General features: G+C 43.4%; 1 protein-coding gene across 1 annotated transcript; it reads left to right on the top strand.

Annotated features, from left to right (window-relative positions):
- The first annotated feature begins 38,234 nt into the window (after window positions 1-38,234).
- Window positions 38,235-55,882, top strand: LOC126301432 (cuticle protein 18.6-like). The gene is made up of 4 exons (XM_049991706.1): window positions 38,235-38,283; window positions 43,581-43,695; window positions 47,132-47,779; window positions 55,538-55,882. Exons 1-4 carry the CDS (start codon window positions 38,272-38,274, stop codon window positions 55,750-55,752), a joined length of 990 nt encoding a protein of 329 aa, XP_049847663.1. The 5' UTR covers window positions 38,235-38,271; the 3' UTR covers window positions 55,753-55,882.
- Window positions 55,883-72,089: the final 16,207 nt, after the last annotated feature.

Raw genomic sequence — 72,089 nt, 5'->3', positions numbered from 1 at the left:
AAAATGTATCCACTATGTCGCGGTCGCGGCAGCAGATGCTTCACATCGTCCATGTCTTTTTCGTGACATCGTTGTCAGAGAATGTGAAGCTATATGGTCGAAGTTGGGGCAACAGCACAAGCAAATTATCCTCATTTTGCGAGGTGAAGCCTCATTACCTGTGACTTAAGTGCTGTTCTGATCGTGTCCTAAAAACGTACAGTAACTTTATCAGTGTTATCGAATGAGCTGCATTGTCCATTAATACCAAAAATACGAAATTCGGTCTCTCTTCATCTCTTGCACCACTGCGTTAGCGGAAAATAGGACATTGCAGTTTGTTTCTTTTCATCTGACCATTTTTTCTCTCGCTCCTCCAAAAAATGATTGGCTTACATTTGCGCCTTCCACATCTTCGATACTCATCACGTTTCGCACTCCTATCAGGTACAAATACATTCTCTTAGATTATGTACTACGGCAGAATAGTTTACTAACGAGACGAGAGTTTCTTCATCCTAATTCAAGCTGCGAAGAATTGTTTGCTTTTTCCGGGACTAGCAAATATTAAAGAACGATATATTTTATGTCTAACGTCTGTAACAAAAAAATTCTCAAAATTTCAGTATTCTACTGGGATAAGTGCAATTATTGACAGTCTTGGTAAACATCCATATCAGTGAGAAACGCGAACATTAATACGACGGAACTAAAAAAAAAAGTTATACAGTATTATTCACCACATAGCGAAGATGCTGAGTCACAGATAGGCACATTGAAGAGACTGCTAACATGGCCTTTGTCGACAGTAGACAAGACACATACACTCACGCAAACGTAACTTAGGCACTCATGACCACAGTCTCTGGCAGCTGAAGGCATTCCATCCTGGATTTCCATTTTTTTTACACGCTATTATGGGAGACCAATTTACTTTTGTTGAATGCTCTGCTACACTTCAAAGTGAAACAGAGATGTAGCACTGTTTTCCAAAGTAGTCACTAGGTCGCTATAAACAACGATCGGAACGTTTTACCAATCGTTTAATTCCTCGGCAGTAGAAATTCGCACCCTGATCGCACAGCCGTTCGAGAACCGCTGTGTGCACGTTTTCATCGTTGGAAAATTTCTTTCTCCCCACATCTATTTTCAGCTTACTGGAAAGATGAAAATCGCATAGTGTAAACTGGACTTCCCAATCAGCATCACCCATGTCTGTGTGGCATTCGTCATATTGTTGACTTCATTTCAACAGGCTGGATGCAGCATTGCATTTGGTCCACATATAGCCAGAATTTCACAGTGAATCTGTGTGCAATTTAGACGTGTTACCTACAAGAATACGGGTAATGCTGTCCCACGTACTTCAACTTTGGAGTGTGTTTCCAGTTGCCGTGCCATTTCAGTTGGACACTGTTACGCACCTGTTGTCCGTACCGAAGCAGGACTATGGTTGCAGGAAACCGTGAACATGTACGCTCTTCTGACACGGAGGCACTTGTTGCGCAATGAACTTAGCAGGTGACAACACATGTAACTTGCTTTCTGAAGTCCCTAAGTGGCATAAAATCTCATTCGATTTCTCCCAACTCCACACATACCTTCACACAGTAATTTTCTGCGGAATACCCAAAATTAAAATTTGTTATTTCTTTGTTGTTAAATCAAATAAACTAATAGTAAAAAGGACCTTGGTGCAGCGGTAACACCGGTTCCCTTGAGATAACCGAAATTAATGGTTGTTAGGCTTGGCAGGCACTTGGACGGGTGACCGTTCAGGTTTGCCGAGCACTCTTGGCAAGCGAGGTGCACTCAGCCCCTGTTAAGGGAATTGAGGAGCAACTTGACTGAGAAGAAGTGACTCAGGTCTCGTAAACTGACAACGGCTGGGAGAGCGGTATGCTGATCACATGCCCCTTCATATGCCCATTCAGTGACGCCTGTCATCTGAGGATGACACGGCGGTCGGTCGGTACCGTCGGGTCTTACGAGGCTTGTATGGTCGGATTTTCAAAACAGAACCAAAATGAAAAAAGCTCTTGGTTACCCACCTCCCCAAATAATAGGGTTACTTATGGAGAAGAAGCCTAATAATTTACATACTATGTCTGACAGCAGTACTCAGCTTTCTAAAAGTACGCATCACAGTCATCAAATCCTGAGATGAAATATAGGGAATTTGAATCGGTAAACTTGACAGCTGTCGTTTAGTCATAATATGGACGCATTCAGTTAAAAAAACCACCAGGCCTAGTTGTTTGTCCGACAAAAAAGTATCTACGAATGACATGACATTGCGTCTTTATACGAAGATGTGATACAGCGGTCTGAATCGAGTGAAAGGAGCAAACGTCAAGGCGGTACGGGTTGTAAAATAGATGCCATGTTGTGATTCTCTGGAAGTGTGGAATTTATTAGTGCGGGAAACACACTTGTGACCTTTGCATGAGTATTAGATGTCTATTTCTTGGCATTGCCAACTCGCAAAGACTGAATAGTGGAGCTCAGAGATACGCAAATTACAGAATCCTATCCTACCACCTCGACGTGCTTCGGTAAATAATCGACAGTATTTATTGAAAGAGTTGCCAAAGAGAGCGAATTGCATCAAGTAAGGGACCACTTTTCAAAATCCGAGAACTGCCTTCATAAAAGATACGTAAACGTTGTTGTTCCGTTATTTGTACACTACAAGCGGAGTTCACTGGGATAAAATTAAAGAGATTATGGGCCATACATATTCGGACAGAAAGTCGATTTCTTCCGTGAATGGCTAAACAAGGCCAGCAAATAACAGCGGTATGCCTACCCTTCACTATACACTAGGCAGTGGTTCGTTAATACGAATAGATCCAGATATAATCAACACTTAGTCCGCTTTAAACTAGACAGCCACGCTGAGCATCCCGGAGTGCGATGAGTCTGTTCCGTGGGAAAGCGGGTTTCCCAGTCTTGCTCCGACTAACTACTGTTATTGCCTAGCATCATCAATAATAGGCGTTCTCAACTAGCCTCGCTAAAGTATACCGCGTTGTACACGCCTTCATAGATAATGGTAACTTTCTCTACGATGACTGCAGGAGTTTGTTTCACGGTCTTGAGACACAGAGCGATATCCCTGTTAGCCTTGAATACTACCTGTCTCCCTACTTAACAAAGATCATTGTGGTTTCAGGGGACTTTGTAACAGACCGCAAGCATAAGATTCGAGGAAAATGACTTCACATTCATCATATGTAGCTAAGGAGGCCAGTGTTATAAAATTCTGACTCGTTGTTGCTCAGAATAAATTTTCTAACCCTTCCCCTGCGATGGGATGCTAACTGAGTCTTATAATACGTGTGTAGTTCTTAAGAAGTTGCTTCATCATTCAATTGTTTCCTCATTGCTCAATACAGATGATGACGCTTCTTCGCCTGCAGCTGAGAGCAATAAAAAGATCCCTATTTTCGATTTTTTGTTGAAATTATTCCAGCAGCACTGAACTCAAATGCTGCTAAATTATTTTTGCGTCTGCTTTAAATAGGTTATGTTTCGCAATTTTTCTCTGTGTGTCAGGTTACTACAACATAAACCTTTATAAGTTTTCAAATTATGCAGTTCATCTGTTCTTACAAAAAAAAAGTGGTCTACTTCCGGAATAATTCGGACTCATTAGAGGCAATTATTGCAGTCACTCTACATTTCAATAGCAATTCACTGAAATCAAAAGCCTTAGGCAAACTATAACCTTTTAATGGAGTCCTGTATATTTTTGGCACTAAGGGAAACCAATACCGACGTTTAGAATGCAACTGAACTGTTCCCTACCTGCAGATGGCTACTTTGTGCTAACTGTTTTGCTCTTTCTTCCCTTTCAGCACTATTAAAACTGCAGGTGATCTCATGCATTCATTTAAAAGAATAATCTCTTTCGGACATACACGTCTTATTTACCTGTTTTTCGAGTGCAATCAAGATATAGTGTCAAGATATAGTGCATTAAAATGAAATATAATGACTTGCGTGCTCTGTAACAGTTTCACTGCACCAGAGGACATAGGATTTTTTGTAACAGTGGAAAAGCTACGGAAAACTGAGAATCAGCTACTGGTAGCAACATAGCGCAGATCATAGGATCACCATACTTCTGTCATACTTCAATAATTCCTATAATCCCCAGGCATACATCCCCCAGGCTGTGGCTAAGCCATGTCTCCGCAATATCCTTTCTTTCAGGAGTGCTAGTCCTGCAAGGTTCACAGGAGAGCTTCTGTGAAGTTTGGAAGGTAGGAGACGAGGTACTCGCAGAAGTAAGGCTGTGAGGACAGGGCGCGAGCCGTGCTTGGGTAGCTCAGTTGGTAGAGCACTTACCCGCGAAAGGCAAAGGTCCCGAGTTCGAGTCTCGGCCCGGCACACAGTTTTAATCTGCCAGGAAGTTTCATATCAGCGCACACTCCACTGCAGAGTGAAAATCTCATTCTGCAAACTTCATAAGAAGTTCCACCAATGCTGAATCTTGGCTTCACAGTCCATCCCCAGATTGATCTACTGTGGCTGACAAGGTTGAAGAGAAAACATATACCACATTTACTTCGTCCGGACTAGGTGGCGCAATGATTAGTAAACAGAACTCGCATTCCAGAGGACGATGGTTTAAATCCGCGTCTGGCCATCCAGATTTAGGTTTTCCGTGTTTTGCCCAAATCGCTCCAGGGAAATGCCGGGAAGGTCCTTTTGAAAAGGCACGGCGCATTCCCTTCCCCGTCCTTGAAACAATCAGAGCTTGCGCTAGGTCTCTAATGATCTCGAAGATGACGGGAAGTTAACCCGCAATCTTTCTTCCTTCCTATACATTTCCTTTGACTGTGTGTTCTGGAAGCACAGGGCAGGAGGCTTACTAAGAAATGTTAAACTGTGAAGACATTGCGGATTACGATAGACTTTTTTTCACTTTTTCCTATTTCTTTCCGTTGCTTCCTTTCACTCTGTACGTGTATCACTGATGCATTAAAGTAGCTTCTTGTCCAACAGTATGAAATGTAACTGTATGATTACGTTATTTATATTGCTACATGGATCTCTTTTGAATTGGGTATACAAAAGTTCCAGTGCGTGTTTCATCTTCTTTGTAATGCTTGTATGAAATGATCTGTGGAAAACTAAACGTAATACGCAGCAATGTTGTGTGAACTAGGATGTGAGTGCAATGCCGATAGTACGGGTTCAACAGTGATAGCCAGCAGTGCGGTGGTGGAAGCAAGTGGCTTGCGTAACCGTGCTAGACAGGAAAAAACAAAAATGTACTCTTGCTTTCTTCTTTTTCGATCACGGTATAAACTAAATTTAAACGCGGACGTTATGAAATAAATTGTAAGAGTGTGTGAATAGCGTGAATTTCGTGAAATAATATAGTGACAATTTATAATCGAATGAACGAAACTTTCAATGTATGTTTCATCTTCTTTGCAATGCATTTATGGAACTGAGTTATGCTAACTACAGCACTTAGAATTTATTATCTTGTGTGCAACTGAACGAGTTGTCGCACGCTTTAAGGTATTAGCTGTCATCCTGGAGACGTTTAAACTGTTTGTTACGTAAGGTATGGTTTTCTCCAGGACTGTGAATTTTCGATAGTGATTGATAAAAGCACATGGACTGTAGCTCAGAGTTCGGCGAGCCAAAGTGAATATTATAGTGTTTCAAAACTCTGTGGGACGTTAATAATGGAATTGCATGTGTACGAGGGGTTATGGTCGCACACGTGCGAAACTTAGCCTACATTACAATGATTACGTCTAACAGGCCTCTGGCCATAGCAATGTCTTGGAAACGAGCAATTTTGAAACGGGACTTGTCCGACCTGGCAACAAGTTTCTAGTCATCAACAGTCCAACGTCGGTCCAGCCCAGGCGAGGCGTAAAACTTTGTGTCCTGAAGTCATAAAAGGTACACGGGAAGGCCTTCGGCTCCGAAAGCCCATATCAGTGATGTTAAGTTGAATGGTTCGCACGCTGACACCTGATAATATTATAGCCTGTTCTGTTTCACCATCGTTTACAAAATTATTTACGGTATCTTTTTGTATTTAAAATACTTTCGGAGTTTATTACCAAACTCTGGCTATTTTTGGTAGCGTTGAAAGTGAAACGAGTTCTTTTGAGATTAAATAATCAAAATACACGGTTAAAATTACGCAAAGTAGACCGCTCAGAATCGTTTGTATAAAGGCGATATACTATTAGCATCTACACACGTTGCAGTGTATACAGGGTGTTACAAAAAGATACGGCCAAGCTTTCAGGAAACATGCCTCACACACAAATAAAGAAAAGATGTTATGTGGACATGTGTCCGGAAACGCTTAATGGAGTACGTTATCATGGTTTCACACGGGATACTCTACCTGTGCTGCTAGAACATGTGCCTTTACAAGTGCGACACAACATGTGGTTCATGCACGATGGAGCTCCTGCACATTTCAGTCGAAGTGTTCGAACGCTTCGCAACAACAGATTCGGTGACCGATGGATTGGTAGAGGCGGACCAATTCCATGGCCTCCACGCTCTCCTGATCTCAACCCACTTGACTTTCATTTATGGGGGCATTTGAAAGCTCTTGTCTACGCAACCCCGGTACCAAATCTAGAGACTCTTCGTGCTCGTATTGTGGCCGGCTGTGAAACAATACGCCATACTCCTGGGCTGCATCAGCGCATCAGGCATTCCATGCGACGGAGGGTGGATGCATGTATCCTCGCTAACGGAGGACATTTTGAACATTTCCTGTAACAAAGTATTTGAAGTCACGCTGGTACATTCTGTTGCTGTGTGTTTCCATTCCATGATTAATGTGATTTGAAGAGAAATAATAAAATGAGCTCTAAAATGAAAAGTAAGCTTTTCCGGACGCATGTCCACATAACATATTTTCTTTCTTTGTGTGTGAGGAATGTTTCCTGAAAGTTTGGCCGTACCTTTTTATAGCACCCTGTTTAACTCTAGATACACTTTTAGTAGAACCGAAAGCAAATACACAAGAGACGTTGGAGAATTAAAAAGCAGTGGTTATAATGCTATAATCTCGGTGTAGATGTATAGGTTGTATTTTACATTACTTTCAATGAAGAGCCAAAGAAATTGGTACACCTGCCTAATATCGTGTAAGGCCTCAGAAAGCACGCAGAAGTGCCGCAACACGACGTGGCATGGACTCGACTAGTGTCTGAAGTAGTGCTGGAGGGAACAGACACCACGAATCCTGCAGGGCTGTCCATAAATCCGTAAGAGTACGAGGGGAAGAAGATCTATTCTGAACAGCAAGTTTCTACGCAACCCATATATGCTCAATAATGTCCATGTCTCGGGAGTATTTAAAGTATTTAAACACAGAAATCTGTTCCTGCAGCCACTCTGTAGCAATTCTGGGCGTGTGAGGTGTTGCTTTGTCCTGCTGGAATTGCCTAAGTCCGTCAGAATGCACAAAGGACATTAACGGATGAAGGTGAGCAGACTGGATGCTAACGTACGTGTCACCTGTCGGAGTCAAGACGTATCAGCGGTACCATTTCACTCCAGCTGCACAAACCCCATGCCATTACAGAGCCTCCACCATTTTGAACAGTCTCCTGCTGACATGCAGGGTCCATGGATTCATGAGGCTGTCTCCATAACCGTGTACGTCCATCCGCTCGATACATTTTCAAACGAGACTTGTCCGACTTGGCAACAAGTTTCTAGTCATCAACAGTCCAAAGTCGGTCCAGCCCAGGCGAGACGTAAAGCTTTGTGTCGTGTAGTCATCAAAGGTACGCGAGTGGGCCTTCGGCCCCGAAAGTCCATATCAATAATGTTAAGTTGAATGGTTCGCACGCTGTCATTTGTTGAAGGCCAAGCATTGAAATCTGCAGCAATTTCCGGAAGGGTTGCACTTCTCTCGCGTTGAACGATTCTCTTCAGTCGTCGTTGGTCTCGTTGTTGCAGGAGCTGTTTTCTGGCCGCAGCGATGTCGGAGATTTGATGTTTTAACGGATTTCTGATATTTGCGGTACACTCATGAAATGGTCGCACGGGAAAATCCCCACATCATTGCTACCCCGGAGATGCTGTATCCCATCGCTCGCGCGCCGACTATAACACCACGTTCAGACACATTTAAATCCTGATAACCTGTCACTGTAGCAGCAGTAACCGATATAACAACTGAGCCAGACGCTTGTTTTCTAATGTAGGCGTTGTCGAACGCAGCGCCATATACTGCCTGTTTACAGATCTCTGTATTGCCTATATAAGTTTCTTTAGCGCTTCAGTGTATTAACTTATTGTAACTGTATATCTGTTCTTTAGTGTTTTAATATATTTCATTTACACGTATTATGTATGTAGATGACTGACCACAGAGTCGTCTGAGAACTACATAAAGTAATAATAAGAATAGACGAAAGCACAGTCAGGCACTCACAGTGAATTACGGACTGGTGACTTTTGTGCTGGAAGCTGGCACGCATAGCGCCACAGATGTGTCCCATCGAGTTGACATCAGTCGAACTGAGTGGCCAAGGCGTGAGGCATACGAGAAAACAGACCGCGGTGCGTACGTCACAGCACGTGACAGTGCGAGTCTTAGAGTGCCAGCAACTGCTCCGTCGGTGAGCGTGTAACTGCTTCAGACGGGTTTGATAATTCTTGACTGCGTGTTTAAATGCGTGAAAGTTCTTGACAGAACAGGACAAAATTAAGACTTTTAGTGGGTACGTTTTCTATTACACATTGATTTCCCGTCAGTCCTGCATGGAGCCGAGCGATCGCGAATCGTGGCGGACAAGCCGACTGGTATGTCGTCATAAGTTCGTATCAGGACCCGTATATCTCGTTGGCTCCGTCAAAAAATCAAAATGAATTCACTGTCGTTCTCCACAAACCACTGCAGCACAATTCTCGTCTTGTGACCCAGTTATTCTACTGGAAGATGCCACCGTCGTCAATGACAACATGAATAGACACAGATGTTCCTCTATAGTGTTCGCGTAATCCGTGCTGCCATGTTGCCTTCGGTCACTACCACAGATCCCATGAAAGCCTAGGTGAATGTCCCCGTAACATGATACTACCCCATCGATAGGGATCCTGTGTGCAGTGGAAGTTTCGAGCAGTCGTTCGCCTGGGTAACGGCGCATTTGCACACAACCATGACCAGGTATAACAACGAACCTGACTCATCCGACCAGGCTGAACTTTTCCATTGATTCACCGTCCAATATCGGTAATCCGAAGCACACTACGATCGTAATTGACAATGTCGTTAGGTCAAAGTGGAACACATGGGTGTCGTTTAGTGCGCTGTCTCACGTTCAACACTGCGTGCTGAACGGTTTGTTTCGAAACACCTGTGCCTGTATCTTGACTGTACTTTGTCTTCAGATCTGCCAGTGATTGCCGCCTGATTTCCGGCCTCCACGATCTGCGATGAGGCGTGGATGTCCTTCACCTCCTCGCCAGGTGGTGATTTCACCGTCCTTCAACAATTTTCCACAGATGCTCAGGACAGAACCACGCCGTGACGTTCGTTCCCAGGATATTCCGGAAACCACTTTGAAGTGCTTAACAGATGGTAGTTACCATTCTATCCATTCCATTCGAGTATGAGGAAATGGAAGATTAACTGTTCAGATGCCACGGTGCACGCTGTAGTTAATTTTGTCTCCGAGATTCCTACTGGAGCGATACGTAGGGCGTTGTAATATATTCCTGGATTAATCAGATACCTTTTACAGCATCTTCGTGACATCTTTCCACGTCCTTCATTGCATACGGCCAATATCCCCTGTTATTCGTATTTGGTACCGACCCCACAAGCTTGAGCTGTATTCTAAAATAGGTCGTACGAAACCAAATTCCTTTGTAGACAAATAACATTTTCCAGTCTAAATTCCTAAAACGCTACCCCATAACCCGGTATCAGTAGCAGCGTTGATGTAACAAAAATTCGATTTTCAATACTTCGCCCAATTATTCATTTAATTTAAAATTTTAGCATGCTGTCACAACCTACTCATTAAGAGATATAATCTTATGTTAAACGTTTAAAACAGTAACACAAATATTGCATATATACCAAGCGCTCACAGGACCTGCAGACCACGTGCCGCTTTCAGACTTTCTCCAATGCTTTCTATTTTGTGCCCGGTTCTTCCAGGTGTTTTCAATCTCCAGGTACGCTACGTCCTTCACCATGTCGACCGTCCAGCGCTGTCTTCGTCGTCCTATGGGCAGCCTCGTAATTGCTTTCCTATCACATGCTTTCTTCGCCCCTGTCTTTCTTCTGGCATATGGGCTACTTAGCCTGCCCAATAGATTTCTTTCCTCTCTGCCCAATAGGTTTCTTTCCTCTTCACCTCTTGAATCACTTCCCATTCTTCTTCATCTTTTCTTTCCTTCGTGGTGCCTGCAGGTGGGATCTCATCTCGTCTGGACAATTCAGGAATTCTAACAATATTCTTTCCATCTTTCTTCCACTCTTTTCTTGTCATTTATCAACAGAGTGGGATCTGAAATTCAAATTTGCGATTTTTGATACACTGGAAAAGTGGTTTTGGATTCTTGTTGTGACTCTCTGCCTCAGCTTGTTCTAATAAATTGGTTAGATATATTCTCTTCTCTGTTCTCAGGATTCTCTTTGCCTCCCTTCTGATGTTGAGAATATATTCCCGTTTCTACTCATTCTCCCTGTAAGCCAGCCACTCTTCCCTCATCTTCCTTTTGTTTTCTGTAGCCTTCCGGCATGTCTCACTGAACCATCCTCTCTTCTTCGTTCTATTCTTTCTTCCGAATGTATCCTCCACTACGCTTAATACCGTGGCCTTTATTTCTTCCCACTTTCCCTCTACGTTCTCTTGCTTCCAGCTTTTCTAGGGTTAAAACAGTTATTGATTTCTATAGCACATCGTTCTTTAATAGCACTTTCAAGCAGTTTCCCAACGTTCAAAGCAGGCTGTAGTGTTTCCTTCCTCTTCATGTATATGTAGGTGAACATCAGTTTAAATCCATGCACAACTAGGAAATTGTTTTATGCACCGTCGGCTTCTTTGTATGACCTGATGTCCATGACTGTGACTATAACGCTGGTCCGCCAAGATGTAATCACTCTGGTTGATAGTTCCTCCATCTGGTCAACACCACGTTCCCTTATGTATTCTCTTGTGTTCGAAGTAAGTCTAACTTACTCTCAGGTTCACTGAGATAGCTAAACTGATCATCCTCTGACCATTCTCATTGGTCTTATATTACAAACTGCGCCTTCCTTTAGTTGGTATATAGACCTCTTCTTTTCCTGTTTTTTACATTAAAATTTCCCGGAAATACCTTGATATTTCCAGTTGATGTGCTCTGTTGGTATGTCCTCAATCGTTTGTTCTAGTTGGTCATAGAACTCTTCCTTTTCCTCATCTGTTTTATCTTCTGTCGGGGCGTGAATATTGCTAAGTGTTATCTCCAACACTTGGTTTCCGAGTGCGATGTTGGATATTCCTCTGCTAACAGCTTTGAATTCTTTAACCGAATTTTTCATGTATCACAAAAACAAGTAGAAATTGTTTGTTCGTCTTGAGACAAGGTAACTGGTGACGCCAAAATATCTGGCTTCATTTATCCAGTATTTCAGAGTGAGAACTCTTGGACTTCCAACAAACTTTACTCATAATTTCAAACCTTTACGCAACTTTTTCTCTAACACTCCATACAAAATAACAATAGGAAAAAAGTTTATCGCTGTTCATGCCCTATACTTTCAGTACCAGACAAGGCGTTTTAATTTGTCACTTCTTTACTACTTACTCTATTCCAACGCGGTTTTCAGAGAGTATCCACATATGTCATTAAACGTACCTGCAAAATTACATCACTGTGCGGGACATAGGCTGGGAGATATGACATCATAAACTTTGAGATGTATGAAAAACTAGCTGTTGCTTGAAACAGAGCTCAAATTACCCAGTTAATGTTCACCCAGTATTTCATAATGAGAGCACTTAGCGACTTCCAACAAAGTTTAAACATAATTTCATTCACAAACTTCTCCTCGCTTACATGCTTATTGGCTTATAGCTCAGACATTAAATCATTTGTAAAGAAATCTGATGTTTAACGCTGTTCGATTCTTTCAAGACTATGGTGTTTACTGGTATTCTACTAATGAACCGAAACCTTCCACCGCTTTATCTATGACTAAGCCTATGTCATCGTTCAATTTCATGATCCTACAAATTGTTACATCTATGTATCTGTTCTGATCCCTGCGGTTATTTGATAATTCTTCCGTGTCATGTTACAAACGACGTAGTCTTTAAGCGAAATTTTGCGTTATCTGAATAAAATACTGACGGGAAATATTAGCAGATGTCACCCCAAGTTGTTTGTCTGCTACTTTGCTGTCCGAAGTTATTATATACTCGAACAGCGCACACGAATACACACACACACACACACACACACACAAGAGTGCCTATGATGAACAACTGCTATCAGCCACACTGGAAAGATGACAATCCTATCTCTTCGGATAAAGGTACAGTTAGGTGCTACGTGTGATCATGATGTTATCGGCCTGCTACGGTCGCAGGTTCGAATCCTCCCTCGGGCATGGATGTGTGTGATGTCCTTAGGTTAGTTAGGTTTAAGTAGTTCTAAGTTCTAGGGGACTAATGACCACAGCAGTTGAGTCCCATAGTGCTCAGAGCCATTTGAACCATTTTTGTTATCGGCCTAGTAAAGCTCGCCAAAGAGACAGGTGCTCACAGAATGGGCAAAACACGAAATCTCTGCCGTTTCTGTCGAACTAAAAACAGTTCGAAGTAATGTAATCTTTTTGGGACTATTCGAGAATATGCTGTTAGTACGTAGATTAGGTAAAAGAAGTGTCAACTGCCAGGGTGAAGAACGTTGGAAGAAGTAGATTTCTGTGTTAGCTCCAGTTAAACAGCAAGTAGACGGTAATAAGTGTAACCAATATTGAGCATTTCACCAATAGACCGCAACATTCTATTAGGAGTAATTTATAACCATATCAGCAGAATGATATGTAGTCTTAGCGCCCGTAAACCTCAAACACACACACACACACACGATATGTAGTCCATGACGATCTTAAAGTCAGAAGGTGCAGAGAATGACATCCCCGTTAAATCCATTGGAGTAAGAAAGCTTCGAGGAAAGTATATTGGTGGGAAAATTCGGACTATGTATTGATAGCTGTTAATGGTAAGGTCCATGTTCGTTAAAAAAAAAAAAGACGCAGCACTTCTCTCTTGCCAGGAGGATATGATTCAGCCCTTTCTGGTAGTTTTCTATGGGCTGCAATGAAATCTCTATTGTCACTCAGTTTCAACGATGAAGGAAGGTGCTGTTGGCAGACAGTACTTGATTAAGTACTCACGTACACATTTTCCTGCTACAGATCTATTGTTCAACAACAGAATATTTCGTTCCACTCCCCATGATTGTGTTTGAGTGGTTTCCAGAATGAGATTTTCACTCTGCAGCGGAGTGTGCACTGATATGAACACAGTTTTAATCTGTCAGGAAGTTTCGTTTGAGTGGTTTGTTGGACACACTATTAATTTGATTCGGACCTCAGTGCTGCTGCGTTTATTTGAACTTATGCCAGCAGGGCATCACCTCAGCATCTGCCGCCATACTATTGAGAAACCATGGTTTGTTACGACAGCTCAACGCTACCGCTATCTTCTGAGGTCATTTTCACGGTGAGCCATCGGAGTCGTCAAGGTGAAACCTGATGCCGCAAGCAGCTGCGTGGCCTCTCATGGTACTTTTATTTGGAAACAGCCTCTAGACCCAATCCCAGCCATTGCGATGACAGTATTCGATGGTCATTCGCGACATTATTTTGAATGTATATGTAAAGACATGAGTTTAGTGCTAAGTGTGACTGACTGAGATTCCATGGAACTGGGTTTTCCTACAAGTCTTACCGAAATACTTTGTCGTGGGTTTACTCTGTCATCACTTAACTACGAATATATGAAACATATTGGATTGCACTGTCTTTGGGAAACATAGAAAGGTTAAGGAAGAGAATATGTTAGTACCAGGTTGCTGATGAACTTGCTAAACCAGCACTCATTTATTCTGGTAAGAGTTCGAAATTAATAATTTATTTGAACGACAGTTAAAATAACGCTCTTGAGGCAAGGACCTATACATATCTTCCCCATCTGCATTGAAAGCTTGATTGAATTTCCCACTCGAATAAAAGTTAATAGATGGCGATTTCAGTGTTACTTGCAATAATTCAAGAAAGTGTTTACAGACATCAATTCGTATAATACACTAACAAAAAGTGTCCACACACCAATCAGTGGACATTAATATGGGGCACATCAAATGAATTCGCAGTTGTGAATAAAAACTACCATCAGCTGTAGAACGGAATGACGATTGTGAAAATTTTTGCCGGACAAGGACTCGAACCCAAGTTTCCCCGCTTATCGCGAACAGTCGCCTAACCATTTTATTCGTTTTTTGTTCTCATTTTGTTCAATATTGTTCGTTGTATTTGTTCGGTGCGGATGCACCATGACACCCGCTCAAGTTCAGTGTTGAGCGATTGACTCAGTTTTTTATTACAGAGTGCAGATAACCCTCTGATCGAACACGCTGAGCTGGGGTTTAGGTCTGGAGAACAGGCAGGCCACTCCTTTCGCTTGATATCTTCTGTTTCAAGGTACCCCACCACGGTGGCAGCTCGGTGGGGCCACGCGCTATCATCTAAAAGGAGGAAGGTGGGACGCTCTGCACGCCTGAAAAGGCGGACATACTGGTGCAAATGACGTCCCGATACACATGACCTGTTCCAGTTCCTCTGTCAAAGACATGCAGGGGTGTACGTGCACCAATCACAATCCCACCTCACACCATCAAACCATGACCTCCAAACAGGTCCCTTTCAAGGACATTAAGGGGTTGGTATCTGGTTCCTGGTTCACGCCAGATGAAAACCCGCCGAGAATCACTGTTCGGACTATACCTGGACTCGTCCGTGAACATAACCTGGGACTACTGTTACAATGACCATATACTGTGTTCTTGACACCAGGCTTTACAGGCTCTCCTGTGACCAGGGGTCTGTGGAATGCACCTTCCAGGTCTCCGGGCGAATAAACCAGGCCGGTTCAGTCGTCTGTAGACTCTGTGTCTGGAGAAAACTGTTCCAGCGGCTGCATTATGGTCCCGAGCAAGGCTACCTGCAGTAATCCGTGGCCGTCTGCGGGTACTGATGGAGATATATCGATCTTCATGTGGTGTTGTACACTGTGAACGTCCAATATTGTAGTGCCTGGACACGTTTCCTGTCTGGTGGAATCGTTGCCATAATCTGGAGATCACACTTTGCGACACACGGAAGGCCCGTGCTACGACCTGCTGTGTTTGACCAGCCTCTAGTCGCCCTAATATTATACCCCTCATAACGTCATCAATATGTGTTCTTTGAGCCATTTTCAACACACAGTCACCATTAGCACGCCTGAAAACGTCTACAGACTTACTCGCTGCACCGTACACTGACATGCACCAACATACCTCTGCGTATGTGGACTGCTGACAGCCCCACCGTGCGACGACCGCAGGTCAAATGCACCACACGGTTATACCCCGAGGTGATTTAAACCCGAAAGCCGCCCACCAGAGCGTTGTTTCACCATATATCAGCATTATCCTTAATTTATGAGCGTGAGTGTAGTTTCACTCTACAGACGATACCATCTTCCAGTATTCATCGTGCTAATACTAACACGTTAAACTTTTTATTTAAGGATAGTGCTTAGCGTAGATCTGAAATTTTTTCTGTCAGGTGACGAATACCTGAGAATGGTGCCCTTATCAGAACATAACTAGTAACGAAAAATCAAACAGTAGGCCTACACGACTTGCGATGTACTTCAAAATCAACACTGAGGTGACAACAGTCATGGGACAACGATATGCGCATATTCGGATGGCGGTAATACCGCGTACATACGGCATAAAAGAGCTGTGCATTGGCGGAGCTGTCATTTGTTCAGGTCATTCATATGAAAAGGTTTCCAGCGGGGGGTTACGGCTGGACGTCAGGAATTAACAGACTTTGAACGCATGGTGGTAGTTGGAGCTCGGCGCATGGAACATTCCATATCCGAAATTATTACGAAGCTCAATTATCCATGATCCGCAGCGTCAAGAGTGTCCCGAAACTACCAGGTTCCAACCATTACCTATCATCACGGACAACGCAGTGGCCGACAGCTTTCACTTAACGACCGAGAGCATCAGTGTTCGCGTATAGTTGTCAGTTCTAACACACAAGCAACACTGCCTAAAATAACCGCAGAAATCATTGTGAAACGTACGATGAAGTATCCGTTAGGACTGTGTGGCGAAATTTGGTGTTAATGGGCTATGGCGGGAGACGACTCACGTGAGTGCATTTGCTAATAGCATGACATCGCCTGCAGCGCCTCTCCTGGGTTCGTGACCATATAGTTTGGACCCTAGACTTCTGGGAAACCATAGCATGGTCATACTAGTACCGATTTCAGTGGTAAGAGCCGATGGTAGAGTTCAAGTGCGGCACAGACCCCACGAAGCCACTGACCCAAATTGTCAACAAGGTACTGTGCAAGGTGGTAGTGTTTACATGGAATGGACTGGATCCTCTAGCCCAACTGAACCGATAACTGACTACAAATGGCTATATTCGGGTACTTGGAGACCTTTTGCAGCCATTCATGGACTTCAACTTCCAAACCAACGATGGCATTTTTGTGGATGACCATTCGCCGTAACAGCTGGCCACAATTGTTCAAGTTTGTTGTGAAGAACGTTCTGAACAGTCCTAGCGAATGACTTGGCCACCTACATCGCTCGACATAATCCCATCGTAGAGTTATTGGAGGTAATCTAGAGGTCAGCTGGTTCATAAAATCCTGCACCGCCAGCGTTGTTTCAATTATGGATGGCTATAGAGGCAGGTTGGGTCAATATTTCTGTAGGGGACTTCCAGTGACTTGCTGCGTCCATCCAATGTTGTGTTGCTGCACTATTCCGAGCGAAGGATATCCAGTATGATATTAGGAGCTATTGAATGACTTTTGTCACCTGAGTGCAATACCTGACTTTGAAAGGAGTAAATGAAGAAGCTACTGATATTTCATCTAAGAGGAGTGAGTAGAAACCTTCGTGAATCAGAGAGACAGTGGTTAGGGTGTCAGATTCACTCTGTGGAGAACCAGACTTCAAATCCACCCACAGCGATTAACGTTTAGTTTTTCCGTGATTTCCATAAACTACTTTTAGTGTCTGCTGGACTGACTGCTTTCTCAAGGACGCGACAGATTTCGTTCCTCCTCGTCTATGTTGAAGCAGAGGTCGTGCGCCACCTCTGATGACCTCCTTTCCGACGGGAAGCTAAGTTCTTAAGTTTCTCTAACATTCATTTGTGGAGGTTATAGATAATAAACCAGCAAACACTTTGCTCAGACAGGGTGTGGGAAACCGCGCCCACGCTCGCTCGAACTTTGAGATTCCAAGAGAGGCGAGTCACGGGATCGAGGTCTCGCCGCTCCTCAACGACCCAGAAGGTTTGCGTGTTAACCATACAGCAATCAGTCGTGATTTACTGCTCGCCAAGTCACACATTCGTATGAGGCGCGGCAGTTGCTACGTAATCGGATGGAGTAGACATTAGGCACGGCCTCGCAGTTTACAATTATACGACGAAATTATGGTCTTCTTAATTGACTATTGCCGCAGATTCTGGAAAAAACTGCAGACTGGTCCTTTTTTTGTTTCCATAGAAGCAAAAGTCGTACATTTCTACGACTGAACAACCTTCATGCTCTACTTTCGATAAACCGAAGAACGGAAATTATTAGTGTAGTGCCGTAAACTCTGATTACAGAAGATAAAATCTAGTAAAGGACAAGGGAGCAATTTTACAACGGTAATGTATGAACACAAGATTCCAGAACCATGCAGTAACAAATTTTATACACGTGTTCCTCCATGTGATCCTTTGAGTAAAACGGAAGGTAAACTTAAAGAACTAGTACAAGTGAACACGTTAATCAGTTCAAGTTTTGGTTTTGGGATGCTGGAAACTTTTCTTTGAATAATTGTCGCTAGCCTGAAAATTTCAACTCATATGTGAAAAACTCGTAAGAAAGGCGAAAAAATCAGGAAAATACTGTGGTTACATTAAATAAAACAATATCTGTAACGGTATGTAGCACGGAATAAAGCGTAATGAAAGTCTACACCAGGATATAGGATTGCTGAGGAAACTGCAGAAGAGAGAGAACGAGTATGTGGAATTTGGAATAAAATGTTGTATTTCAAGGAAACAATATAATGCGATCACCCACAGACGGGGAAAAATGAGGATTTATCTAACGCGGTTGCACCATTACTATCGAGAAGAAAGGAAAATATCTTAACGGTCAAATGTTGTTGTCTCTTCTGTTCTTGTTGTCTTCAGCCAAGAGATGGGTTTCATGCAGCTCTCCATGCTACTCCATCTTGTGCAAGCCTCTTCATCTCCGAGTAACTACCGCAACCTACATCCTGCTGAATCTGCTTAGTGTATTCATCTCTTGGTCTCCCTCTACGATTTTCACCCTCCACGATTCCCTCCAGTACTAAATTGGTGATCCCTTGATGCCTCAGAAAGTGTCCTACCAACCAATCCCTTTTCTAGTTAAGTTCTGCCACAAATTCCTTTTCTCCCCAATTCTATTTAGTATCGCCTCATTAGTTACGTGATCTACCCATCTAACCTTCAGCATTCTTCTGTAGCACCACATTTCGGAAACGTCTAATCTCTTCTTGTCTAAACCATTTATTGCCCATGTTTCACTTCCATACATGGCTACACTCCATACAAATACTTTCGAAAAGACTTCCTGAGACTTAAATCTATACTAGATTTTAACAAATTTCTCTTCTTGAGAAACAGTTTCCTTGTCATTGCCAGTCTACATTTTATATGCTCTCTACTTCGACCATCATCAATTATTTTGCTCCCCAAATAGCAAAACTCCCTTACTACTTTAAGTGTCTCATTTCCTAATCTAATTCCCTCAGCATCATCCAACTTAATTCGACTACATTCCATTATCCTCGTTTTGCCTTTGTTGATATTCATCTTATATCCTCCTTTCAAGACACTGTCCATTCCGTTCAACTGCTCTTCCAAGTCCCTTGCTGTTTCTGACAGAATTAAAACGTCGTCGGCAAACGTCAAAGCTTTTATTTCTTCTCCATGGTTTCAACTCTTATTCCAAATTTTTCTTTTGTTTGCTTTACTGCTTGCTCAATATACAGATTGACTTACGTCGGGGATAGGCTACAACCCTGCTTCACTCTCTTATTAACCACTGCTTCCCTTTCATGTTCCTCGTCTCTTATAACGGCCATCTGGTTTCAGTACAAATCGTAAATAGCCTTTCGCTCCCTGTATTTGGCCTCTGTCACCTTCAGAATTTGATAGAGAGTATTCCAGCCTACATTGTCAAAAGCTTTCTCTAAGTCTACAAATGCTACAAACATAGGTTTGCCTTCCCTTAATCTATCATCTAAGATACGTCAAAGGGTTAGTATTGCCTCAAATGTTCCAACATTTCTACGGAATCCAAACTGATCTTCCCAATGTCAGCTCTACCAGTTTTACCATTCTTCTGTAAAGGATTCGCGTTAGTACTTTGCGGCCGTGAATTGTTAAACTGATAGTTCGGTAAGTTTCACAGCTGTCAGCACCTGCTTTCTTTGGAATTGGTATTATTATATTGCTCTTGAAGTGTGAGGGTTTTTCGTCTGTCTCATGGATCTTGCTTAGCAGATGGTAGAGATTTGTCAGGACTGGCTCTCTCAAGGCTATCGTTAGTTCTAATAGAATGTTGTCTACTCCCACAGCCTTGTTTCGACTCAGGTCTTTCAGAGCTCTGTCAAATTCTTTACGCAGTATCATATCTCCCATTTACTCATCATCTACGTCCTCTTACATTTCCATAACATTGCCCTCAAATACTTCACCCTTGTATAGATCCATATATAGCACTCTCACCTTTCAACTTACCTTTTTTGCTTGGAACGGGTTTTGCGTCTGAGCCCTTGATATTCAAACAGGTGCTTCTCTTTTCTCTAATGGTCTTTTTAATTTTCCTGTAGGCACTATCTATCTCATTCAAAGAGATATATGCCTCTACATCCTTGCCTTGTCCTCTAGCCATATCTGCATAGCTGTTTTGCATTTCCAGTGGATCTCATTTTTGAGACATTTATATTCCTTATCGCCTGCTTCATTTACTGCATTTTCACATTTTCTCCTTTCTTCAATTAAATTCAATAGCTCTTCTGTTATCCCAGGATTTCCACTAAACCTCGCATTTTTACCTACTTGATCCTCTGCTGCCTTCACAATCTCATCTCTCAAAGCTACACATTCTTTATCTACTGGATTTTTTCCCCCGTTCTTGTCAATCGTACACTAATGCTCACTCTGAAACTCTCTAAAACCTCGGGCTCCTTCAGTATATTCAGGCCCCATCTCCTTAAATTACTACCTTTCTGTAGTTTCTTCAGTTATAATCTGCAGTTCTTAACCAATAAATTATGGTCAGATTCCACATCTGGTCCTGAAAAGTCATACAGTTTAAAACCTGATTCCAAAATCTCTGTCTTACGATTACATAATCTATCTGAAACCTTTCAGTGTCTCCAGACCTCTTCCATGTGTATAACCTTCTTTTATGATTCATAAATCAAGTGTTAGTTATGATTAGGTTATGCTTTGTGCAAAATTTTTCCAGACAGCTTCCTCATTCATTTCTTACCCCCAGCCCATATTCACCTACTACTTTTCCTTCTCTTCCTTTTCCTACTATCGAATTCCAGTCCCCCATGACTATTAAATTCTCGTCTCCCTTCACTATCTGAATAATTTCTTTTATCGCGCCATACATTTCTTCAGTCGCTACATCATCTGCGGAGCTAGTTGGCGAATCAACGTGTTCTACTGTGGCAAGCATTCGTTTTGTGTCTATTTTGGCTACAATAATGCATTCACCGCGCTGTTTTTTTATTCAGTATTAAACCTACTCCTGCATCACCCATATTTGATATTGTATTTATAATCCTTTATTCACCTGACCAGTATTGCTCCTGCCACCGAACTTCACTAATTCCCACTATATCTAACTTTAATCTATCCATTTCCCTGTTTAAATTTTCTAACCTACCAGCCCGATTAAGGGATCTGATATTCCACGCTCCGATAGGTAGAACGCCAGTTTTCTTTCTCGTGATAACGAAGTCCTCCTGAGTAGCCCCTCTCCGGAGATCCGAATGAGGGACTATTTTACCTCTGGAAGAGGATGCCCTCATCATTTAACCATTCAACGGAGCTGCACGCCATCGGGAAAACTTACAGTTGTAGTTTCCCCTAGCTTTCAGCCGTTCTCAGTACCAGCACAGGAAGGCTGTTTTGGTTGATGTTACAAGGCCAGACCAGTCATTCATCCAGACTGTTTACCCTGAAACTACTGAAAAGGCTGCTGCCCCTCTTCAGGAACCACACTTTTGTCTGGCCTCTCAACAGATATCCCTCTGTTGTGGTTGCACCTTCGGTACGGCCATTTGTATCGCTGAAGCACGCAAGCCTCCCCGACAGCGACAAGGTCCATTGTTCATGGGGGAAACGGTCCAATACACTCTACGAAAAAAAGAAAGAAAATAGACACCACAATGGAATTACCCAAATGGGACAGACATCAGCAAGTGTGATGTACATGTACAGACAAATAGGTGATGAAAATTTCAGAAAACTTAGATGATTTACTCAAGTGACGAGTCCTGCTTCGAAATGAGCCCCGATGATCAGAAAATACCTGCCTGGAGACGCCCTGGACGGCAGCGGGTTACCGTACCGACTGTTGCCCGCAGTACGGCCCAGCAGCATGGAGTGATGGCCTGGGATACAATTTCTCTTCATAGCAGCATCCCTTTCATTTCATCCACTGCTCTCTTATAGTACAGCAGTACGTCGACGATATCATACGCCTCGTTTTGTTGCCCTTAATGGAAAGCCACCCTCCACTTACACTTGAGCAATGGCCGATCGCACACTGCGAGAGTTTCTGCTGCTTGTCTTCGCACATGCCAAACCCTTCCTTTTTGAACAAGGCCGCCGGATCTCTCCCCACCTGAGAACTTTTGTAGCATTATGGGCATGGTCTTCAAACCAGTTTGGGATTTTGACTATCTAATGCGTCAATTGGACAGAATTTGGCAGGATTTCCCTCCGGAGGACATCCAACAACTGTCTCGATCAATGCCAATCAGAATAACGTCTTGCATAAGGGCCAGAGATGGACCAACATGCCAGTGTGACCGAGCTTTTCTGGGCGCTTCAGTCTGGAATCGTGTGACCGCTACGGTCTCAGGTTCGCATCCTGCCTCGGGCATGGATGTGTGTGATGTCCTTAGCTTAATTAGATTTAAGTAGTTTTAGGGGACTGATAACCTCAGATGTTAAGTCCCATAGTGTTCAGAGCCATTTGAACCATTTGGACCAACACGTTACTGACTTTCTCATTTTGTGTAGCTCTGTCACTTGAGTAAATCATCCAGTGTTACCGAAAGTAACCATTTGTTTGACTGCATATTTACATCCCATCTGTCGATTTCCATTCCATTCGGATACTTCGATCACAGTGCGTCTTTTTCTGTCTTAGAATGTAGAAAATGGATCCAACAAATGAACTGCATCCATAACGGATCACTAAATCTACTGTTTCAAGGAATATGAACAACAAACATTTCTTTTGTTATGCAAAAATGAAAAATGAAACTTCCTGACAGATTTGAACTAACTCTGAAGTCAAACATTGAAACATTTCTACACAAGGGAAATGGTCTTACCCACAAATCTATTTAGACATACTCACGATAGGCGAGGTTCGAATCCCAATACGGAACACAGCGTTAATCTCCGAGGGAGTTTCAAAACAGAGCATACTTCGTTGCAGAGTGGAAGATACATGCAGGTGCGGAAATTCATATTTACTTCCTGTTTCATCATCTCGCCATCTCGATGTTAATGTTTAATAATAATCGGAAGTCATTGCATCATATGCATACTCAAACCGCATCAGTGATTTGAACATAAAATTTGGAATGTGAGCACCCTTAAGCAATAAAGAGATGCGATAAGACACCAGTTGAGACCTTGTTTATATCCAGTTTCAGGGATCTCAGTAACAAAATGAAAATTAAAAAGTGGAGTTGTTTTTTCTTCTTCACATCCGAAACAATCTCAGCATGCTTTTTATTATAAGTTTACTCACTACTAATAATTGTGCGTCTGGGGAACATAATTCTGAATGTTAATCGTAGATTATGATAAGCTAAACAAGGAAACATGAAAGCTTTCCTAATGTGGTGTCTGCGATTAACGGGGAGAGAAAGGACGAAGCGAAGATGCACTGTAAAGGGCAGAGCAGGAGTGACGTCCATGAGAAATCGCGCTGGAAGAATAATTAACGGGCCATTGGAAGCGGCAATAATGTGGAACTGTAAGATTACGTGGAGGAGAGTATATATAAAGAATAATGGATTACGGTGATGACCTCACAAGAAGAATAATAATATAAGGGGCGATAAAAAAGTTTCTGTATAAAGGCGTTGCTGCAGCGTATATGCAACGTAACGTGACTCCGATGTGGGTATATAAGCAACGACATGTAGCAAGGTATCAGCATGGCATACGTGTCTTTGTAAATGTGGAAACGTGAACTATGGTGGTGTTATTACCAAATGCACCCAAAGCGACACTATCGTGCTGTTATTCTTTCCTCGGCTGCCGCAAAACACTGGTAGACATCCACTGTGGAATGAAGAATGTGTATAGCGCAGCATGTCCGTTGAAACTCACTGTTGTAGAAAGGTGCGCCAAGTTCATTACTGGTAACGATCCGACAGCCGAAGCCGGTCCCGAAACCACAAATGTCGTAACGCAGAAGTTGCGCCAACTCGAATGGGAGACAGTCGAGCACACAGCCCATAATCCTCATCTCTCTCCAAGCTTTTATCATCTCTTCAGACCTTGAACGGTTGACGATTCCTGTTGGAAGAGGATGTGCAGCAGGCATTTGCGAACTTCTTCAGGCAGCAGGACACTGTGTTCTACCGAAAGGGTGTTCAACGTCGTGCAAAGATGTGATGATTGTCTCAATGCTCACGGCGATTTTGCTGATTCTGCACTGTGCGGCCGTCTAATTGAAATCTTCTGATCGTCGTTTACACAAAGAAACCGCACTTTTCTTGTTAATAACATGAAAGTTCTTCCATATGTGCAAACAAATATTTCATTAGGAAATTAATGCGTCGTACGACTTGCTAAAACATTTGTGGATGTCAATTAATCTTATAAAGCGACAATCTAAAGAGAAATGAGATGAGACAAAAAAAGTAATTTTCTATATTTTTCTCAGTCTGCGCATTAAGCGATCGACATTTCTGTAGCATTCCTACCATAAGTTTTCTTTTTATCGTGTTTTTCTTTAAGTCACTCGACTAGTTTTCTTACTAAGGAAATTTAACGATTAGCGATTTGTGCTGAGGATAATTTTGGCTCGTAGACACTTTTAATAACACAAATGCATGCAATAAATAATGGAATCTATGGTTACCTTCAAGATAAATTTGAAGCTGAGAAGCATAAAACTGTGCAAGACGGGATATACAGTGTGGTCGGAAATTCCCTTTACAGACTTCTAGGACCTGTAGAGGGGAGTGAGTAAATTGTATTTTGAATAGGAACCCATGTCCAGAAACGTCATCCAACGAGATTACAGAGCGTCAAAGTTACAGGCGCGGGGGTCTGTAAATGTACTTATACACGGGGTGATTCCGTGATGATGTTACAGACTTTCTAGGATGATGGAGAACGATAAATGTATTAATTTGAAGTAAGAATCCGTGTACGGGAAACGAACGAGTCGAAAGTTATAAACTAAAACCTTTCTGATACCTCTGACAGCTGAATAAATGTGCCGGTTCTTGTGTTGTGAAGAGTGTAGGGTTGGTAACATTCAGTGGTGGTAGTGTGGACAAAAAATGTCCAATAAACGTGGGCTCTATATTGCATTCCTGAGGATCTATGACCATTCGTTCATCTTCGCTAATGTGAAACACATCTCCTCTACTGAGCAAGTGTTCATAGCTGTTAAGGTACCCATTTTAGAGCCCAGGTTAATTGGACATTTTTTCTCGTTTTTGTCCACACTACCACCACTGAAAGTTACCAACCCTACACTCTGCGCAACACATGAATCGGTACATGTATTCAACTGTCAGAGGTATCAGAACGGTTTTCGTTTATAACTTTCGACTCGTTCGTTTCCGGTTTACGGATTCTTGCTTCAAATTAATGCATTTATCGTTCTCCATCATCCTAGAAAGTCTGTAACATCATCACGGAATCACGCCGTATACGTACTTTTACAGACGCCTGGACCTAAAACTTCGACGCTCTGTAGCCTCGTTGGATGACGTTTCCGGAGATGGGTTCCTATTCAAAATACGATGTACTCACTCCCCTCTACAAGTCCTAGAGGTATGTAACGGGAATTTACGACCACCCTGTTTATGTATATCTACTGCAGGTCAGTTGTACGATACTGTGACGTACATTTTGCTTTCTGGGGAGTATGTATTGTTATCATCACGTTTTAAAGACGTGGAAGCAGTTATAATTAGGTTTTATATTTAGGTAGTTGCTTCTGCCAATTATTGTCCTGATACCAAACAATGTCGTCAGACGTAGACTTTAAAACTGTCGAAACGAATATTAGCTGCTGAATCGAACAAAAAAAAATTACCCGACACAAATTAACTATTTCCAGTCCCTCCCTCCGTAATGTTTCTTTCAGTGAGAAGAGAGTTCAAAACATTTCAGCGATTTACCATATGAATTTAAGCTACTATATCCCTACGACTGCAAGCTCTGCCAAGTTGTTGACGATACCTTGTAGTTCTCTTGGTTTCTCAAAGTCTGGCGAAGCGAGCATAAGAAATTATTGCCTCTTTCATTACAAACAGCGTTCTTGGAAGTTTAGATCCTTGTTTAGGACTGAAATCTAATCCTGATTTAGAGAACTCCAAGATAAGTTTTTAATTAATTCAGCAAACAGCTATAATCTGCATCGCCAAATTTTTTTAAAGCACCTGCATGTACACACGATCGACAAGTACGTACTTGATTAGTATTGCAATTCTCACTGTGACAGCTTGAACTGTCAGCAGACTGTTTTAGTGCTGTTCCTGTTTAGTCTTGTTACCAGGCCTGGGGTGTTAAGGGCCTGAAAGCTTCGGATGTCAGGTGATCATTTGATCATTGTGAGGGGCACGGAGGTGACGGGAACAGGTACTCGAGTGAGACGGGATAAAGTAGTTTTAAAGAGGCCTCATTATGGCCCTTAATTTCACCGACCGGCCAAACCATGCGATATCCGGACACGTACGCCATTCGCATATGGGAATGTGAGGGCGGGCATACCCGTCTTCAGGTTTCTGGGCGACAGCGTCTGACCACTACAAGGGTAATCCCCGTGTTGTGCAGGAAGCACACGGTAACCCCTTGACAACAGCGCGTCCTATTCTGTCTTTCTTTCCTTGGGTTGTGCCTTGTCCCAAAGTTGTCGCAGGGTCGGCATTGTTACAATCGATTTTCGCATGGTTAATTGTAAGGGGTGGCCAGATGCCCTTCCTGCTGCCACCCCGTACCCCCCGGTACGGAATCAGTGTACCCCAGCTGTCTGCGCCTAGAGTAAATCATGAAAGAGTGCGAACGTGTGTCAAATGTCTGAGAGTCGCGTAACTGAGACGGGACGTGGGGACCAGCCCGGTATTCACTTTATGGGATGGAAAACCCCCTAAAAACCACATCCATGCTGGCGTTAATCCGCCGGGCGGATTCGATCCGGGGCCGGCGCGCCTACCCAAGTCTAGGAAGCAGCGAGTTAGCGTTGTCGGCTAACCTGGCGTGTGACATCTGCGCGTCCTATCTAGGAACAGATAACGGACTCCCTGCAAAATTCTGTACCATTGGTTGGAGACAAGCAACAACCGGACTACGGAATTACCGTACCGTGTGTAGGTTACCGCTAATAACATGTCACAAACTGCTATGTTTGGAGTGGTGCCTTGACTGGGAAGCGTGGATTGCTGATTAATGGCCCCGTATTGTGTCAAGCTGTGAATCGCGCTTCTAAACTACCCAGGATGACCATCGTCGGGGAGTACGGTGACGATCTGGGGAGAAGTCCCAGTCTTCCAATGTTTTGGAGAAGCACAGTGCTCCCACTGCTGGCGTTGCCGGGTGGGAAGCCATAGGTTACAACTTTAGCTCGCGGTTGGTAGTGACTCAAGGAACTACGAAGACACAACGTTACGACACGGACATTCTTAATTTTCATGTGTTTCCTCTCATGTGGCAGTATCGTGGTGGCATTTTTCAACAGGACAATACTCGCCCGCACATGGCAGTCTGCGTCCTGTTGAGGTGCTCCCCGTGACCAGCGATGTCTGTACCCCGTAGACCGCTAGTGCGACCTGCTCAGCCGTCAGCTCCGTCCCAGTGTCAGTACCCAGGATTTAAAGGACCAGTAACAACAGTTATGGACCGGCCTGCGTCAGGAGAGGGTAGAACGGGCTTCGCGACACCCTTCCCAACCAATTCAGTGCGTGCACCAAGCGCAGAGGGGGTGGTCTCATCCTGCCAAAATCTTTCTAAATTTGACTCGAATTTGTGATCACAGATATAACATCACATACCTTCACAGCTGGTCAAGTTTCATTTGCTTTCCTCTTCTTCTTTGAGTTCTTCACTTTTTTTTCTGTCAGCAGTGTATATCTTAGTGTTGACGTAAGCAGATGTTGTGCTCCAAACGTAGGGATCAGACATTTTCACTTTTTTAAATACGCACTAAGTTGAATACATGTCTTAATTATGCAAGCTTGTGCGGGAGGTTTCTTCCTAGATTTGTTACTGAGAAAGGAAAATGCGAAAGTACTGTCTAACATATAAACTATTAGATGTGTGCCGGCCGGAGTGGCCGAGCGGTTCTAGGGGCTTCAGTGTGGAACCGCGCGACCGCTACGGTCGCAGGTTCGAATCCTGCCTCAGGCATGGATGTGTGTGATGTCCTTAGGTTAGTTAGGTTTAAGAAGTTCTCAGTTCTAGGGGACTGATGACCTCAGATGTTAAGTCCCATGGTGCTCAGAGCCATTTGAACCATATTTAACCAGCTTGTCAAAAGAAAAATGAACGGCAGCTTCACTGTTAAATGAAGAAAAAGTATCTCCCAAAGAACTTGCGGTGTGCTAATACAGGAGCTTTACACTCGTAGTGCGTCTCAGTGACGTATGTTCTATTTTCAGTGAGACGGAGAAACAGAAAACTGTAACCAGAAGCAAGAACCGAGATCTCTTTCTGCCTAATTTCATGCCACAACTTTCCACCGAATCGCAGAGCACAAGTTCCCAATGGATCTTTTATTGACGCTGGACTATCAAAGATTTACATAAAGCCATAAAATACAAGAAACGGAGCGACGCCTACTTGAAACAGCGGTGAAGTATTTGCATTGTATCACTTTGAAAGCAGCAGGACCTCCACTTGTAATCCCGAGTCGTGCTCTGGCAGATTGCAACGGTTTAACGTTTTTAACAGTCGGTATGATTTCTGTAACGCAGAGGCCGCTGCGAGTCGTTGCGACATCACTCCGCAGCAGTATCGCTGCAGCATCATCGATGTGAAAACCGTGTCCGAGTTCGACGAAGCTAATGAGCGACAGAAATCCGCATCGACTTACTTTGTGTTCCCGTAGGCGAACGTCAGTTTCGATCGTTAGCGCAATGACGATATTCACATTATCGTAGACACCACGTAATTCTGCACCAATAAATGCTAAACAGACATCGACTCAACATGCTGAATTTTTAAGTAATCGGCGCCGTAAGTGGGCAGTCTATTAATAACTCGCTTTGTTAGTTCTAGACATCGAGACCCAGGTTGATGCCATGTTTCTTGTCCCGCATTTGCTACGGTCCCGACACCGCCGTTTAGTGGAAAAATAATAGCTTACCAAATATTTAACTAGATTTGTGACTGGATTTATGACTGCCGTCCAGATGGAATTCAACACGTCGTTCTCAAATGAACAAAGTCGGCTGATGTAGGAGTAACTTTAGTAGTACCCAAAGGAAGTGTGGTAGTACTCAGTTTATAACTTGTACGTTCCTTGTAATCTCCTTACATCACATATATACATTAGATGCGCTGCATATATAACGATATCTGATTATTGTCTGCCACGATGACTTCTTTTGAGACCATCTTTGCCTGGTTTATAGTGTTGTATGTTGACAGGTAAACTAAATATCTCCATGTTATAGCTGAGATAAACATTTCAGTCAGGCTGCGCAATTTTTTCTTTGTACGTATTTTTAATATTTCTACTGGTAAACTATATTCTTGTGGAGAAGGCGTAAGAACGTTACGTTCTGGAACACTATAGAACAAACAATTTACAATTGAATGGAATCTTGATCAAAACTTTGTAAGTTCTGGCGTTTCGAGGCGAAATAATAGCAAATGCGCGTTGTTTCGGTAGCATTCTCTTCCATGTCCTTCTAGCGACTCCTGATGGATTTCATAAAGACATGACACGTTATTAAATAATTCTCTTGGCGGAGAACCGCGAATTGGTGTATTAGTTTCGTTTTCCGGTGAAGTCAGAGATATTGTACAAATCACAGTTCTAGTGTATTTATGCAGTCAATGCTGACTGCGGAATTTCTTGCAGCTTCCATAAACTGCTATGCTTGGCATTATCTTAGGAAGTAAAACGCGCAACCGTGTGCGAGAAGACGGAGTCTTTGTTGAGCGTCTAAGTATCATTCCATTAAGTCGCTTTCCTGCATTAGATTTACTACTGTTCTTTCTTCTTTTAGCTCAGGACTGACTATAGAACTTTTGTTGTAACTTCGTAGTGTCCAGTGCAGAAGCGAATCAGCATCACATTCACCTACACAAGAAAACGATTAATATTGGAAATTGGTATCAAAACTACAGTTTTTGTTCGAAAACAGTAACGTCTCAAAGAAGTATGAGAACATTGTAGTCTTCTAAAGTAATCGTACCGTCCCTGCTTTGCTGTCAGCAGCTCTTTCTTGACCCGTTGTGAGACCATTAATAAATTTTATCTTATCACTAGTAGAAATACCCTCATCTTCTATGAACATTTTATTTTATATTACACTGTTTACGTACTGCTTTACGTCGGAGTACTGGTCTCCAAATACAGGCATTCACTTTCGTCCTCATAACTAATCGGTGCTTATTATTCGTTTTGCAATTATTTTTTGGTTTACAATTATTACCTGAGATAACTATTTCGCATCCTTTTCCTGTCTGCCTCTTTAGATGGGATATTGATAGCGACGATCCAAGGTGCTTGATATTGAGGTTGCTGATTCTAATCCTGTATAGTTCATAACCATTTTTAAACTAAATCTCTTATTGAACTAAAATAAGAATTAGTGTTTTACAAATGTTTTTGGATATTTGTGCTTGTGCAAAACATATCATTACATTCTCTTACACTTACAATAATAACAATATTTTGTTGAAAAAAAGGTAAAAGAACACAAAGTTACACCAAACAAGCTATGTCTCTGTTAGAGTCTCAATATAGCCTCAAAACAATCTGCACTTTTATTCTTTTTTTTATCTTAAAATATTTTCTCAGACGTCGTTGGGCTGGCTAATGCTTGTCGTCATTTCCCTTTCTTGATCTGTCTCGAGAATCATTCGTAGATAATTGTGCACTGACGGTCAATTTCTGGTTCCCAGATGATATTTAAGGCTCCAGTGTTCCAATGACTAGTAGTTGGTGACTTCCTGTGTACCACTACCATAGAGTATGGCGAGAAAAAAAATGTCAACTGTCCAAAAAGCCAGGCAGATGCATTGTGATTAGCGTCAGCGAAAAATTTCCGATCTGATCACAAAAACTGGTCAACTTTTATCTTATTTATGGCGTACCACCTAATAATAGGCAGCTTTTTTTGATACCCATTTCCAATATTAATCGTTTTCTTGTGTAGGTGAATGTGACGCTGATTCGCTTCTGCACTGGACACTACGCATAAGGTTAAATGGGCCAGTTTGATTTTCTATTTCTCACCAAGAGTTGCTTAGGTTTCGGTGATGACATATAGCTACATAGCTCTTACATGTGTAGGTGAAATCTTTGTCTGAACCAATCTCCAAACTTGCTTGCCATAGCTCAGAAGCGCTTTTGAATAATGATTGGCAGACTTTTGTTGAGAATTGCTTTCAGTGTGTTCTACCTAAGTAGCTTATTTCTGTGTAATAGATGTACACATACCTGGAAATTTTCAATTGTGGGTTGATATAAATCGGTGGCCTTAAATCTGACGGTCTAAATATTTGGAAAATCTTTTGTATGAAGCTTCCTGCTCCTGCCCTAGATATCTTGCTTGTATGTTTTAGAAACATCGTCAACATTCTCATGGAGTGCTGGTACTGATTTCTCAGCTCCACTCCACCATTGATTTGTAGGATTGCTATGTTGAAAAAAGGCAATTTGAGCGAAGTGATCCTCCAGACATGCCACACAGTCACAGAAAACACTGTTTTGCAAACTTTTCTGGCAAGGGTAGGACTAAAGCTACACGACTGAGCTTGGATAATACTATATCATTGATGAAACAAGCCCTTGAATTCGGTCTAGCTTTCAAATATTTTGGCTCCTTAGGTGCACCTTTTGCCAGTTGAGTTGTAACATGCACATGGAATTCGCTGTGATGGTCATGTTACAATGGTGTTTTTCGACAACTGTATCCAACCCTGGGTACCACCAGTATTGAGAACTGGATCTCAGTTCAAGACAAGTTGATTTATCCATGCTGATTCTGGTTCTGCTCTATCTTTGGTATTGGTTGAATAATCCAACCGCACTGATCTCATCTTGCTCATGAATTTAAATTGAGACTGAGTCATATGCGTATGCGTTTTCTGCAATGTTCACCCCATATACACACCATCGGGCGACTGCGGTCAGTAATGTTCGAAGAAGAAGTTCCGTTGCTATTGCATAGACAGGAGAAGATAAAAGGTAACCCTGACGGGGCCTTTTGCAACATTTGGTTGCGGAACTTCCTCCTGAGCAAAATTCAATGATTTTCCCGGAGATCAATATGATGACTACAGAGATTTTTGTCGGAGATTCTTCTTAATCATTTTCGAGAGGAATAGACAGTGTGTGTATTTTCAGTATAGCAGACATACTACGATTTTTCAGATTTCAACGTCTCATTGATAGTAAGCTCATTTGGCATGGAGCGTTAACTCTTCTCAACAAAGATGAGAAAGAAAATATGTAGTTGTACTTTGCTTACACGTTTTGGATGAAGTTCCGTACTTTTCCACCGTCTCTGCGTTAACTGTCATTGTTCCAACACTAGATACAGTGATAGTCTGAAAAAATGATTCACGGCAGCTTTAAACATTATTTGACTTGATTCATAGAATGTGATTTCCGAGGTGCACACATGGACATGATTTCCGAGGTCCATTCTTATGAACCGAGTTCGTCTATGCATGCAGATCGTGTTACAGAAAGAGGATACTGGCCACCAAACAACATCCTCTCCTTGTCAAGATAAATATTATTGTTAAAACAGGTCATGTAGCTGCAAAAGAAGTAAGATGAAGAAGATGACATGGAGATAAACAGTGAAATCAATTGAGGGTAATCCAGTTCTGGAAAGTGCAGCGTCTAGTTTTCCTTACTCTAAGCGAAAGACGTAATAACCTGTTTGGTTTGGGAAGGGTCCATTCTCTCTCTGTATTCGTAACAAAATATCTAGGGATCCTTTTGTAATGCCTCTTTTATTCAAACGGGAAAAGGAGTTGAAAGGTTTGAAAATAATCAATAATTATTGAATGTACTATTAAATGAAATCTAATGACTAATGTCCGTAGATTTCATCGTCTTTAATAAGCGTCTTCTGATAGTCGATAACTTATACGCATTCCTACCGTTCTTAGAATTTCACGTATGGTTATAGATTCTACTATGGTGCCTGGTTGCGTCAGTTTTCATGTTGGAAGAAGTTGAGAGCTTACTGTTTACAATACATCTATGACTTTTACAGATCTGTCCCACCTAGGCTACTTTTGTGTTTACTGCTTCACCTTTAATTTTGATGTAAAGGGAAGGGCGCGAGATTAACATGTCTCGTCCTATCAACTCCGAGATGTTAGAGAATGGAACAAAAGCTTAAGGAGTCCTTTGTTTAATGAATCATTCTGGTATTTAATTCAAGTGAAGGAGGTAAACTAGACAAAAGCGAAATTCAGATGGCCTGTCAACGATCTGCACACTACTTCTTCCGATAGTACAGTTCGTTTTACATCGGTGCTGTTACTAAACACATACAGTGCAGTTGGATTTTTCTTGTCGATTTGTCGTTGAGGAAAAGGCGATAGTCAGTACTGGTGTGTGCTTGCCTTGTGTATCACTGATCTTACGATTATAGTAATCTGAGACTGCTTCACAGAGAAAGAGTTACGTTGTTACCGACTACCCGCGGTCTCAACGTTCTGAAAAAATACAAATCTTTTCGCAGTGATAAAGCAGTAGACCTTGCTTGTAAGTGACTCCTTAAAAGACACTGGAGGTATTCCTAACGGGTGCCCAGCGCTTGGACGAATATCAAGTTACATACCCATAGCATAGATCATGCACGTCTCCTCAAGAGACAGTATACGTGGCAGATGCAGCTAGGCCATCGTAGATTGCACACATGGACAGCATTTGATTCCAGGATGTGGAGGTCTTCCGGCGGAATGAAGGATACGGAGATTAGGGATACCGTGTAGTCTTCACAAAAGCGTCCATCAGAGTGAAGCAACTTTGAAGAAACGGTAATCTCAAGCAGAAAGTGGAGGAAACCTCCTGCGGAAAGATCTTTATGTTCTATCCAGTGCAAGGTCAAGAATCTACCACCGGCGAATCAGAAAGCCTACCAGTTCTACATCTCACATAAAAACAAGTTAATCTGTATATACAGCACGAATAAATAGATCGAGATGTCGTATTCAGCAATAGAGCGTATAGTATCGAATTTTATGATGTGCTCAGATAATGTTCACAGTTTACAGGTGCCGAATTTGACACTGTCTTTCTGTTAATTGCCCTGTATACTAATTATTGGCATAGGAAAGAGACCACGAAGACGACATGTAATCTTCATTTAAGTAATTTTGTGGCAGTGTGCTGAAAAGTATCCTAATCATGCCAAGCACTCTAGTTCAGCCTTTCCAAATATTATAAAGAGTTTCAAGAACCTGTACGTGCGAAGATTAAAATAAGCCAATGCAAATTAACAAAAAGTCATGAAAGAAATGCAAGTAACATTTTAACTGGGGTAGCACAGTACATATGTCACTACAGGGCAGCCCGGACGTGCGACTGCAATCAGGCAACGGAATGTTCGCTAATACCACATTCTATACCAATGGCAATGACTTTCATAATCGGAAACAGTTCTCTAAATAATGTCTATGAAAGATACAAAGTAATGTGACGTTTCTATGTAAGGTATTTTTAGGGATGAAGTATTGATTTTAAACCACGAGCAAACGAATATTCGTAATATGCGCTACTGGGCACTTGAAATTCCACGCTGATTAAAGATAGTGGATGAATTACGAACTGTCAAAGTGTGTTGCGGGCTTTCCAGTACCGCGTCATTGGCTCATGTTTTGTAGATAGCTCCAAATTTGTTCCTACAATTCCAAACAAATATGCTGTCGTCATCATAGGAAGACATTCTGCAGGACACAACGAATTTTTATGCAACAATGATGGATGTCCCGGCCATTCCGCACACATAATAAGTAGAGACCTTCTTTACAGAAGATTTTGGTAATAGTTGTATCGATCGTTAGGGAAATTTAACATGGCTATACATGCTCACCAGAATTATTATGTATGGACTGTCGCCAATGGCGATAATTAAAATCAGGAGACGTACAAGGAATCACCGATGGCTCCCGAAGATATGAAATGCCACATAATAAAGGCCATAATACAGTCCTATGCCGCGACAAAGTCCAGATGAAATTCAACGTAATGTATTGTCTGCCCGAAATCGCGTTGTGGTATGTATCAATACACGAGGTCCTCATTCTCAATACTTGATATGACTGTCATAAGAATAAAGACACGAACCGTACCTTGTGGGATCACAAATCTGAATGTTCCAAATGGAGACCAACAATGGGACCCCTTCCAAACTCTACCATGTTCTGATAATGCTGTCTCAAACGTCTACAGTGAATCGGGGTAAATTTGTACCACTTTTCACTATTTTTTCAAAAAATACTGGAGTAAAAACAAATTAAAAGTCGAAATTAACATTGTAACATTTTACGTCTATAGTTACTGAGTGCATGGAAAAGTGAAAATATTTGCTCACTAAGACCTATTAAAATAAATTTTAGTTTTAATGCTGGTACAAAGTTACGCTGTCGTTCAGGATAACTTTAGACCAGTCTTAAAAAAAATAAAGGATTTTTCTTGCATCTAATCCTCTCGGTAAATTTAAATCATGGCAGAAAGAAATCAGGCGTTAATACGAAGTAAAAACGAAGAGTGGTGGTCCAGTACTGCAGCTTTACTTTGAAATATCTAAATATTTGTATCGACCTGGCATCGTTCAATTTAAATCACTGCCACCAGTAGCTTTCTTCACAGACAACGCGATTAAAGGATACTTACAAGACCAACAGCTTGTGGGAAGGTGGGAAGACAACTGAAATAATAGCTAAAAATCACAGAGGTAATAAAACTTTTACTTTTAGTACAAAACAGTATAGGAAAGTAGAGCAGCAGCCATTTGAAACAAAAGTGGTAAGTGGTGCAAACATATCCCGACTGGTAAAAAGTTACACTGTACGTGGCGTCCCGGTGTCTTTGACACTGACGCTATTCTCTATTCACACACTTTATGTACGTTAGCAGGCCTGGTAACAGCACTAAATACGAAAAACACTAACGGATTTTGGTAACCGTTCTGTCACAGTGAATTGCAGCTCTAATCATTTACCTACCCGCCGATGCTGTTTATGTGTACGAAGGTACACTGACATCCAACAGTGCATTCTGCTTTACTTTTTTGTCAGGTAGTGTAATTTTCGTGAACTGTCTTACTCGTATTGTTACCCGCCCACCGCCACTGTGTATAGTTACTGCATATCCGTCTTCTATTCATTCAGTTCGGTAATTCATTTACGGAGTGCAGCAGATCTCGTGTTTCATCATGTACATCAGGCCAGTCCACTTACAACTGGAACATTTCATGCACTGGGCGTATAATACTGGCGCTAATGTCAAAATGTCTAGCTCAACCAAAAATCATCATCGACAAAAAATCGTTGCAGCGTATATGACACACCGTCTTCTTTACAGTACCGCAACTATGTTTATGTAGAAGATATAATCAGTAAAATAATACTTACCAGGTGATACTGAGCGTGATCGCAAGAGGAAATGAGAAAAGCGAGCCATATGTAAGTCTAAAAGAGGACAACTATACCTCTGTTGTTGAATCGATTGAATGCTAAATAGCAGGATTGGTAGAGCTTAAGAAAATTAAGTTCTTCGGATTGCTAACAACTTTCATCAGAGCATCAGCAATACTAGGGGTAATTAGGTACGCTGTGAGTGACAAAAAACCTACAAACTTAAACAAAAAAGTTCTGAAAATTACAAAACCTGCTTTACAACGATTCAGGAAAATCCGAGGCAAGTTCGAGACCAAGATGCTGGTATACGTCAGTGTGTTCGGTGAAAGTCGTAATATTAAAACGAAGAAGAACATCGTTTTTTTATAAACGTAATAATGCTATTTGCCAGTTGCATCTGTAGTAGCTGTGACGGGAACGATTTAAACCTGCACTAAAGCCACAAAATGAGAGGAGAACAGTGTTTTACAATTCATATATGCCAAGCACCACGCTTATAGTTTTCTTATTGTTTCATTTTGTTCACTAGTTCATGTAAAGATACTCTTGTCTACTTCGTTATTTAATGAGGATCTGTGATTACATACATCATTTTTTCTCATGAAAAATAACACTCATTACTAATCCGTAGCGACAGATTCTAGTTAATTTGTATCAGCTGCGATGAGAATGAATTAACCTTGCTCTAGAGGTCACGAAATGAGAGGTGAACTTTATCTTAGAACTCGGTAAATGACAGACACTGCGCTCATAGTTTTCTTATTCCTTCCTTTTGTTCAGTACACGTAAACTCTTATTTGTTATTCAGTGAGGATAGATTACACTGTTCTTTCTCGTGAAGAAAAAAAAAATCATTAATTCGTTGTAATAGCAGTGACGGGGATGAACTAATATTGCTCTAGAAGTCGCAAAATGAGAGAACTTTGTCTTCAAACTCGGCGAATGCCAAAAACTATACTTATAGTTTTCTATTGTTTCCTTGTGTTCATTAATTCACGTGAACTGTTGCTTGCTTTGTTATTCAGTGACGATCTGTGTTATGTGAAAAAGTACGTCCTCTATTCGCAATTACAAATGGCTAACCTGCTAACTCGTGTTGCAGCTCAGCGTTGATAAAGTGGGCAGACATGAACTCTGTAACGTGTTACTTTCCCTTCAGCTAACGTACGCTGGATTCAACCCTGTAACAGTTGGTGCATCTTTCTAATTGCATCCCATCAAGCATACTACGTTGCAACACCGCCTTTGAGCTTTTGACCCTTATCTACAAACTCCCTCCTGTCCCCTGTCCCGAAATAAAGCAGCGAAACCAACATTTTTCGTTAAAAATCCGCGCCCGATAGCAGAACGATTTTCATTGTTTACATCAGCACAATTACGTGGAACGGGAAAAAAGTGGAGCCAATTACCCATCGGTTCGTCGAGATTTAGAGGTGTGGCAGATGCCACGACCTAGATATTAGCCTCCGTGGTTGCGTCACAGCACTTGCTTTACAAGGCAAGGATGTATTTTAAAGATCGCTCCGTGAAGAACAGACGGCGAGGCGCCGGGTGGGGGCCGGCGCATCTGGAGTATATAAGCGGGCGCCGACGGGCTGTCGGCATCAGTCGCACCGCTCCACCCATCACAGCAGGTACACGCCATGGCATTCCAGGTGAGTGCCTGCCACTGCTGGCTGCCTGGCTGGCATCAGCGGCAGCCCACGTGGTTATCGCTGGGGTCTGGATCTCCTTATTTGGGCTTTGACAGGTTTAGATTGCCTATACTGGAGACCTTCTAATTCGTAGCTTTTCCTATGGCCGAAATAACGTTTCGTGAACCTTTACTGAAATTTGGCACATTGCTTCTAGGATAGAGTTCCTTTATTTATGGATAAAATTCAGAATAAGCCGAACTACTCTTGTCATTGGACATTTAAAATACAGTAAGCCTAAGGGAGCGCGATTTACGCATTTTTCCCATATTATGGGATATTTCATAAAGTCATTTCAAGAAACGTACAAACAGATCGCTTTTCAGAAATACAATGCTCCATATGCGTCCAGCAGTTAACGTAAATTTGAACTCTTAATACTTTACTGTTATCATATTATGGAACACGTTACGTAACTGTAGCAAAAATATATATGTCTATTTTTCTAGGTACAGGGTCGGAGTTGATTTGCAAATAAGCATAAATATAAATTTTAAAAAAATATTACATCACTAATCTTGTTCTTATCATTACTTAGAGATGGCAAAATAATTGTGTCCATGGAAACTTCTCGAAAACGTTCGAGCATTACTACATCGACCAGAATATCGTGCGCTCCACAGAGCTCTCGCAAAATTATTTGCTTTTGTGAGTAAGGGGCTGAATGTTTCAATGAGCAAGGATTTTCACTTCTGGGCATAGCTGCTGTTAACATACTCCAGAGAAACGGAATCCTAAAATGCCTCACGGAAATCTACTCACTCACTATTTATTTAATTGTCGGATGTAATCCTCATTATATTTATATATTCGAATTTGTATGAGTGGTGTCTGTTCTGTCGGACATGTCTGACAGAACATACACCACTCCTGATGACGCGGCTGGTGCATACACTAAAATGAAATAGGGAATGGAGAAAGAAAGGGGAAAGGATGAGTGGGAATTCGTGACGTCCAGCCGCGCAGAGCATTGTGGTATTGTAATGGCGACTTTCGGCACTGAATTACCACAACATCCTGTGTGGCTGGAAGTTTCTAATTCCCACCTATCTCTTCCCTTTATTTCTCCGTTCTCTATTCCATATAACTGATAATATTTGTTGAACGTTGATTGTAATTTCGCTAAAAAATGGATGAAAGACTGTTCTCTCAATAATTCTTTCATCTGTTTGCTCAAATAAGTATTTTCTAAATAATATCCTTAACATCTGCACAGGGTTCAGTCGGAGTATCCGAATTGCCTGGTGTAAATACGTACTTAACAAAATTAATTAATCCTCGAGAGTCTACCTGACGAGACGCTGAAACAGAAAGAAACCTGTATCGGTACTTTAACGCAGTTTAATCAGTTCAAATGGCTCTGAGCACAATGGCACTTAACATCTGAGGTCATCAGTCCCCTAGAACTTAGAACTACTTAAACCTAACTAACCTAAGGACATCACACATCCATGCTCGAGGCAGGATTCGAACCTGTGACCGTAGCGGTCGCGCGGTTCCAGACTGTAGCGCCTAGAACCGCTCGGCCACTCCGGCCGGCTTTAATCAGTTCTTAGAGGCACACTGCTGGACCGTCGATATCACATTTGAATCATTCTAAAGTCATCGTGGAGAAAATAGGACGGGACAAATATGCCTAGTAGAACATAGCGATATGGACTTTGAAACGAAAGTCTGTTTTACAAGAACTATCGAGAAAAGAGTCCATCCTTATCTCTGTTTATTTTTTTATTTTTATATTTTTTTTTTAATTTAACGTTGCTTTTTTTCTCTGGGAAGCTTTGTGTGTATGAATCCTTTCAGTAGTACCTCCTTATATCTCACTTTTTGAGCCGGTTCTTCCGGCCGAAGTGGCCGAGCAGTTCTAGGCGCTTCAGTCTGGAACCGCGCGACCGCTACGGTCGCAGGTTCGCATCCTGCCTCGGACATGGTTGTGTGTGATGTCCTTAGGTTAGTTAGGTTTAAGTAGTTCTAAGTTCTAGGAGACTGATGACCTCAGATGTTAAGTCCCATAGTGCTCAGAGCCATTTGAACCATGTTTTGAGCCGATTCTCGGATGATATGAAGGCAATAGTAATATTATGCAAAGTCAGAGAGTGGGCTGTTGATATCCTTACTTATCTTCTTATGGAAGCATACTAAAAGGATCTTCGATAAGTGAATTGTGGTTTGCGTTTGCAATATGGCAAAAATGAGACCTAAATTACGTACTGAGTGCTGTAGTCAGTTTGATGGGTTCCGGCAATATTTTTCATATCAACAGACCACTGTAATTTAAGTTTAGTGCTAGAGCTCAAGTATCAGAATTTTTGCAGCTATTTACGTAGCATACGGCAACCTGAGAACGTCAAGTAACCGTTTCTTTTTCTCCTATTTTAATTTTTGCATGCAACTTATAGTCAGAGCAGCTTTCTCTGTTCTTTCACAACGCACATGCTAGCTGTTCGGCAAAATTTCTCACACTTACTAATCTAAGGAAAAATATCATAGTTTTTTCATTAGATGTCATAGGCAAGTCGAAGAAAGATCAGCTCACGCCTTCTTAATACGAAATCGTCTTACTTTGCTTGGTAAACAACTGTCATTGTGCTTGACGTAAAGCAAACATTTTATGCAATTGTCCTCTTTAAAATTCACGAGTATCATTAGGAGAAGTAATAATGTTAACATAGCACTCTCACTGAGATGTAAATAACAAAGACACGCAGTCGCTTAAATGAATTTCCACTCTGTCCTTTCTCTCAAGTTACCTTACTGATTTACTATGTTTTTGAAGACGTGTCGCAACAAATAATAAAATTTGTTCGCTCAGCACACTCTCATTTTTTCTATTGAACTAGCATTTATCAGAAAAGAATTTTCAGTGTTACCTGAAACGTATTTCTCGGCTTCTTTTTTTACTTTGTTCAAGAAGAAGGAAGGCCAGTAATTATTAGCCTATGGACATCAGGGAATGAAGTGCACGCTGAGGCGGAGAAGGCTGGGACAATATATCAACTGTGGGTTAATTGTAGTAAACTTCCTAGCATTCACCTTGAAGAAAACCCCTGCAAACTGAAGTCGGTTTGGTGGAACACATTTGAATTCACTTGCCTGCTTACACTAGTCTCGTACTTCTACCATTGTCCCATCACGGTCACTTGCTTGGTGGGCTACGTCATGCCCTCTGCATTTCGCTAGGCTACCACAAAGAGAACCTGGACGTGTTTGTACCGAGCTACGGCATAGGCTAGTTACGGTAGGCAACTCGCATTTGGGAGAATTTTGGTTCATCTCATTACACTGGTCTACGTTTCCGGCCAATTCTTCCTAACCTACTAAACTAAAAACTAAACTCTGTCCCAACAGGCCTTGGAAGGCCGAACGGTACCGACTGGCCGTCGTGTCATCTTCAGCGCACACGCGTCACTGGATGGGGATACGTAGGGGCATGTGGTCAGCACACCGCTCTCCCGGCCGTATGCCAGTTTACGAGACCGGAGCCGTTACTTCTCAATCAAGTAGCTTCTCAGTTTGCCTCACAAGGGTTGAGAGCACGCTTGGCAGACCTGACGGTCACCCATCCAAGTGCCAGCCCAGCCCGACAGCGCTTAACTTCGGTTATCTGACGGGAACCGGTGTCAACACTGCTGCAAGGCCGTTGGCTTCTTCCTATCTAGTTTTATTATGACCCAATTATTTGAGAATCATTTATTTCTTTCCTATTTATAAAGTGACTATGTGTGTCTGCCTCCATTTGCTTTCTCCATGTAGGAACGTCAAGTAGGACAAAATATTTTCTTTAAGTTCCTGGAGATTAAAATTTTGTGCCGATTCACGACGCGCTCTCGTAAGGCACCAGGAGCGCTTTCCGGTCTAAGACAGAGTTTTAATCTACCAGGGAGTTTGGAAATAGCCCACACTCTGCTGCAGAAGTGGATATTCATTGTGTTACTTCTCTTCTTTGCTAATTCCTGTTTTGAATCATCAAACTATTTGTTTAATTGGCAGGCTAGAGCACGAAGTCATTGAGGTGACCGCCGACTATTTTTTATTGCAACGGATAGCGAAAGGGGATGCAAACAATCGTCGGCCTGAACACGTGTCCTGCGTGTCAAGTAATACGCCACCTCCCCGGCCTGGTGGTAGAACCTGGCCGCGCGGGATGAGCCGAGCGGTCTAGGGCACTGCAGTCATGGACTATGCGGCTGGTCCGGGCGGAGGTTCGAGTCCTCCCTCGGGCATGGGTTCTGTGTGTGTTTGTCCTTAGGGACTGATGACCTTAGCAGTTAAGTCCCATAAGATTTCACACATATTTGAACATTTTTGCTAGAACATGATCTTGTATTCGATGGGCAATGAAACCGCACGTGGACTTGTTTAACATGTTCACGCCGGCACTGACTATTACATTTCTCGCTGCGGGGAGGTGCGCTATTCATGCTTTCCTTCATCTGGAGGTGCCACTTTTCCTGTTTCTCGCAGCGGGATGTCGGTTCTATTCAAAAGTCCTACGCTGCTATTATAATATACTGGCCTTTTGTTTCGAAAGCGGCCAAGTCTACTCCTTTAAAACAACTACAGATCATTGTTGTTGCTGTTGTTGTTGTTGTTGTCTTCAGTCCTGAGACTGGTTTGATGCAGCTCTCCATGCTACTCTATCCTGTGCAAGCATCTTCATCTCCCAGTACTTACTGCAACCTACATCCTTCTGAATCTGCTTAGTGTATTCATGTCTTGGTCTCCCTCTACGATTTTTACCCTCCACGCTGCCCTCCAATGCTAAATTTGTGATCCCTCGATGCCTCAGAACATGTCCTACCAACCGGTCCCTTCTTCTTGTCAAGTTGTGCGACAGACTTCTCTTCTCGCGAATTCTATGCAATACCTCCTCATTAGTTATGTGATCTACCCATCTAATCTTCAGCATTCTTCTGTAGCAACACATTTTGAAAGCTTCTATTCTCTTCTTGTCCAAACTATTTATCGTCCCAGACACAGATCATATAAAATAATTTTATGCTAAATTAGTCACAAATTGTGTGGTACCTCATTTGTTCAGCTGTTCGTTGCGCCTTGCAGATAGGCAATACATTATACGTTAGAGTACTGCTGGTAGCATATTTGTTAGAGTGGAGCGTGAGCCACTGGCGGTAAACCCCGTGCGATGGGAGGATATAGACTGAGCCACCGGTGGTAGATGCCGGCGTGAACTTGTCGAGGAATCACCCGCCTTCTGACTGCGGACAGTGAACTGTGACGCTTGTGTGTGCCTGCAGGTTGTGCTCTTGTGCGCGCTGCTGGGCGCAGCCAGCGCCGGCTACCTGGGAGCGCCCGCCGTCTCCTACTCGGCGGCGCCAGCGCTGCGGGGCTACGCCGCACCAGGACTCGCAGGTGAGTCGTCGTACCCTCAAACGTCACCGTCTCCCTGCTCACACAGTGGCAGTGCTCAAAACAACACTACTTAATATTGCTTTGTTGGTAGATGACCCGCATTTTTATACTGCGAAGAGGTATGTGTGCTCGTATGCCTTAAGTCATTAATGTACAGGGGTTGGACAAAAACATGGAAACACAGCAAGAAATTCAAGATTGAACATAAATGCAAACGCCAGCCAAGTCTGCAAGTTGAGCTCTTGTATTTGCCACTAACGGCACCTGTGCAATGTCCGCAATACGGCCCAAGTCTGAGTCGTGGTTTGGACCCCGTCTTGTGTAGTTACGAGCGCATTATGTCGGAGTTACTTGTTTTGGAACATGGGCTAATTGTTGGTGCTCGTATGGTGGGTTCTTCAGTAATCAAGGTAGTGATTAAAGAAACTCTGTACCGAAGATCTACACCGCACACAGCCGGCCGCTGTGGCCAAGCGGTTCTAGGCGCTCCAGTGCGGAATCTTGCTGCTACTAAGGTCGCAGGTTCGAATCCTGCCTCGAGCAGGGATGTGTGTGATGTCAAATGGTTCAAATGGCTCTGAGCACTATGGGACTTAAATGCTGAGGTCATCAGTCCCCTAGAATTACTTAAACTTAACTAACCTAAGGACAACACACACATCCATATCCGTGGCAGCATTCGAACCTGCGATCGTAGCGGTCGCACGGCTCCAGACTGTAGCGCCTAGAACCGCCCGGCTGTGTGATGTCCTTAGGTTAGTTAGGTTTAGGTAGTTCTAAGTCTAGGGAACTGACGACCTCAGAAAATAAGTCACATATTGCTTAGAGCCATTTGAAACATTTTACACTGCGCACAGGAAAAGTGGAAAACCTTCATCCGCCAAGTCACAAGGCGGAGGAAAGTGTGCTGAGTGATCGTGACAGTCATTGAAGAGGACAGTGAAAAATAGTAAGTGGATGACATCTGCAGAAGACACTGCAGAATGGAATGCCGAATTTGCGAACTCCGTGACCACCACAGCACAAAGCAGAGAATTGCAGGTCGGGCTGAAATTACAAAACCACTCGTAAGTGATGCAAATGGCCGTAATAGGAAAACGTGGTGCAGAAGCCATAAACCTGGACAACGGACCAACAGTAGACAGTTCGTGAGTGACATTTCTGAATTTTAAACAAATATTGCAGGTAGGAACAATGAGCGCTGATGAGATGAATTATTCTCTGAAATGGATGAAAGTGATACAGCTGTAGCCTTTACGTGATGTCTGCAAATATATCGTGCACTCGTCCGATTTTAGTGAATTAGTTCCTTCACGCACTATTGTGCATACATGGTGGCCTTTTGTAAATCTGTGGCTAGGTAAGCTGAAAAATTTATTTACAAATCAGTATTCAAACCTGGCTACCTCGACACCGGAATCCCTTTTACTAAGCAGCCATGAAACCTAATAGTGGGATCCTTAGTAACAGCGAACTTACCCTCAAGTGTAAGATACATAGTTTTTTGTGCGGCTGTGTTTCACTTGTTGCCCACACGCTAGTCCATCTCCGAAAGTTCGCGGTACTCTCTGACCTCTATCTTTGCTCTGGAGTCAACAGATTCCGCATCACCATAGGCAACGAATCTGTCTACTCTATGCGATCCATTCATTATGCAATCCAACCACTAAATCCAACCATAGACGTATGGTTAGGCCTTTGAATACAGGCGGTGTAGTGCGTGGTGTTTGTCGTGAGGCGCTCAACAACGAGGTTATCAGCGCCCACGCGAAAATTGGTCGAAGCGAATGCCGTTAAAAGTAGGCAATGCGATAAAAGAAAGAAGAAGTAATCTGATATAAAATTGCACTCACTCTCTCCCAGTCTCATCCACGATCACCCGCACAGTCACACTAGCTCATATCCTGTCAGATAGCATTAAAATGGTCTTATGTTGGAAAACTGTCAGTTGAAACACAAATAAGACAAGAGGAAAAGTACAACAGATTCACAGGGATATGTGACTGCCTGATCACTTACAAAATTTACAGATGAACTAGCCACCCTAACAGATGAACTAGCCACCCTAATAACATATTGAAAACGAGACCCTAAAATTTTAGGGAACAAGTCAGACACTTTACAGAAACTTAAAATGGGTACGATATTCGTGTCATTGTCAATAAAATAGTGGATAAATCGGAGGCAGATGAGCTGCTGTCCTCTTATCTGAATACATAACACTGTGTACTAGAACGTGACGTGCAGTGATCTGTATGCCACAAGCACCACACATTGGCGAATACTCTCACTGGAGCAAGAAGCTGTGCATGAGAGGCCTGTGTCTTATGTGAGGACATGTGAGAAGGACCTCGTCCCGTCTGCGTGGGTGGAAAGAGGTACACCATGGCCGAGCTGCAGACTTCACTGGACGCAGTATATTTTCTCTCACTTCCACCCACTCTTCTGCCTATCGATGCATGACTCTGCACCTCAAAATCGAGCTGATACCATGCAAGGGAATGGCACTCTAAACGAACTCGGATCTGCGAGAGGCCCTCTTGGCTGCTATATCAGACGATTCGTTCTTCTTAATACCCACATGTCCTGACACACAGTAAAAAGACACCTCCTTACCCATCCTTTGTAATTAGAGATATAAGAAAATTGTACTAGGAGTCGCAAAGCGTCAAAATTGTAACTTAGAACTATGTAATTTCCTTTGTTTTCTCTCTCTCTCTCTCTCTCTCTCTCTCTCTCTCTCTCTCTTTCTCTTTCAAACTTTGTTGATTTCTCAGTGTCTTTTTACCAATATCACTTTAGAAGTCCGCCCCAAAAGTTATTTATAACTTCAGTGTCATATAACTCGACTTTTAGTTAACTTATAGAGGTGTAAACTGTCCCCACACTGAACGATCTGAGGACTGCGATACGCCTTCTATATTCAGAATGAGGAAACATCCTCCAGGCTGTGGCTAAGCCCTGTCTCCGCAATATCCGTACTTTCAGGAGTGCTTTTTCTGCAAGGTTCGCAGAAGAGCTTCTGTAAAGTTTGGAAGGTAGGAGACGAGGTACTGGCAGAAGTAAAGCTGTGAGGACGGGGCGTGAATCGTGCTTGGGTAGCTCTCATGGTAGAGCACTTGCCCACGAAAGGCAAAGGTCCCGAGTTCGAGTCTCGGTCCGGCACACAGTTTTAATCTGCCAGGAAGTTTCATGCCTTCTGTATTACTTTATCTGCTGGGTACAAGTGTGAAAGGCACTTCGGTATGCAGGTCCACATATTGACCCCTGAGGACAGCTTTTAGTTATTTTCTATACAGCACGCCATTTGACAGTTAGATAAAGGAAGAGTGATTTCGGGACCCAGAGATCTTTGAGATGCGCGAACGTCGCAGGCCAGCACAGATTACCGCAGACGCGAGCAGTACCTTTGCTAACTGACCTCTGGTGCACGCAGGCCTGCCCGGGTACGCGGGCGCCCTGACACCGGCCGCGGCCGCAGCGCTGTCGCCCGCCGCCAGAGCCGCCGCAGCCGCCGCCGCAGCCAGACTGGCCGCCGCCGGCCTCCCTGCCGCAGCCGCAGCCGGTCTGCCCGCCGCCGCCTACGCCCCCGGCTACGCGGGAGCCCTGGCGCCCGCCGCGGCCGCTGCGCTGTCTCCCGCCGCCAGAGCCGCCGCCGCTGCTGCCGCCGCCAGACTGGCCGCCGCCGGCCTCCCGGCCGCCGCCGCCGGCTTGCCCGCCGCCGCCGCCTACGCCCCCGGTTATGCCGGCCTGGCCGCCGCCCGCTACGCCGGCCTGGGCCGCCTGGGTCTGCCCGCTTCCGAAGCCGTCGACGCCTACTACGACCCCAACCCGCAGTACAGCTTCAGCTACAGCGTCAGCGACGCCCTGACCGGCGACGCCAAGCAGCAGCAGGAGAGCCGCAGCGGCGACGTGGTGGAGGGCAGCTACAGCCTGGTCGAGCCCGACGGCAGCGTCCGCACCGTGCAGTACACTGCCGCCCCCGGCGCCGGATTCAACGCCGTCGTCACTAAGGACGGAGTCCCCACCGGCCCTGCACCTCTCGGAGCTGCAGTCGCTCCCAATGCCGTAGCCGCCCTCGCAGGCAAGTGTTAAGTTAAAATGCTCCAACTTTCTTCGGCGTAATGAGTATTGCCACGATGTTTCGACTGACAACCGTTCGACCATCTTCAGGGGAATGTTCTGCGCTGTAGACTGCTATTGCAATTATCTACACTGAAAATTGGCGCGGAGACACAGGCACATACGTTTCAATATGCAAAAGAGGACGCTCATTTAGCGGATGCGTAAGCGTCTCTGGGCCAATTTTTAGTATGAAGTTAGAGACATGCACCAGCAATCTCCATTGTAAAAAACAATTCATCTGAAGATGCCTGAATGGCTGCCAGCCAAAATAACGTGGCAAGGTGTCGACATCATCCGGCTGAAATCCGGAAACTCTATGGAATACGTGATACATTTGTTCCGTCATTTCAAAAACGTGAACCCGTTGTTTACATAATTTCCAGTTTGCTTGACAATCCTTAGAGTCCTAGAAAAATGGAGTACACCATTGGTAAAAGGTTTAAACAAGTGTCTGACCCAATCTTTACCTGTTAGCTACTGACTGCTTTCGAAAGTAACTAGTAATCTTCATATTCAATCAGTTGAATGCCCCGATACTTGTACTCATGTCCTGTTATAGTTGAGGGTGCGCAGTATGATATGTCATGCTACTTACTGAATCTAAAGATTACCAGTAATGGAGAAAACCTTTCAGCAGAGAACAAACACAAGTGGGTTCGTCCGGCAAGGCAATAAAAAGGCTTCTCACTGTTTCTGCTATTGGCACTAAGGCATAAGCTCTCCAAATAATAAAGTAAATTATATTTACATGGTGAAACTTTTGAAAAGTAATATGGCAGCTTCATATTTTTAGACAAGCACATTCTCCACACAAATTGCCGAACTGGACGTACTTCAAATGAATGGTATGAGACCACTGGCGACGTAATCCATGTTTTCAATTGTTTGAAATACTTGTTCGACTTTGCAAAATGGAGATTTAAGAAAATAGTCGACAGAGCAGTGCTTCAAAATTTTAATCTTAAGCAATGTAATTTCTTTTAACATCTCTCTCTCTCTCTCTCTCTCTCTCTCTCTCTCTCTCTCTCTCTCTCTCTCTCTGTTTCTCTGTATCTTTTACTCTCTATCACGTAATACATTTCCCAAGGTTTTCTCCATAAAATTCTGTCAATACCGTTGATACGGGTCAGAAATTAACCATTCTCATATTCTTCTCCATGTTCCTCACTAATTCCTCCTACGATCATAAATTCCACCATTTTTATGTTATGCCAAATTCTTCCACATAATTTTCAGGAACATAACACAGCATTGTGCCTATGGTGATCTAGCTGGTATGCACTAGACTCCACATCTGGAGGCCCCAGGTTCAATACCAGGTACGGGTGGAGAGGTTTCTTCCTTTCATTGCTTCCGCGGCGTCCCCGGGTCCACTCTTCTTGCTGTCAATTGAGCAATGGGGGTCTTTCCTAGGGGTAAAAGGCGACTGGGGCAAAGGTCCTGCCCACTATCCTCTCTCCTCACGCTGCTGCGAGGAAGGATGTATCCTATCTGCAGCGCGGCAATAGCCCTGTCAAGGGTTTGTTCCACAGATTTTCTACTTTTGATATAGCGTCACATTGAAATGTTGTAACTTACTTCTTACCGGATTTCCTATGATTCCGATTCACTTACATACAATACTGTGTTCCTGAGGTACTCTTTTACAAATGCCTTCCTCTGTTCAATGTACTGTACGCCAATACAGCTGCTTCTTCATGTTTTTTCCCTAGTACATTAATATATTTCTGATGTTTCTTTTCTCATGAGCATCTTGTGTAATAATTATTACACTTTTTCTCTTACTATACCTTCTTTAACTGTAATAGTGTGCTATTTTCTTTGCAACTAAACTCCCTCAGTTTCACAACTGCTTTGTTTATCTTTAAACCTTATTACCTGCTAAAAAACATCTCTTTCACTTCATGATTGTTTTCGGATGTATGAGAACGTTGTCGTTCCTGTTCGTTACACACATACCTTTATCCTGTATGAGAGCAACGTCCTTTCATTACCTAATCAATGGGAACTTTTATTTCTTTATTTCACAATTTTTATATTCCAACTTGGACATCGTGTTAATCAATCAGTACTGTATTACTTTCCTCAATTTCTCAGTATTTCTAGCATATTGTATGCCATCATACTTTACGTTGCCAAGGCTACCTCTGTGGCCACAAGTTTATGCATCTTTATTTCCCTTCACTCTTCCTTCTGCTAGTAAATCTTCAAATTCATTTGAACAATTACCTTGAGTAGATAGCGGATCGAATGCTGAGGGCTATACCTCAGACCTCCTAGTAAACGATGCACCGAAATTTTTCGGAATAAATTAAGGGAGTGTTACAATTCACACAAGTGATCTAGCGTATAACTTCGGAAGCTCTAAGAGGCCATTCACAGACAACATGTTGCAACGCCAGAAGTGTGTACGGAAAAGCAGCAAGACCTGCGAAAATTCGATTATTGGTATACGTGCTGGCTGTTGACTCAAACGTAATTTAATGTAAGATATCGAGCTTAAATAGGAGTAGAGATCCACCGCTGTTCGTTTAAGCTATGCTGTAAATCACTGTAAACAGTAGCTGCCGTGAGAATCCTCTGGTGTAAATATCCAGAGGGACCTAAAATGGAATGGCTACGTAAAACTAATTACAGCATAAGCAGATGCCGAGCTAAACTTAATTGGAAAATACTTTGAGAAATGTGGTTCATCCATGTGAGAAGTGGCTTACAAAACACCTTTAAGACGGAGTCTTGAATACTGTTCACCAGTCTGCGAACCTTAACAGATTTGATTAATAGAAGAGAAAGAGAAGGTCCATCAAGGAGCTGCACGTTTCGTTACGGGATCTTTTAATAAGTGCAAGAATATTACGGAGATGCTCAGCAACTTCCAGCGGCAGTCGAAATAAGGGAGGTGCTATATGTCACCGACAGGGAGACTGTACATTGAAAGAAGAATTTTACAACATATTGCTTCTTCCCACGTAAGTCTCGCGAAATGACCTCGACAAGAAAATCAGAAAAAATTAGAGGTCATACAGAGGCTTATCGACCGACTCTAAGCACCATTCGCGAAAGGAACACTGAAGGGTGAAATGATAATGCTACCATAGGTATCCTCCACCACACACCGTAAGGTGTATATGTAGATGCGCTTTGTCGCTGTTTTAGAAGTTGTACACGAGGTAGTAGGCAAACATGTGTGCGGTCAGAACTTCTGCTCACCCCTGGCGAAAGCACGGGCGGATAGGTGTGGCGCTGCACCCCGCCCTCCGAAGCCAGCATGTGGTCTTCCTCGTCAGCTCTGCAAATGCCAAGGCCGCCTGCTGTATAGCGTGCAGCATGCTCCGAACGCTTTGCCCCTCTCGGTGGGCGCTTAGGGCGGTAGCAAGGAGGCATCTGGCGAAACGTACCGCCCTGCCCCTGTTACTCACAACGCCACATCGCCCAGTGGCAATTATAAATCCAGATGCGTGCTTTCCGAGCGCCGCTATAATTACCACTGGCAACGAGAACCAGTCATTTGGGGTCAGCTGCTACAGAAAGGTTACTCAAACTGTTTATCTTCGTTACGGAAATCAGCTGCGTGGAGCAGTTCATGGTTGCTGGGATAATACGTACATAGGAAAGCTCAACATACATCATCTTAATTGAAGCATGTTTTCCCGTGGAAAATTATTGTGAGCAATTTGCGATAAAAGTGTGGGTGTGTACTAGGTACGCTCATCTAACGAATGATAGTGTGTAACTGCATTACCTGATCTTGTAGGAAGATATTTAATCATCAATATTGATACATTATTTACGTCTTAGCTTTAAATTAAAAATAAAACAGTCATTCTTCCATATGAGCGTAAAATTGTATCGTTGTCATTGTCATCGAAATTAGTATTACGTTAGTGATGGGAACTGATTCACACTCGAACTAGCGTAATTTTCGACGAGGGTCTCATTTGATATTCTTCGAAAGCTGTAACAGTCGAACCCGTTAGTTACATGAAACCTCCGACCAAATATACAGGTTTACGAAGAGGGCTTATGATAAATAGATATTATTGGTTAATCTGTGTAGATGACGACTTGAGATAGTTTTATGTGTGGTCGTAGCCATCCACTCACGGTTCCCAATTTCTACATAAAAGAGATTTCTATACACGGTTGATATTACATTTCAGGACGTCGGAGCAAACGCAGATACGACTAATTCGAACGAGCCTATGCACCAACAAAAAGAAACTTACTGAATTCATAGAACAGTGACAGTCCTAATGTAACGACAATGGTAGCTTTTTACGTGAGGTTTAAGATTTTAGTTCATACCTAGACAAAACACTGGTATATTAAACTGACGGACAACTACCCTTACAAACTTTTCCAGGAAGGTGATTTGAGGCAAGTGCAAGCTTCGCAAAGAACAGAATATCATCCGGCATACACGAGAAATCGTTTTGGATACAAGGTTTTCAGAATCAGTTACCTGAATTAATTACTGTGTTACGTGTTCAGTGCTTTTCTGTAGCACTCTAGAGACAGATCACACGAATTTGCGATCGTCTTAACCTCATTAGGAGATCATATGGAAATACCACGTCTTCCTACAACCATAGGATGAACTCACCTTAACTGCTTCTATGTCACCGAACGAGATAACGCAGTGGTGAGAGGTTGCACATGCGAGGTGTGTTCAAAAAGAAACCGAACTTATGAAATAGCGCGCCCACCAGCAGAGCGATCGCTCTGCGGCTACTGAGTGCAACTAGCGGCAGGTTTAGACAACAAACTACCATTTGCCTCTGACAATCAGCAAGTGAACAACAGCCGCTGAAGTGAGCATGTGTGTATCCTGCTCGTGGGATTAGTGCAATAAAGGAGCTTGAAAAACAACGTGTGTGCGTGAAATTCTGCTATAAACCTGACATAGCTTTCACACAGACATTTCAAATGCTTAGCCAAGCATTCGGGGAGGACTATATGAGTCGCACGCAGTGATATGAATGGCTTAAACGTTTTCAGCAAGGCAGAATGTCGGTCTGTGACGATTGCAAGTGTGGACATCTTTCCACATCAACAGATGACGTCCTTGTGGGCCGTGCGGGATTAGCCGAGCGGTCTTAGGCGCTGCAGTCTTGGACTTTGCGGCTGGTACCGGCGGAGGTTCGAGTCCTCCCTCGGACATGGGTGTGTGTGTTTGTCCTTAGGATAATGTAGGTTAACTAGTGTGTAAGCTTAGGGACTGATGACCTTAGCAGTTAAGTCCCATAAGATTTCACACACATTTGAACATTTTTTGTCCTTGTGGATAGCGTTCGTTCTGTGATTAGCGGAAATCGTCGTTTAACTGTTCGGGAAGTTGCCGAGTAGGTTGGAATGGGCATTGGATTATGTCATCAAATTTTGAGTGAAAAACTTGAGATGCGTCGTACCAGTGCCAAATTCGTACTGCGTTAGTTGGTTGAAGATCAGAAACAGACCCGTGTTGAAATGTGCAAGGGACTTCTTGCCGCTGTTAATGACAATGAAAACCTTTGATACCAGGTGATGAGACGTGGGGTACGGATAATGAAGATGCAGTCGTCGCAGCGGGTGGGCAGAGGGTCGCCTCGCCCAAAGAAAGTACACATGTGTCGGTCAAAGATCAAGGTGATGTCGATTGTATTTTTTCAGTACAAAGCGGTTATCCATCACGAATTTGTGCCACGAGGTCTGATGATAAACAAGGAAGTCTACAAGCGAATCTTAGTGCGCATAAGGGATGCTGTGCGCTGGAGAGGCCTGAATCGTGCGAAAACTTGAGTTGGATGTAGCATCATGACAATGCGCCAGTTCACGCGTCGCTCCTTGTCTGCAGCTATCTAGCAAAACACCACATTCCCGTGGTGCACCGTCTACCGTATCCTCCGGACCACCAGCAGTAGACTTTCTCCTGTTTCCCAGACTGGAAAAGACTTTGAAAGGACGTCGTCTCCAAACCTTAGAAGAGATACAGGACAAGGCGTATTGAGGAGGGAGGCATTTTAAAATCCAGTCCAGCTATTAAGATTTAGATTTCCCGTCATTTTCCTGAGTCAGTTAACGCAAATGCTTGGACTGTTCCTTTAAGAAAGAGGCAGCAAATTTCTTTCCCACTATTTTCTAAATCGCCTCTAATGTTGTTGTGGTCTTCAGTCCTGAAACTGGTTTGATGCAGCTCTCCATGCTACTCTATCCTGTGCAAGCTTCTTCATCTCCCAGTACCTACTGCAACCTACATCCTTCTGAATTTGCTTGGTATATTCATCTCTTGGTCTCCCTCTACGATTTTTACCCTCCACGTTGCCCTCCAATACTAAATTGGTGATCCCTTGATGCCTCAGAACATGTCCACCAACCGATCCCTTCTTCTGGTCAAGTTGTGCCACAAACTTCTCTTCTCCCCAATCCTATTCAATACTTCCTCATTAGTTATGCGATCTACCCATCTAATCTTCAGCATTCTTCTGTAGCACCACATTTCGAAAGCTTCTATTCTCTTCTTGTCCAAACTATTTCTCGTCCATGATTCACTTCCATACATGGCTACACTCCATACAAATACTTTCAGAAATGACTTCCTGGCACTTAAATCTATACTCGATGTTAACATACTTCTCTTCTTCAGAAACGCTTTCCTTGGCACTGCCAGTCTACATTTTATATCCTCTCTACTTCGACCATCATCAGTTATTTTGCTCCCCAAATAGCAAAACTCCTTTACTACTTTAAGTGTCTCATTTCCTATTCTAATTTCCTCAGCATCACCCGACTTAATTCGAAAACATTCCATTATCCTCGTTTTGCTTTTGTTGATGTTCATCTTATATACTCCTCTCAAGACACTGTCCATTCCATTCAACTGCTCTTCCAAGTCCTTTGCTGTCTCTGACAGAATTACGATGTCACCGGCGAATCTCAAACTTTTTACTTCTTCTCCATGGACTTTAATACCTACTCCGAATTTTTCTTTTGTTTCCTTTACTGCTTGCTCAATATACAGATTGAATAACATCGGGGATAGACTACAGCCCTGTCTCACTCCCTTCCCAAACACTGCTTCCCTTTCATGTCCCTCGACTCTTATAACTGCCATCTGGTTTCTGTACAAATTGTAAATAGCCTTTCGCTCCCTGTATTTTACCCCTGTCACGTTCAGAATTTGAAAGAGAGTATTCCAGTCAACATTGTCAAAAGCTTTCTCTAAGTTTACAAACGGTAGAAACGTAGGTTTGCCCTTCCTTAATCTAGCTTCTAAGATAAGTCGTAGGGTCAGTATTGCCTCACGTGTTCCAACATTTCTACGGAATCCAAACTGATCTTCCCCGAAGTCGGCTTCTACTAGTTTTTCCATTCGTCTGTAAAGAACTCGCGTTAGTATTTTGCAGCTGTGACTTATTAAACTGATAGTTCGGTAATTTTCACATCTGTCAACACCTGCTTTCTTTGGGATTGGAGTTATTATATTCTTCTGGAAGTCTGAGGGTATTTCGCCTGTCTCATACATCTTGCTCACCTCTAATGAGCTTGTCCTTAAGGGAATGTTGAACTGTACTCACCATTCCTACCACTGTGCCACCACCTGCCTTCGCACTGATCGGACCAGGCTTGTGGATGCAGCTGCTTCCAGCACACAGTCGGCGTCCCCTCAGCACACACACACACACACACACACACACACACTACGACTGCCTCTACAGCCGGCGTCTGTTCCGCTTTGCAGGACGCGTGGTGCCGGGCGCTCTGGCGCGCTACGCCCCCGGCGTCGTGGCACCCGGAGCTCTGGCCCCCGCCGTCGCCGCCGGCCTCGCCGCCCCCGGCTACGTCGCCCCCGGCTACGTCGCCCCCGGCGTCGCCGCCCCCGCGCCAGTGTACGGCGCGCCTCTCAAGACGGCGCACTCCTCGCTGCTGACGCCGCACTCCAAGGTCCACTACTGAACATTTCGCCGACACCGTCTCGCCTCTGGACTGCACCGCACACCTTGTAAATAACTTATATTAACTGCTATGTACAAGCGTTATCTGCTAGACAAGGGCACATCGAAATAAAGACGTCTTATTTCGGTTACCCGCTACGCTATTATTCTAGTTATGAGATTGTCTGAAACCACCTTCCTACATTTTCATTCACATCCCATGCTTGTCAAAATGCAGTTTCTGCATTAACTACTTTATACTGTATACACCGACTGTACAATAAGTTTCGAGAGTGACCTGGCGTACAAGTGACGTCAGTGCATTAACAACGGTGGCAGCTTGAACTAACAACCGTAAGCAACCGACGTGCATTCAACTAGTCAGTTGTGAACAGACAGTGGTAAGTAGTGGATGTGTGACTTTAGTGTGTCGACGTTTTTTGCGGTGCAGATTGGAATGGGGCAACGAACTGAACGTCACTAAATAAAGTCCAGAATGTTTTGACGGAGAGAAAAGTATGTACAAACAAAAATCGACGCGTGGATGTTTGTCGTGACATGATTAAAATGTAATAGGTGGACATTTATTCTCTGGAATAAATCATAGTACATGATGAGAATCAGTGCTACCAGTATGAACGTACCTCAAAACGACAAAATATAGAAATTCGCATGAAGCGTCAAAGCTTGACGAAATAACTGCCATTCCACTCAATTTGACGCACGAGTCAAACAACATCCCTCAGGAGGACTTTTCTGACATTTCCACATGGTCAACGCCCTGTGCTTCATGGGGGAGACTACGTAAAACACATCAAACAGTGAAACAAGTTTAACTTTATGTAAAGGTTTTTAACTACCGCTACCAGTCACAAAATTTGTTAACTAAGCTATTATTTATTTATTGTGCGACCTGTTTCGAGAGAATACCTCATCATCAGGCTATGGCACTAAGAAACAATTTCACAGTAAGATCATACAGATGTTAAACAGTGTTTTCATAAATACTGTCGTCATCTTGTGGAAGAAGAGAAAACCTAGTAAGAGGCGATGTTACTTTGTAAGCTTGACTGATGTTTGCATGAAAATGTTTTGTAACAATCACTCACTTTGTTCTAAAGTAATGGCAGTCTCGTTGTGATGAGCTGATGTGTTTCCATTTCTGTAGCATTCTTGCCGTTCTTTATCACTGTTCACAAATTTTTACTAGCGTATCAGTAACTTGGAAACACGATCACAAAAACAAATCTGTAGTGCAGTGAACAAGGCAGCGGTCAAAATACATCTTGTTTCGATTTGACTATCGATTTGTCGATCTACGTGATGTCAGATGTTTACATGTCTTCTGCACGTCTTGTTATAGTATTACTAATCTAGGATGACGAAATAGATTGCAAATTGAGCACCTGTTACTATATTATTGTACAAATTATGATATAAGAACTATTTATTTTACCTATATCTGAGCTATTGTTGGGTCTAGAGTCAAACGACTGTGATGTTATATATCTTTTATTCTAAGAACACTATAGTGAAATTGGAAAAGGAGTGTGAATTTTTGAAATCCAGTCAATTCATTCGGGATCTCATTATTCACCATGTGGCTATGGATGAATATTTCTATTCCTTCCGAGATATCCATTTCCAGCACTTTTCTACTTCATGTAGTATTGTACTTTGAGATCGTTGTGTATTGTAGCACTGTCTCTTGTTTCATCTACATGTTTCGCTATATCACATTTGTACAATAATAGTCCGCAGCTCGTGGTCGTGCGGTAGCGTTCTCGCTTCCCACGCCCGGGTTCCCGAGTTCGATTCCCGGTGGGATCAGGGATTTTCTCAGCCTCGTAATTACTGGGTGTTGTGTGTTGTCCTTAGGTTAGTTAGGTTTAAGTAGTTCTAAGTTCTAGGGGACTAATGACCATAGATGTTAAGTCTCATAGTGCTCAGAGCCATTTTTTGTACAATAATATTGTAACAGGTGCTCAATTTTTAATCTATTTCGTCAATCTACATCCGTAATAAGGTAACAAGACATGCAGAAAGCTTGTAAACATCTCGAGACAACATAGATCGACAGATCGATAGTCAAATCGAAACCAGATGTATTTTGACCGCCACCTTGTCCACTGCACTACAGATTTGTTTTTGTGATCACGTTTCCATATTACTGCTACGTTTGTGTAAATTTGTGAACATCGATCAAGAAAGCCAAGAGAGCGACGGAAACGGAAACACCTCAGCTAATCACAACAAGAATGCCACGCCTTAAGAACAAAAAAATGGTTCAAATGGCTGTGAGCACTTCTGAGGTCATCAGTCCCCTAGAACTTAAAACTACTTAAACTAACCTAAGTACATCACACATCCATGCCCGAATCAGGATTCGAACCTGCGACCGTAAGTGGTCGCGCGGTTCCAGACTGTAACGCCTAGAACCGTTCGGCCACTCCGGCCGGCCCTTAAGAACAAAGTGAGTGACTGTTACAAAACATTTTCATGCAAACATCAGTCCAGCTTACAAAGTGACATCTTCTCTTACTAGGTTTTCTCTTCTTCCAGAGGATATCCACAGCATTCATGAAAAGATTGTTTAGCATCTGTGTGATCTTATTGTGAAAATGTTTTTGTAATTCCATAGCCTGGTGATGAGGTATTCCCTCGAAACATGTCGCACAATAAATAAATAATACGTTAGTCCATAAATCTTGTGACTGGTAGCGGTAGGTAAAAAGCTTTACATATATCTTGAGACAGTCACGGTCAAAATAGTGAAAATGGCTTCAAATTTATTATAACTTTTCTCTATTTTTTATTAATCCAATCTCGAAACATTTTGAATTTGAAGAGTACATCGCAGTGGAGTACTATACTCTTGTGGACAATGGAAACGGAACTCTAAGAGGCTATGGTCCGATAAGAATGAACTTGTCTTACACAGACTATACACTGGTGGTTGTTATAGCGTCGTACACATATAAACATATTGTCATGGACAACATCTTCATTATCTTTTCCTTTAAATACAATGGAGTGTTACAACCGTTTATATAGATGGATGTCGTCTTTAGAGATAGTTTCCACATTGCTTCTACGTAGTGTCATAGTTAATCGAGGACTGTTACATTTAATACACACACATAAAAAAAAAAAGCTTTGCATCACCACGGTTCCCAAAATTCCTGAAGATAGACGTTGACTGTGGATATACATGGACATAGACGCAGTCCCTTCGACTATTCAGAGAGGTCCAAAGATGTAAACAACCATGCACGAGCAACACCTATAAGACGGGAGGGGGGGGGGGGGGTTTCGATAGCCAATCAGTTCCATTCATTCCACCAGGAAGGAGGTACACGGCTTGTGTTGTCTGTAGGTCAACCATGCCTAGACGGTAAATACCGCGGTTCGATCGCGACCGCATTGTTACTTTGTGCCAGGAAGAGCTCTCAACAAGGGAGGTGTCAAGGCATGTCGGAATGAACCAAGGCGATGTTCGGACATGGAGGAGACACAGAAAGACAGGAACTGTCGATCACATGCGTCGCTTAGGCCACCCAAGGGCTACCAATGCAGTTGATGCCTGCTACCTACGGAAACCTAACAGCACGCCACCATGTTGAATAATGCTTTTCGAGTAGACACAGGACGTCATGTCACGACTCAAACTGCGCGCAATAGGCTGCATGATGCACAGCTTCACTCCCGACGTCCATGGCGAGGTCCATCTTTGGAACCATGCACCGCAGTACAGGTGGACCCAACAACATGCCGAATGGACCGCTCATGATTAGGATCATGTTCTCTTCACCGATAAGTGTCGCAAATGCCTTCAACCACACAATCGTCGGAGACGCGTTTGGAGGCAACTCGGTCAGGCTGAACGCCTTAGACGCACTGTCCGGAGAGTGGAGCAAGATGGAGATTGCCTGTTGTTTTGTTGTGACGTTACGTGGGGCCGACGTACGCCGCTGGTGGTCAAGGAAGGCGCCGTAACTGCTGTATGATACGTGAATGCCATCCTCCAAGCGATACTGCAACCGCACCGGCAACATACTGGCGAGGCATTCGTCTTCGTGGACAACAATTCGCCCCCCCCCCCCCCCGCCCCCTAGAGCACATCTTTGAATGACTTCCTTCAGGATAACAACATCGCTCGACTAGAGTGGCCAGCACGTTCTCCAGACATGAACCCTACCGAACATGAATGAGATAGATTGAAGAGGGCTGACGACATGACCCACCAACCACTTTGAGGGATCTACGCCGTCGTGCAGTGGAACTATCTGGGCCAACAGTGCCTTAATGAACTTGTGGATAGTGCGCCACGAAGAATACAGGCACGCATTAATACAAGAGGACGTGCTACCGGGTATTAGAGGACCGATGTGTAGAGCAATCTAGACCAACACCTCTTGAGGTCTCGCTGTAAGGTGGCACAACAACCAATGCATGGTTTTCATGAGCAATAAAAAGGACGGAATGATGTTTTCTGTACAGGTTCCGGAACTCTCGGAACCGAGGTGATTCAAAACTTTATCTGATGGGTGTGAATACGACCAGAAGTCACCCTGTATTCGTCTCCATAGCTGAGTAATCAGCGTATGTAGTATCTACAGGTCTTTCTCGTTGGTGGGAGGACTGTAACATGGTGCACTCAGCCTCTGGAGGCCAATTGAAGAACTGCTTGAAAGATACGTAGCGGTTCCTATGTCACGGAAAATGGCAACACCCAGGAGTCCGTTGTGCTCACCCGATATCAACTACTCCGCATCCGAATTATGCCACTGACAAAATATTACGGTTACCAGTGGACAGTGAATCGTTTTTCAGTGCCGGATCCAGGAGCTGGAAAGAAAATCTCCATCATTCCCACACATTTACAATGGAAGACGGGACTTGTGACCGTCTTGGATACAACTTCGGGTACCGCCATATGTATTGTCCTTTTGGTTGGTTGGTTGATTTGGGGAAAGGGACCAAACAGCTAGGTCATTGGTCCCATCGAAATACGGATGGGTACAGAAGGAAGTCGGCGTGCCATTTCAAAGGAACCATCCAGGCATTTGCATGAAATGATTTAGAGTAATCATGGAAAACCTAAATCAGGATGGTCGGACACGGGTTTCAACCGTCGTCCTCCCGAATGCGAGTTCCGTGTGCTAACCATTGAACGACCTCGCTCGGTTTGCCCTGTTGGAGATACACATGTACCTTATGGCATAGAAACAGAACTAAATATGCAGTGGCTTATCATTCAAACGAATACCACATTGTTCAATACTCCTTCTACAAACACGATTATTCTACACTGCAGCACCAAACATACTGGTCTAGGCAGACATATTCAAATCCAGAGATATGCAAACAGGCAGAATACTGCGCTGCCTTCGGCAACGCGTATATAAGACAACATGTGCCTGGTACAGTTCTTGGATCGGTTACAGGTTATCAAGATTTTAGTGAGGATAAACATGGTGTTATAGTTTGCGCGCGAGCGATGGGACACAGCATATCCGAGGTAGCGATGAAGTGGGGATTTTCCCGTACGACCATTCCACGAGTGAACCGTGAGCATCAGGAATCCGGTAAAACGTCAAATCTCCGACATCGCTGCGGCTTGAAAAAGATCCTGCAAGATTGTGACCGACGACGACTGAAGAGAATCGTTCAACGTTACAGAAGGGCAACTCTTCCGCAAATTTCTGCAGATTTCAATGCCGAGTCACAAGAAGTGTCAGCGTGCGATCCATTCAACGAAACATCATCGATATGGGCTTTCGGAGCCGAAGGCTGACTCGTGTACCATTGGCACTAAGCTTTCCACCTCGCCTGGGCCCGTCAACACCGACACTAGGCTGTTGACGACTTGAAACATATTGAAACATATCGCCTGGTCGGACGAGAGCTGTTTCAAATTGTATCGAGCGGATAGACGTTTACGGGTATGGAGACAATCTCATGAATCCATGCACCTTGCATATCAGCAGGGGACTATTCAAGGTGGTGGAGGCTGTGTAATGGTGTGGGGCGTGTGCAGGTGTAGTGATATGGGTGCCTGATGCATCTAGACACGACTGACAGGTGACACGTACGTAAGCATCCTGTATGATCACCTGCATCTATTCATGTCCATTGTGCATTCCGACGGACTTGGTCAATTCCAGCAGGACAATTTGACACCCCACACGTCCATGCCACGTCATCTTGCGGCCCTTCTGCGTGCTCCTCACGGTGGTCCCGCACGATATTAGTCAAGGGTACCAGTATCTTTGGATATTCAGTGTATATGGTCGGTGGCTTCCTCGACCATGAATTTCAGAGCTATGCTTGTGTGTTTGTGCCTCAACAACCACTATTATTCTAAATGGACATTGCATTCATAAACGATTATTCTAAATTTGGCCTTGGTATGTCTCTAATTCAGACTTCTCGTCTCCATTGTCGTCTATCGTACATTTGTGAATGAGCATCAGTGAGGCAAAGGCAGCTTTTCTGATATCACTAAATCCAGTTTTACGCCAATTATACTTCCACTTGTGTGTTTCACTGTCTCAACGTTAATCGACAACATGGTAGTGAGGTATGGGAGGAAACCTAGTAAATAATACCCTTTCCGCTTCCAGCAACCGTTTCTTGAAGTACCTAGCTGCTACTGGGTGTAGACTTGGACTGGTTTGTGCCGCGGCTGCTTGCGAACAGCTTGTCTAATAGGTGCGCAAATGTGCATGATGCACAACTTCACTCCCGACGTCCAAGACGATGTCCATCTTTGGAACCATGCACCGCTGAGGTGCTGCGCGCATACATGCCAGCAATGCGTCTGCCTTCCCAGATAAGATTACTGAAGCTTGGTGGCTACAACAGTGTAAGTATTTCATAACCTGCTTCCATTTCTTTGGAAACATGCAAATCACATCAAATACATGATCAAAGCAATCCAAATATTAATGTGAAATCTGTGAACACAAACAGAGAAAAAGTCTTTAGCGTGACAAGTGTCATAGGTTTGTGATTGAAGGTAGGTGGTAGCAATACACCCCTCTTGTCCTTTATGAAGTCAAAGCACGCTTCATGTTAGCCGTAATATATAGCGAACGATTGGTCCTTGTTGTTGTTGTGGTCTTCATTCCTGAGACTGGTTTGATGCAGCTCTCCATGCTACTCCATCCTGTGCAAGCTTCTTCATCTCCCAGTACTTACTGCAACCTACATCCTTCTGAATCTGATTATTGTATTCATCTCTTGGTCTTCCTCTACGATTTTTACCCTCCGCACTGCCCTCCAATACTAAATTGGTGATCCCTTGATGCATCAGAACATGTCCTACCAACGGATCCCTTCTTCTTCTCAAGTTGTGCCATAAACTCCTCTTCTTCCCAATTCTATTCAATACCTCCTTATTAGTTATGTGATCTACCCATCTAATCTTCAGCATTTTTCTGTAGCACCACATTTCGAAAGCTTCTATTCTCTTCTTGTCCGAACTATTTATCGTTCATGTTTCACTTCCAGACATGGCTACACTCCAAACAAATATTTTCAGAAACGACTTCCTGACACTTAAATCTATACTCGATGTTAACAAATTCCTCTTCTTCAGAAACGCTTTCCTTGGCATTGCCAGTCTACATTTTATATCCTCTCTACTTCGACCATCATCAGTTATTTTGCTCCCCAAGTAGCAAAACTCCTTTACTACTTTAAGTGTCTCATTCCCTAACCTAATTCCCTCAGCATCACCCGGCTTAATTTGACAACATTCCATTATCCTCGTTTTGCTTTTGTTGATGTTCATCTTGTATCCTCCCTTCAAGACACTCTGCATTCCGTTCAACTGCTCTTCCAAGTCCTTTGCTGTCTCTGACAGAATTACAATGTCATCGGTGAACCTCAAAGTTTTTATTTCCTCTCCATGGATCTTAATACCTACTCCAATTTTTTTCTTCCAGTGCCTTCACTGCTTGCTCAATATACAGATTGAATAACATCGGGGAGAGGCTACAACCCTGTCTGACTCTCTTCCCAACCGCTGCTTCCCTTTCATGTCCCTTGACTCTTATAACTGCCATCTGGTTACTGTACAAATTGTAAATAGCCTTTCGCTCCCTGTATTTTACCCCTGTCACCTTCAGAATTTGAAAGAGAGTATTCCAGTCAACATTGTGAAAAGCTGTCTCTAAATCTACAAATGCTAGAAATGTAGATTTGCCTTTCCTTAATCTATTTTCTAAGATAAGTCGTAGGGTCAGTATTAGCATTTTTAGCTAGCGTATCACCCTCTCCCTCTCTCTCTCTCTCTCTCTCTCTCTCTCTCTCTCACACACACACACACACACACACACACACACAAAAATCCCCCAGAGGACTAACATTTTTGCAGAATTTATTATGACGTCATTAAATGCACACACTGTAACGATTGAGTGGGGTAACACATTGGACTCGCATTATGGAGGATGACGGTTTAAACCCACATACAAATATTCTGCTTTAGGTTTTACGTGATTTTCTTGAATCGTGTAAGGTTCGAGGCTGGTTCCTTCGAAAGGGCGCAGCCGCTTCTCCATCCTCCATTAATCCGAGGTTGTGCTCCACTTCTAATGACCTCATTGTCGACAGGACATAAACACTAATCTCCTCTTCCTGCACACTACAACGTCAAAGAACCTTACTTTAATATTTACCTCCATTTTACAGAGCATGCCTTGACCTTATTAATTTATATTCTCGAAGTGTCCTACCTCACAAAGTATAATAATATTTGTGGGGAAAATGACTGTTCTCATTACAGTGAATGTTGAAATGCAGGTAACTTGAATAATGATAGAATTAAGTTGTTATTCCTAGTTATAACAAAATTATCCTTTCACTACAGAGTACAGTGAAATTATACGTATTGGCTGTCCTGGTGGTCTCACTGCGGTGATTAGACTCACGGAGTTGCTCTAGAGAGAGAAGGAATAGCCTACCACTACACACATGCTGGTCCTCCTCATATGGTTCCTATTGGCTGAAAGCACGTTGATGTGACTGGCCGACGAACCCTCGTGTCCCCACCGATCGCTTCCCCTTCCCACCTCTCACATCTCTTCCCAGGGTTGACCTTGAATGTAATAAACACAGTTCCATCAGCTGTAATCTGACACTGCTGAATAAGCGATGTTCCAACGGGAAACTGACCAGCTATCCTGCCTCCGATTACCCGTGATACCGTCCCGACGTATACCATGTGCTCTAAGACAATATCAGGACTCATTTCAATCCATTGACGGCAACATTTTATGGGGAGGGTATTGAAAAGCTTGTCCACAAATACAACAAAAGTCTCAGTTGATAAGGTGAGTGTGTCGAAAAGTAACCGTATAATGTACCTAATATAGGGTGTTACAAAAAAGGTACGGCCAAACTTTCAGGAAACATTCCTCACACACAAAGAAAGAAAATATGTTATGTGGAAATGTGCCCGGAACGCTTACTTTCAATGTTAGAGCTCATTTTATTACTTCTCTTCAAATCACATTAATCATGGAACGGAAACACACAGCAACAAAACTTACCAGCGTGACTTCAAACACTTTGTTACAGGAAATGTTCAAAATGTCGTCCGTTAGCGAGGATACATGCATCCACCCTCCGTCGCATGGAATCCCTGATGCGTTGATGCAGCCCTGGAGAATGGCGGTCCACAATACGAGCACGACGAGTATCTACATTTGCTACTGGGGTTGCGTAGACAAGAGCTTTCAAATGCCCCCATAAATGAAAGTCAAGAGGATTGAGGTCAGGAGAGCGTGGAGGCCATGGAATTGGTCCGCCTCTACCAATCCATCGGTCACCGAATTTGTTGTTGAGAAGCGTACGAACACTTCGACTGAAAAGTGCAGGAGCTCCATCGTGCATGAACCACAGGTTGTGTCGTACTTGTAAAAGCACATATTCTAGCAGCACAGATCGAGTATCCCGAATGAAATCATGATAACGTGCTCCATTGAGCGTAGGTGGAAGAACATGGGGCCCAATCAAGACGTCACCAACAATGTCTGCCCAAACGTTCACAGAAAATCTGTGTTGATGACGTGTTTGCACAATTGCGTGTGGATTCTCGTCAGCCCACACATGTTCATCGTGAAAATTTACAATTTGATCACGTTGGAATGAAGCCTCATCCGTAAAGAGAACATTTGCACTGAAATTAGGATTCACACATTGTTGGATGAACCATTCGCAGAAGTTTACCCGTGGAGGCCAACCAGCTGCTGATAGTGCCTGCACACGCTGTACATGGTACGGAAACAACTGGTTCTCCCGTAGCTCTCTCCATACAGTGACGTGGTCAACGTTGCCTTGTACAGCAGCAACTTCTCTGACGCTGACATTAGGGTTATCGTCAACTGCACGATGAATTGCCTCGTCCATTGCAGGTGTCCTCGTCGTTCTAGGTCTTCCCCAGTCGCGAATCATAGGGTGGAATGTTCCGTGCCCCCTAAGAAGCAGATCATTTGCTTCGAACGTCTTCCTGTCGGGACACATTCGTTCTGGAAATCTGCCTCGATACCAACGTACCGCGCCACTGCTATTGCCCCGTGCTAATCCATAAATCAAATGGGCATCTGCCAACCCCGCATTTGTAAACATTGCACTGACTGCAAAACCACGTTCGTGATGAACACTAACCTGTTGATGCTACGTACTGATGTGCTTGATGCTAGTACTGTAGAGCAATGAGTCGTATGTCAACAAAAGCAACGAAGTCAACATTACCTTCCTTTAATTGGGCCAACTGGTGGTGAATCGAGGAAGTACAGTACATACTGACGAAACTAAAATGAGCTCTAACATGGAAATTAAGCATTTCTGGACACATTTCCACATTTCTTTATTTGTGTGTGAGGATTGTTTCCTGAAAGTTTGGTCGTACCTGTTTGTAACACCCTGTACATAGGGTGGTCCATTTCCATCTATCGTGACCGGCCAAACATCTCACGACATAACGCCAAACGAAAAAACTTCAAAGAACGAAACTAGTCTAGGTTGAAGGGGGAAACCAGATGGCTCTATGGTCGGCCCGCTAGATGGCGCTGCCATAGGTCAAACGGATATCAACTGCGTATTTTTGAAATAGGAACCCCCATTTTTTATTACATATTCGTGTAGTGTATAAAGAAATATGAATGTTTTAGTTGGAACACTTTATTCGCTTTGTGATATATATATATACGCTCCGCAAGACGCAATATGGTGCGGGGTACCTCTGGTACCTCTGTCTGTTCCTCCTTCCATGTACTATTCACGAATGGCTCTTGTGATGAACGATTCTCGGTAAGCTCCGTACAACAAAAAATTTCTCTAATTTTCTCGTGATCATTTCACGGAAGTACGTGAGAGGAAGTTATATCTTGCCCGAATCTTTTTGGAACCTAAGTTCCCGAAATTTCAGTAGTAAGCGTCTCCGTGATGCATAGTTACTTCGATTTCAATAGAGAATGAAATAATAATATTCATGCTTTTTTCGCAACGAAGGCGTTGCATGCCCTTATTGGAATTATCAGTAATACCCAATCATTTCATGATGTACGACAGCTTGGTGTGTGTTTAGCTTCCTTACATTTCCTACCTAGTAATAATGCGTGTCACTCGGAGAATTGTTCGTCAGTAAAGGAGCTGCTTCACTAAATTACAGAAATCAAAATGAAGATCTGGGAACGTGGGAATGCCTGTTAGTGTGGTGGTTCACAAGAAGTGTATTTTAAGAGCGGAGGAAGACTCTTATTTGACATACGATAGAAGGACGTTGCTTGCAGGTGTTCGATCGACAGCTGTTGCGGGCGTAAAAACACCGAGCGTAATCGAATCGAGCAGGTTGCAGCAGCATCAGCTGTAAACAGCAACAGCGAAGGCCGTGGTGCCTTCCATAAAACGCTTGCCCAACACAAGAAATGTCTCGCCGCTATCGTTAGTTATACTGTACAAACGTAAGAGCTGACGGCCTGTACAGCTACACGCAACAACGACCCTCAGCAATCTACTGAACTATAGCTGCTCAGCAGAAGTTTCGTACAAGTGCGAGAGCGCATCTGCCAGACTCATTAACGTAATACAACTCTTCTCCACTTTCTCCTATTAGACTCGAATATTGCTTCGGTCTTTCCAGTACACATCTGTGAACAGGGGGTAAGGTTAAACGATATCCGCGACATATATTTCTGAACTGAACAAGATCAACGATAATCAGGTTTTACAATTCGTGACTTAGCCTTACTATCTTACTAACCGCACTTAAATCTCAAGTAGTGTGGCTGGAGGGTGTTCTCGTCTCGTGGGCTGCGTAATGACTCACATATTTCGTTGATCATCACAGAAGTCTCTGCAGGAAGCTTTCGGCCGAAATTTTCTGTAGTCCCTGTTACAGACGGTACATCGGCAAATTGGATCTTCGAATGGAATATAGACAATTGCTGGAATTTTATATAAAAGTTCTATGCGTCGTATGGAATGAATTCTTTAATACTCTGCTTCACATTGCACAAGCTTGAGAACATCAGTACGTTGCAAATTCTCCGAATAAGTTAGCCCAAGCTGAGCCACTAGCTCGCTGAACGGTGCGTCCAGAATAATTCATTAGCCCCAATTTACCTTAACTTCTAAAGTGGAATAGTCTTTTACAGAGGGAAGCATATATCATTCATAATTTTGTCTATCGATGGAGGCAACTATAGAGTTTTCTAAACCACGAAGACTGCTTCAAGAAAATACGTTGTCTCCTAGAAGATAATACTTACCAGATTATCGATACTGACTCAACAGAGAAGTGAAACGGAAGACTATGGACTTTCTAAAGACTCAGGCTCAACAGAACATCGATTTCACCATTATTTTATGGTCCTTCCAAGTTTCATGAACATGGGGTGTCATTAACATTAGATAGAGGTTTAAACGCCCCAATTCACTGAATACCTTAAGGATTAGCGCCCACTGCGTCAGATAATGGTCGCATTTTCAGCTCCCTGGACGACGGTCGCCCAACCAGCAGTCCAAAGCAAGAATCAGTGCGGCCCAAGAAGTGAACATCTCTCAGATGATAGATAGAAAAGAAAAGTTGCAATTACGATAAGCTGACTATTTTCAGTTTGAATTTTTCGCCACACGATGCTGTTCTCTCATTGGTCCATACCGTTCTTAACATTACCACCCATGCTATAACTGAACCACCAGAGTCACTGTCTGATAACCGGCGAATCTGTCAGAGCACTCTGGTCTGTTACCGTACCGTTACTTCAGCTGCAACTGCAAAACTAGATATTTAGAGACATTTAGAGAAATCATTTTATGGAAATACAAGGAATTATGTGTTATTTGTGTACAATTGTGATACAGAACCTTTCACTGTAGTTCTGATCGCTTCAAGTCGGTAGAAGTTAGAGATACAAATAAATGAAAAGACTTTTTGGTTTTTTATTGTTAGTGTTAAGTAAAGTGTATTATGTGCCGGCTAAAAATACTCGTCTTCTTCCAATGTTACCCACGTAAGCTAAAAACATCGTACACCCCTGCCGTAGACTTTGCGATACGCCACAGAAATTTCAGCCTGAAATATTCTGAAATCCTTGTCGGTACTGATGTCGTCTCTCTGTTTACCAGAGTTCCTCTATAGGAATCCTTGTTCATCAGCCAAAAAATGTAGCAACTGCAAACTTATTTAAGCCTGCTCGTGGACACTTTCTGCCAACATATTTTCTCTTTGCGAATGTGTACTACTAACACACACAATTTCACCGGCTGTACCAATACATCAATTGGAGAGGGAACTCAAACATTGCACTTTGCTGGAAGAAATTGGGGACGTCGACTGATAACTGCGGAGAACAGTGAACTATCTATTCTTCTTATTCTGATAGCGAATTCAAACAGCTGCATTTAATGTTGTTTATTAGCTGCTACAGATTTCGAAGCGCTAAAGGTTTGTTTCATCATCAGGAAACATGCTGACCATCAACACATTGTGCTGAAACAATATACATTATTTCATAATCATCGATTGCTGTAAGTTCTTCGAAATCGGTAGTGGTTAATAAAGAGTATTCAGGGGGTCAGTCCGAAGTGAATGTTGCCAGACAGAAAATCATTGTCGTACGCAACAAGTCTTGAAAATAATATCACTGGAAACCGACATGATCCTTTAGTTACGTTGACGTAATATGACCACATGGAAGAGTAATGTTGGAGGAATATCTCAGTTCTAAACATCTTGAGTTAAACTCCAGCTTGGAATTCGGAATGGATGGAGACCTCTATACGTCCTAGAAGCATAGAAAACAAATGGCAAGGTGAGTCAAGATGTACACGAGAACGAAGATGAATACTGACTTATACACTCCTGGAACTTGAAATAAGAACACCGTGAATTCATTGTCCCAGGAAGGGGAAACTTTATTGACACATTCCTGGGGTCAGATACATCACATGATCACACTGACAGAACCACAGGCACATAGACACAGGCAACAGAGCAGGCATAATGTCGGCACTAGTACAGTGTATATCCACCTTTCGCTGCAATGCAGGCTGCTATTCTCCCATGGAGACGATCGTAGAGATGCTGGATGTAGTCCTGTGGAACGGCTTGCCATGCCATTTCCACCTGGCGCCTCAGTTGGACCAGCGTTGGTGCTGGACGTGCAGACCGCGTGAGACGACGCTTCATCCAGTCCCAAACATGCTCAATGGGGGACAGATCCGGAGATCTTGCTGGCCAGGGTAGTTGACTTACACCTTCTAGAGCACGTTGGGTGGCACGGGATACACGCGGACGTGCATTGTCCTGTTGGAACAGCAAGTTCCCTTGCCGGTCTAGGAATGGTAGAACGATGGGTTCGATGACGGTTTGGATGTACCGTGCACTATTCAGTGTCCCCTCGACGATCACCAGAGGTGTACGGCCAGTGTAGGAGATCGCTCCCCACACCATGGCGCCGGGTGTTGGCCCTGTGTGCCTCGGTCGTATGCAGTCCTGATTGTGGCGCTCACCTGCACGGCGCCAAACACGCATACGACCATCATTGGCACCAAGGCAGAAGCGACTCTCATCGCTGAAGACGACACGTCTCCATTCGTCCCTCCATTCACGCCTGTCGCGACACCACTGGAGGCGGGCTGCACGATGTTGGGGCGTGAGCGGAAGACGGCCTAACGGTGTGCGGGACCGTAGCCCAGCTTCATGGAGACGGTTGCGAATGGTCCTCGCCGATACCCCAGGAGCAACAGTGTCCCTAATTTGCTGGGAAGTGGCGGTGCGGTCTTCTACGGCACTGCGTAGGATCCTACGGTCTTGGCGTGCATCCGTGCGTCGCTGCGGTCCGGTCCCAGGTCGACGGGCACGTGCACCTTCCGCCGACCACTGGCGACAACATCGATGTACTGTGGAGACCTCACGCCCCACGTGTTGAGCAATTCGGCGGTACGTCCACCCGGCCTCCCGCATGCCCACTATACGCCCTCGCTCAAAGTCCGTCAACTGCACATACGGTTCAGTTCCACGCTGTCGCGGCATGCTACCAGTGTTAAAGACTGCGATGGAGCTCCGTATGCCACGGCAAACTGGCTGACACTGACGGCGGCGGTGCACAAATGCTGCGCAGCTAGCGCCATTCGACGGCCAACACCGCGGTTCCTGGTGTGTCCGCTGTGCCGTGCGTGTGATCATTGCTTGTACAGCCCTCTCGCAGTGTCCGGAGCAAGTATGGTGGGTCTGACACACCGGTGTCAATGTGTTCTTTTTTCCATTTCCAGTAGTGTATTTGCATTGTGTCAACTGCTACCATTCACTACAGAAGAACGGAGTGCTCAGGATGGTCGTTCTACATCTATACTTCGCAAACCACCTTGAAGCGCATGGCAGAGGGTAACTCCAATTGTACCAGCGACAGGAGTTTTTCCCGTTCCATTAGTGTATGCAGCGACGGAAGAATGATCTTTTGAAAGCCTCTGTGCGAACTATAATTATTCTAATCTCATTCTCACGATTGCTATGTGAACTATACGTAGGAGGTTGAAGTATATTCCTTGAGTCATCATTTAAAGCCGGTGATTGAAACTTTGTCAGTAGACCTTCTCTGAAATAGTTTACGTCTGTCTTCAAGAGTCTGGCAGTTGAGTTTCTTCAGTATCTCACACGCTCACGAATCAAGAAAAACTGTGACGTGTCCCACACACTTGAGCAATACTAGAAACGGTGGCACGAGTGATTCGTAAGCAGTTTCCTTTGTACACTGATTGCACTTCCCCAGTATTCAACCAATAAACCGAAGTGTACCACATGCTTGACCCGTGACTGAGGCTACGTGATTACTCGATTTCCTA

Source organism: Schistocerca gregaria, chromosome 1 (assembly GCF_023897955.1).
Source record: "Schistocerca gregaria isolate iqSchGreg1 chromosome 1, iqSchGreg1.2, whole genome shotgun sequence".
Taxonomy (NCBI): domain Eukaryota; kingdom Metazoa; phylum Arthropoda; class Insecta; order Orthoptera; family Acrididae; genus Schistocerca; species Schistocerca gregaria.
The sequence above is the reverse complement of the archived record's forward strand: the minus strand, read 5'-3'. Positions and strand labels throughout refer to the sequence as shown.

What these genes read in the sequence shown, in the direction of transcription:
- LOC126301432 (XM_049991706.1), top strand. An exon ending in CGCCGCACCAGGACTCGCAG is followed by an intron (nt 43,696 to 47,131) that starts GTGAGTCGTCGT and finishes TGGTGCACGCAG; the next exon opens with GCCTGCCCGGGTACGCGGGC. An exon ending in TGCCGTAGCCGCCCTCGCAG is followed by an intron (nt 47,780 to 55,537) that starts GCAAGTGTTAAG and finishes TCCGCTTTGCAG; the next exon opens with GACGCGTGGTGCCGGGCGCT.